The following is a 71,127-nucleotide window of genomic DNA, read 5'->3' as shown; positions in this document are numbered from 1 at the left end:
CACAGCATGTGAAAGTGTGTTCCAGATATTCGCTTGCAAATGTCATATCGTAGTTTAGCTCAGCATGTGAAAGTATGTTCCTGATATTCGCTTGCAAATGTCATATCGCAGTTTAGCTCAGCATGTGAAATTATGCTCCTGACAATCGCTTGTAAATGTCATATCTTAGTGTAGCTCAGCATGTGAAAGTGTGTTCCTGACATTCGCTTGTAAATGCCATATCGTAGTGTAACACATCATGTGAAAGTGTGTTCCTGACATTCGCTTGTAAATGACATATCGTAGTGCAGCACAGCACGTGAAAGTATGTTCCTGACATTCGCTTGCAAATGTCATATCGCAGTGTAGCTCAGCATGTGAAAGCATGTTACTGACAATCGCTTGTAAATGCCATAATTATCGTAGTGTAGCTCAGCATGTGAAAGGATGTTCCAGATTAGCTTGTAAATGTGATATCGTAGTGCAGCTCAGCAGCTCAGCATGTGAATTTGTGTTCCTGACTTTTGCTTGTAAATGCCATATCGTAGTGTAGCACAGCATGTGAAAGTATGTTCCTGACATTCGCTTGTAAATGCCATATCCTAGTGTAGATTAGCATGTGAAAGTTAGTTCCTGACCTTTGCTTGTAAATGCCATATCGTAGTGTAGCACAGCATGTGAAAGTGTGTTCCAGACATTCGCTTGTAAATGCCATATCGTAGTTTAGCTCAGCATGTGAAATTATGTTCCTGACAATCGCTTGTAAATGTCATATCTTAGTGTAGCTCAGCATGTGAAAGTGTGTTCCTGACATTCGCTTGTAAATGCCATATCGTAGTGTAGCACATCATGTGAAAGTGTGTTCCTGACATTCGCTTGCAAATGACATATCGTAGTGCAGCACAGCACGTGAAAGTATGTTCCTGACATTCGCTTGCAAATGTCATATCGCAGTGTAGCTCAGCATGTGAAAGTATGTTACTGACAATCGCTTGTAAATGCCATAATTATCGTAGTGTAGCTCAGCATGTGAAAGGATGTTCCTGATAATCGCTTGTAAATGTGATATCGTAGTGCAGCTCAGCATGTGAAAGTATGTTTCTGACATTGGCTTGTTAATGCCATATCGTAGTGTAGCAAAGCATGTGAAAGTGTGTTCCAGACATTCGCTTGTAAATGCCATATCGTAGTGTAGCACAGCATGTGAACGTGTGTTCCTGACATTCGCTTGTAAATGCCATATCGTAGTTTAGCACAGCATGTGAAAGTATGTTCCTGACATTCCCTTGTAAATGCCATATCGTAGTGTAGCTCAGCATGTAAAAGTGTGTTCCTGACATTCGCTTGTAAACGTCATATCGTAGTGTAGCACAGCATGTGAAAGTGTGTTCCTGAGATTCGCTTGTAAATGCCATGTCGTTGTATATCACAACATGTGAAAGTGTGTTCCTGACAATCGCTTGTAATGTCACATCATAGTGTAGCTCAGCATGTGAAAGCGTGTTCCTGACATTCGCTTGTAAATGCCATATCTTAGTGTAGCACAGCATTTGAAAGTGTGTTCCTGACATTCGCTTGTAAATGCCAAATCGTAGTGTAGCACAGCATGTGAAAGTGTGTTCCTGACATTCGCTTGTAAACATCATATCTAAGTGTAGCAAAGCATGTGAAAGTGTGTTCCTGACATTCGCTTGTAAATGCCATGTCGTAGTATATCACAACATGTGAACGTGTGTTCCTGAAAATCGCTTGTAATGTCATATCGTAGTGTAGCTCAGCATGTGAAAGTGTGTTCCTGATATTCGCTTGTAAATGCCATATCTTAGTGTAGCACAGCATTTGAAAGTGTGTTCCTGACATTCGCTTGTAAATGCCAAATCGTAGTGTAGCACAGCATGTGAAAGTTTGTTCCTGACATTCGCTTGTAAACGTCATATCTAAGTGTAGCACAGCATGTGAAAGTGTGTTCCTGACATTCGCTTGTAAATGCCATGTCGTAGTATATCACAACATGTGAACGTGTGTTCCTGAAAATCGCTTGTAATGTCATATCGTAGTGTAGCTCAGCATGTGAAAGTGTGTTCCTGATATTCGCTGGTAAATGCCATATCTTAGTGTAGCACAGCATTTGAAAGTGTGTTCCTGACATTCGCTTGTAAATGCCATATCGTAGTGTAGCACAGCATGTTAAAGTGTGTTCCTGACATTCGATTGTAAATGTCATATCGTAGTGTAACTCAGCATGTGAAAGTATGTTCCTGACATTCGCTTGCAAATGTCATATCGCAGTGTAGCTCAGCATGTGAAAGTGTGTTCCTGACATTCGCTTGTAAATGCCATATCGTAGTGTAGCTCAGCATGTGAAAGTGTGTTCATGACAATCGCTTGTAAATGTCATATTGTAGTGTAGCTCAACATGTAAAAGTGTGTCCCTGACATTCGCTTGCAAATGCTTTATCGTAGTGTAGCTCAGCATGTGAAAGTATGTTTTTGACATTCGCTTTTAAATGTCATATTGTAGTGAAGCACAGCATGTGAAAGTGTGTTTCTGACATTTGCTTGTAAATGTCATATCGTAGTGTAACTCAGCATCTGAAAGTGTGTACCTGACATTCGCTTGTAAATGCCATATCCCAGTGTAGCTCAGCATGTGAAAGTGTGTTTCTGACATTCGCTTGTAAATGTCATATCGTAGTGTAGCACAGCATGTGAAAGTGTGTTCCTGACATTCGCTTGTAAATGGCATATCGTAGTGTAGCACAGCATTTGAAAGTGTGTTCCTGACATTCGCTTGTAAATGCCATATCCTAGTGTAGCTCAGCATGTAAACGTGTGTACCTGACATTCGCTTGCAAATGCCATATCCTAGTGTAGCTCAGCATGTGAAAGTGTGTACCTGACATTCGCTTGTAAATGCCATATCCTAGTGTAGCTCAGCATGTGAAAGTGTGTACCTGACATTCGCTTGTAAATGTCATATCGTAGTGTAGCACAGCATGTGAAAGTGTGTTCCTGACATTCGCTTGTAAATGGCATATCGTAGTGTAGCACAGCATTTGAAAGTGTGTTCCTGACATTCGCTTGTAAATGCCATATCCTAGTGTAGCTCAGCATGTAAACGTGTGTACCTGACATTCGCTTGCAAATGCCATATCCTAGTGTAGCTCAGCATGTGAAAGTGTGTACCTGACATTCGCTTGTAAATGCCATATCCTAGTGTAGCTCAGCATGTGAAAGTGTGTACCTGACATTCGCTTGTAAATGCCATATCCTAGTGTAGCTCAGCATGTGAAAGTGTGTACCTGACATTCGCTTGTAAATGAATTCAGTAAGACCAGAGTTAATCAGACAATTCGTGCAATTAATTTATCGTGCGTATCTCAAAATAGAATTTCGCCTGGGGTCATTTCAACTCTATAAGGTATAAGAGATAAGCTTGGTGGGCAATCTAAATCTAAGCTCATTGAATGTCATTTGCGAGAATAAGGCAGTCTAAACTCCTTTCTTTACTTTTTATATTGAGTTAAAGCTGTATTGCGTTGAGAAATCGAAATACATACTTTATTCACTCCAAAACATCTTTGAAATGAAACACACGTCGATGCCTATCAGATTTCACTAAATGATAAACTTTGAAGGAGCCTAACTTCTTTAAATACGTCTTTACGGGGAAAATCGTTTTATTTAATGCATTTAAATTTGAATATAATCTGACTAGGAGATAGTCCAACCTCAGATTTCTTCCTAATTGGTCAGATCATTCTCAAAAAATATAAGTCAGGAAAAGATATTGTTTATTGGAAGCAACGTTTTAGAAAAAAACGTGTTATAAACATAACATATATATGACTTTGATGTACTCCGATACATACGCACACATACGGGTGACATAAGTAACCACAGTTACATAATTTGTGATTGTTTTTCATTATAATATCCGTTTAAGCAATGCATAACACTAAGAAGGAAACGTGCGCCCGTTGAATCGAAACAAAGAAAATAGGTGGCCTTAGCGATTGAGCTTACCAGTCGGTTGACTGTAGGAATCACGCAAACACGGTATGATTATCACACTGTTCCACATTTTGTTACAAAAAAAAATTGTCGCTTTTTGTCGTTATAATGAGCAAAACGAGGATGTGATATATCAGATGGCTTTGTTACTGAATCAAAACCATATATCTATAAGGGACTGTGTGTTTCAATCAGTTGTTTTTTAATTATCGTTTACTATGTATGGTGATCTTGTTTCAGTAAAAAAAAAAATTTTCTCTTTGATAGTATAAGAAGGTTTTCGTCAAAATTTGCTTTAGTGCTGCAAATCAGATCACATTACACGAATATTTAGAGGAGTAACTGGTCTATATCTGCCAACAAGGAGTTTCATATACCAAAATGTTCGCAATGATATGTAGTTTTTGGAAAAGTTAATCGTTTGGGTCAAGACCGATGCAGAGCTGAGAAATCCAAGATGGCGTCCAAGATGGCCGCCAAATCAAAAACATTTAGTAAGTATTCGTATTTGCCTATTTCCATTATTACATTTGAGTTTTCACTGACATATATCTTCTGATATGTTAGTAGGTATATAACCAATGCAAGATAAGTGTATTTTATTACTATTTTTGGCGTTTTTGTTTATTTTTTAAGCTAAAATATGCTTAATTATGCGCAAAATAGGGGTTTGAGTTAGCAGTTTTATATGTAGACTGAAAAAAAACATTTGTTTTTTTTTCTGTTTAAATGACAATACAGAATATGGGTATGCATGTATAATGTTTTCCTGAACAAATGTTGAATAAATGTGTATGAAATGACAGCAAAAGTCAGATTTAATTGATCACATGGCAATATATAAGTAAAATTCACGTTTTAAATTAATTTAGTACTAACTGCAGTACAATGTGTTATAAATAACGTCTGTTATTTATGAAATGCGTTATAGTTATATTAAACTGGGAACAAGTGATGGCATTCTTTTTGTTCATCGTCGGAGCTTTCGCCGTCCTCGACAAAGACGGATTCAAGTGTGTAAACGTTCGTGCACATCATTTCGTCTGTGTTAGTGTTTCTGACTTCTTTGTTTTGATCATATTTCCTCCATCACTGAACATACTCAATGTTACTGTGGTATTTTTAAAGGAAAATACACGTTCAGACGGCACCTTCTTGAATGCATGTATTGCCAATAATCGTTGAAACATTGCTGCCCCATTAATGATTATTGCCTTTTGTTTCTTTGTTTTTTTCTGCTTCATGTCTGACATAGTTTTTACATTACTTCTTTGCATTGGAGCAAACACGTTTTTCTCAGGTGGATCTGAGCCGTCACTTTTTGCAATTAACCTTTCAGACACAAATGTTTCGAACATCTGATGTCCTCTATCTAAACATGTTGTCATCGATTGCTGAACTTCCTCTGTAGCATGAACACCTGTCGCAAAATTAACAAGCTTTTCAGGCTCGTCGGTTAGATCGAAAGGGTCGATGAAATTGTTGTCAAAAAGGTTAGCCATTTTTGTTACAGTTTTGTCATAGTTGTCTCGTTTTGCTTTTGTATCACTATGGTGTTTGTTGTTGTCATCGACGTTTCGGCTGTCTATACTTTCATGAAATACCGTGGAATATCGGGATGCTAGAGGTCGTGCCAGAAACCAACGTGCAAGGGCATTTTCTCTTAGTGTCAGTCCGATGATTCCACCGGACCCCTTAAGGGCTTTATTTTGAGTTACCTCGAGCGTGTAGTCTAACCATACATTGTTAAACTTCCCGGGTGCCAGTTTGGTCGTGAAAAGACCTGCAAGAAATCCCTCTTCGACTTCCGTCGGTAGCCTGTTCATAGTCAGAATTTGAATTGACATAAACTTAGCATAAATTGTACGATTGGAGGCAAACAGTAGAGGCATAAGCTGTAATTTTGCATGTTGATGTACTGTCCAACTTGGAGACCTTGTAGAAGCCAGGCGAAGTTTAAGGGTTGTTGATACTCTTAATAAATAATTGTCCCATACCTGGAACGTTGGGGACACTTTCCGAGCCTCCTCTCGGAATTCGTCGAGCAGAGGCACCACATGAGTTGCAATAGCTTGGCAGAAACTTTCTATTTCAGGCTCTGAGTAAGAATCATCATTCATACATCTGAGAGTTGACAAGACCGATGTAACGTCATGATGTAGATGTTTGTTGTTGTTTATACACCAGCTTTCAAAGTTAATGAGCAGACGGCTGTATAACACTTCGTCAATCAACTTGAAGGCTGTCAATGCCCGGTCGAAATCTTTCCCAGTCATGATGTTGGCTGCTGTAGCTTGGGCATATGTTCCAGCATCGGTTAAAAGATGCTTCAGGCCTGCTTCTCCGTACAAGTAGCCGATTCCAGCAAAGATAGACATGAGAAGGTGCATCACACCTTCGACGGGAATAACGCCTTTCAGAGAAATGTCTTGACTCCATACAATTTCACAAGCTTTTGACAGCAGTCCCATGTCAAAAATTACAGGGATATGACTCTGTCCTAACTCATGCATAACCTCTTTGGCCCGAAGAAGTGTTGTGTACACAGTGCTGTAATCTGTTGGTTTGGCCATGATGAAAATGCTCCAGTTTGGAACTTTTTTATCTTCAGCTAAGTCATCACAAAAGACAGAGCTCCGTCCCAATCAGTATAGCAACTCCTTCAGTCTCGCACATTTTACAGCATTGGGCTCTACTTGATTTATTTCGTCTAGTGTGACAGAGCTTTCGAAAACGGGAGTTGGTCTTTGACTCGGTTTCTTGTAAGCAGTGAGGCAGCATAAACCACCACCTGGTAGGCACTTTTTGTCAAATGTCCTTCTGGATGATTTTCCTAATCGTTGACTGATTCTGTTTTCAACACTTGTACTGGACACTAGAATACTGGTCATTGCATGATTAGTCCTTTTCCCATCAACCGTCCTCTCATTATGGTCCCAATTATCTGCCACGGCGAGCCCAAGATGCTTCGGTGATGGGGTTGACGTAACTAGAGTAGTAAAGTCGCAAGCGAGTGCTATACATTTTCTGTTTGTGGTTTCCGATGCGGCATTGAAGCATTTCCTGTCTGATAGCCAACATACAACTGTCTCTTAAAGATATTGAATGTGAAGCAAAACATAAAGAAACATACTTTATCAATTCTATGAAATGATATATACCATAAAAATTACTTGTCTCCAATAATATCAATAGCATCAAATGTGAACACCATTGACTTACAAACTTACAGTAGATTTTTATATGGCTTAATTATATCAAGGGGGAGTAACTGCTCAGATATATTGTAATCACCAGCAAGCAGGTTTACTGATAATTTCGCAGTTAAAGGCAAATGTAGCATGCGCCTTCTGTAAAAAGAAATAAATTAAAGAAGCAACACAGATTTATGATTATATTCATTTTTTTAAATGTACTATATTATGATGGGTCTGACCTTTCATGAAATTATGAAAACTTACCCCCCCCCCACCAAGTATTCTTTAAAATGTAGTTGCCACCTTGGCCAACAAATTATGAATCATTAAAGAGTGTATTTAACTGTTTTAATATGTGTCTAGTTTAACTACGAAGTGTTAGAATACTTAAATCTAGATAAAAAATAGTAGATCTGTAGTAGAAAAAGCGCAGTATGAGGTACCGCTGAAACTCGTTTTAATTACCCCACCCACATCATATACCTTACTGCAAGAGGACATCTCACTAATTTTAATTAAAATGCCACATACATGAATGTCCATACTCTGTACATCCATTTAAACTGAAAAATACATTATGTCTGTTTATCCTCTTTCAGTATGCACATAAAAATGCTAACCCCAACCCCTATTTTGCGCATAACTTAGCATATTTTAGCTAAATAAATAAACAAAAATGACAACGACAGTAATAAAATACACGTATATCGCATTCGTTATAAACCTACTAACATATCAGGTGGAAATTGTCATTGAAAACTCAAATGTAGTAAAGGAAATAGGAAAATATGAATACTCACTAAATGTTTGTGTTTTGGCGGCCATCTTGGACGCCATCTTGGATTTCTCAGCTTCGCATCGGCATTGAACAAAATGATTATCCATTCCAGAAACTACAGACCTTTGCGAACATTTTGGTATATGAAACTTGCTGTTGGCAGACATAGACCAGTTAGGTGCTCTATACCTCTCAAAATTTGCAGCACTATTATAATGTTCTATAATTTTATATTTATTTCACGTACAACAATTTTAGAATAACACAAATGTTATATAATAAATATTTTTGAGAAAAATACCCGTATATTTTATAGAGTGTACTGGAAAAATGTCATTTTGTATGTAAGGGCAAACTTCTCAAATTCGAGGTTTAATATCAAATTAATGTTTCTTTAGAACATTTCGAATATTTGGACTTATTTATATTATACAGCAAGAATAACATTTGAACGTTTTATGGGGGAAATTTTGAGTTTCTTATAGTGTGTATAATTTAATAAATAGGGCTTACATTGTGTATTCAATTGTTCATGTTTAGTTCATTCTGTGTACATATGAAACTAACACGATTAGTAGAATATTATTTTCAGAACTTTTGGAAAATATTATTGTTTTTTCTATTTTTTTTTTACATTATTACTTACTTGAAAATACTTTTATAAAATATTTTATTTAATACATGCCACTTCTGTATAAAGTTTGCTGATTGTTTCTCTTTCTCTTTTGCGTTTGATGGTCGTCACAGCATTATAGAGGTATAATATATACAAGGTCTAGGTGAATTATGGTGATTCCGTCTAAACCACTTAATGGTAAGCTACGGGGACCGTTTCCAAATGTAATTAAATGATTAGGGCATTGCTCTGAAAAACTATATTGTGTCGATGCAGACGCCTAACTAATGTCGTGCTCTATTCCAACAGTAGAAACGCTTCAACCCTTTTAACATCAAGTCTTCTCCTAGCTGCTAAATTTGGACATTAATTTTGAAATATATTATTTGGAGCAGATGTTGAAATGTTAAAGAAAAACAGCATTTGCATGTTAACATTTCAGTAACAAGGGCATGTCCCAAATCGGTTCCCAATTGGGCGAAATATCCAAAACTATAGTTGATGATTTCGTGCGAGACAATATTTATGTTTCGCAAAGGAATACATTCTTATTTCGACCTGTAAACGTTGAACAATTGGGTGGTAGCTTATTATACTGTTCATTTGCATAAAGTTTACATGTTTACATTTTTAAATTATTACTCATGTTTTCCGTGAATAATACATTTTTATTCTCCGGCGAAGACATACGATTGTCAACAAACTAATTACACCTTTCCTATACAATCACCACAAGACTGTCCTATTACTCAAAAGGCTATGACATGATTAGAACAGTGTCAGACTTAACGTTTGAAATTCCACAAGAAACAACTCTTAAACAGTATGCATACCCTTGTTTCAATCAGAAAATACAGATATATGATGTGTCAATAGTTAAAAAGAAGATTTGAAAAGAAGGATGGTTCTTTTTATAAAGCTTTATGACATATGTTTATGGAATAAGTTTTTACAAAGGGATTACTTTCTCTTCAGCTTATAATTAAAAAACAATAATGTCAATGCATATTAATATTTTTCTTTTAAATAATTTCTGAACTATTTTTTTAGGTCACAAGCATAAAAGTAAGCAAATTCCACAGAGCGGTTATTTTTTCTATGCCGTACAGTAATCACTGGCTCCATGCATATCAGGTGGTAATGTTCAAAATCAGGTGACGTTATTTACAAAGTTAAAATTGTATTTAACTTTTTTTTACTTTGAAAACAATGATATTGTATGCACATTTAAAAACATATCGCATTAACACGTATTTTTTACAATAAAAACTGAAACTGAAATCGATATTTTTTCCATCGTTGTGGCTGGTATTGTATATGCTCGTCAAGGGAGATCATTGCGTATGTGATTGTAATTAAAGAAAGTCGTATTTTTAATAGAGGATTAATATATTTCTAAACATTGTTCGATCTGCTTTTTATATGTATACCTTTAGTATTCTTTAGCAATGGAAAATTCAAAAGAAACACAAACCGCGAATTTGTAAAAGAAAAAAAAAACAACGTTGGTTGTCGTTTTCTGCATGACAACCCATACAGGTTCGATACTTGATAAGGGCCAAGGGTTTTTAGAGCAAGTGTTGAGTGTTTTTCAAAAGCGGTGATGCATATGTGGACAGAAGTGGTATTCAATCGATTTCTCTATATCAAATATCTGTATCAGGCGTAAACAATTTTTGACATGCTTTCATATATTTTTAATCTTACTCGAAGTTGACCCTATACTTCCAAATTCCAATTGTTAATCCAGCCATCATATTGATGAATACTATTTTACAAAATAAAACCAAACGTATTGAAACATTCAATAATATATAAAACAGAAAAAAAAGTTAAACACTGAAATATATATTTCGGAAGATGGTGACATCTGGTGAAGTCGGTTGTCATTATACGGGCGTGTGTCATTGTTTTTTTCAAAACATGGACATATGTGAAACTTTCAGGAAATCGTAGAACACATCAAATAAAACAGCTTGTCGCCTTTAATCTAAAAAGTTTTAATTGTCATTTATTTCACTTCGAATTGACAAGTATTTTCCTTTGCTATTCACATTTCACAATTGAACAAATGGTATCAACTACGAGATCAAATGATACTAAATTCCTCACCATTGTATTCAACACTATTAAACAGCAAAATAAAGCGGACATTTTGAAAAATAAAGTTGTTTCTTAGGTGGTATGATATTTTAAACACGAATATTTATGCTAAATACACCTTATATTTATACTTTAAATGTATGCCTAACAAACAATAATTCGTTTGCTATTCAATAATAACGTTTTGCATTTATTTTTAGTCACTTTTACCATACATATATTTCATACACACATAAGAGTCATATATATAAACCTTTACAAAACCTTAATCTTGCTCTCTGAAAAAAAATGAGATATTTAGACGCAAAACCGTATATATGTTCTTAGTAACGCAATGTTGCAGTTCTAGTCCTATTGCTAGAAACGTCGAGCAAAACAGTAGTGTCACTGCCCGCAAAAGGTATCGTTTAAATACCTTTGAGTATACGACATAATTGTCTTACACTCACGAAGCCTGTTGTTTTGGTAAATGTAAAGCAAGTATTTTGTATCGAACATTGTTGATATTCTTGGTCCAAAGACTTTGACTCAGACTTAAAAAATAACTTTAATAATCTTTGTTCCATTCTTTTTACAAAAACGAATGCATATCGGTGTCGAATAGCAATAAATTCAACTAACGTTATCATACAAATGTAACTAGAATGTAATGAATAATATCGGTTTTGCGACTTGAGTCTGAACTCCGACTTGAGATTGCCAAACATCAAGTCATCTGATGCACAGCATCTAATAAAGAACAATATTCCACACAGTTTCAAAGATTTAAGTCCAATACTTTAAAAGTTAAAACGCATAACAGGATCTATTAGAGCCGGAATGACATGGCCAGATTAAAAAGTAGTACGATGCCATCACAAAAAGGCGAAAAGATGTATGTTCTAATGTTCTTGCCTCAATGTGAAATCATCAAAACAAAAATGAAAAGTTTACACAATAAAATGTTAACCATTAAATATAATGATTTCTCTAGATATTTGGTTAAATACTGTGTTAAAATGGGTTTAAGGGCAATGTATTTGTAATAATAGACGTACTTTTGAACACTAACCACGTTCAATGGCACAGGATAAACGCCAATTAAAGAGAACATAAAAAACACACACAAACATGCATATGCAAACCAGAAACACAAACATCCACAAGCAACACATATCATATAATATATTTATATATACAAAAACAGGTTGTTATGGAGGATAGTTAGGTACCGCCTTGTAACTGTCCATAAAATGTTAATTTACCGTGAGTGTAAACTAGTTTGTGTGCACAACCTGAAACATATCCAAATAATCCAGAATTAAGTAAAACGCCAATAGTAAATCTACTTCATCAATTAATGGATTAATTTGAGAAAACTTAAGAAAGTCAAATAATTATAAAAAAAAAACATTAGGTTAACCTCAAGTACATCAATGAAAAGAAATCCCAATTTAAATAAAAATAAAATCAAGACATATCGTTAAGACATAATTGATTAACCAGAGTACAACTTTATTAAAGATTATTTAAAAAAAATAGTGTAATGATTATCTGCTTATTATGCACGAAACCGAAAAAACAAAACTAGACTTTGTCCTCAACATTACTCATTTTCACTGACGCAGTCGCCTTCATATATTGACGATATAATTTGTTCTGAAAACCGATAGCATACATGATATCTTAGCCATAGAGCAATATATAGATGTTCCTTACTGCCTTCATTTAAATCGACATTCGAAACAAAAGTAGAAGGAAGATCACTGTAACCCTGATCCTTCTACGTGAAACAGTTGCTGAGGATGTAGCAGGTTTAGTGGTAGTTGAAGATCTTGAAGTTGTAGTCGTAGTTTGTGAAGTTGTAGTCGTAGTTGGTGTAGTCGTAGTTGGTGTAGTTATAGTTGGTGTAGTTGTAGTTGGCATAGTCGTAGTTGATGTAGTTGTAGTTGGTGTCGTCGTAGTTGGAGTAGTTGTAGTTGGTGTAGTTGTAGTTGGTGTAGTTATAGTTGGTGTAGTCGTAGTTGGTGTAGTTGTAGTTGGTGTCGTCGTAGTTGGTGTAGTTGTAGTTGGTGTAGTTGTAGTTGGTGTAGTCGTAGTTGGTGTCGTCGTAGTTGGTGTAGTTGTAGTTGGTGTAGTTGTAGTTGGTGTAGTTGTAGTGGGTATTGAAGTTGTTGTTTCTGTATTTGCACATGTTTTACAACATATTCTAGTTCTAGAGTCTTCAGTATAAGTTGAACATTTGTCAACATTACATGACGTCGATCGATCTCCATATGTGCAATCTGTAATTTACAAATCGCATCAAACAGTCGCAGTAACATGAAGTTGATCAAATATATTTATTTTCTTTAGAATAGGTTAAATTGTTATGAACTCTAACAAAAGTATTTAATTGTGCCTTAAATTTAAATCCTAATATTTTCTTTTTAATATTGTTACATTCCTGAAGTAATGGAAATAGGTTGGGAGAAAAATAAACTACTAACGGCGGTAGTGGAGGATAAATTTATTCCAACTTGCGGTTTCGGATATGTTACCTAACTTCGGTAAACCTCGTTTCCGTAACGACAAGATGGACATATGGAACATACATCGTCAATTAATGGCCGAATATCAAGGTCTTGGGTGAGAGAAAAGAAAATTCTAGTCGCATAGGCAAAATGACGACCTTGACTTACCGATAGGTTAGAATTAGAAATACACGAACGTTTGCTCAAGTAGAAACGCATGATATAAAGAAAATAATAATACTTTGAATTCCGAGAGCTCTCCGCGGACAAGACTGACAGCAAACGTCATCATTGTTATAGCAGCCACTCAGAGACATCGTTTCACACCAGCTAGCCTTATCGCCGTAATCGCAATCTGAATGAAGAAAAACATATTTAATAACTGTATAAATTCTCAGAACTATATAAATACATATATATGTTATATCAAAATATATAATAACATATATACGATTTGTAGAGTTGATGTTTATGATGTTTTATATTTTCAACATAAAAAAACACTCGCGCAAAACCATGCACTCAAAAGTGACTTTGCTGGTACTGGTGCTTTCGTCACACTGGTAGTAAAATAAATTAAGCATTTACTAACTCTTACCGGTGGTGTTAACGTTTTTTAGTCTGATTTGCTCGCATGTTTCGCAGCAATCGTTTAGACAGTAACTTTGGTAGCATTTGTATGAGGTGTTTGGAAAAGCCAGTAGTTCATTGCACGTTACCGTCTCATACGTCACGATGCCTGGGTTGTTTCCGAACATACAATCCTCTAAAACAACAGACGTATTGTTGTAACAATCAAATAAATACTTGTTATATGCTGAATTAAAGTATCTCCGGAACCCTAAAGTTCGAAGCTTGGACTTGAATTGACAGATAAACTGCATGCTTTATCACTTTTGTTACCAATAATGTGTTTTGCCGCGATTGACATCACTTAAATTAAACAAAAAGTAATAATCGCAATTTTAAGCACGAAAACGTAACAAATGCCCCCTCACTACCCTTTTGAACAGATAACCATCATATTTTGGGCGTCGTTTGACTAACAGTTTTTAGGTTTAAAATAAAGAGCAAAATTGTAATCGCTTATAGTTTTAAAGAGCAATATATGAAGACGAAGATGAACTGCAAGACGTAGAGGATCTCATCTCATGTTTGTCGTGCTTTAAAATGAATTTCGTTTGGTATTATTTAACGTGTCAACATTAAACACTTAACATTATATATTTTCCAACGATTCAAGATTTCAATAAAAATTAGAGAAGGCATAACGGACTTTGATAAGCCTATTTATTAGCCCATTTTGATAAACTGAGAGTGTAGCCATTTAACGTGGGGTACAAATAGTAATAGGGGCATCTTAAATAAGCATGGATCAAACATTTGCTTTCCCGACCTTAGCTTTCTGGGAATTATACATTAAATCCGTAATATCATATAAACTAAACCACTCACCAGCCGCTACAGCCGGGGCTCTGGACGACGTAACGCATGATCCACCACTACACATCTGAGAGGGACCGAAAGTATAATAATGGGTATTTGCTAATGTTTAAATTCGAATAATTTATTCAAAGTGATATTTGTGTATGAGTTATGTGTATGCACTTTCGCCATTTTCCACAGTATTTTCAGCCGTTTATTATTGTACATGTTATACAAAATAAAAATAGAATTACTTTAAACAGAAATGTTGGTATTTTATGACTATACTTTGTTCAAAGTTGTTTTCCTACATTAGAAAACACTTTATTCAAAAATATATTCACACTTTGTGAACACATTGTTCCTAATATGTTTTTGCTACATAAGGAATAAATTTGTTTTAAAAATGAATCTACTTCGAAAAAACACCTTTGGTACAACGCCAAGCCTACATTCAAAACAATTCCGTTTAAATTCCTGTTCTTAAGTGAAAACATATTTTCTAAAATGTTGGCTCTTCGATCCAAGACAACATTTAAGTGTATTTGGAACGCTTTGTTCTAAAATGGTCTTACAGGTGACCGTTTTCGTTTTAAAAATTGGCCCTAGACAACAATAGCAATTATTTTATTCTAAATTGTTGTTCCACCTTGAAACAACATTTTGTTCCGAATGTTGGTACCAGAGTGGAAAACTCTTTATTTCAGAATTCTGGTACTAGATTAGGTAACCTTCTGTTTCAAAATGATGACCTTGCAGTCAAGAACACTAAGTACAATGATTAGATAACAAAGAACAATGTTTTTTAAACTCATGGTACCACATGGAACAAGTTGTCCCCGTTATTAATATCCAACATTTATATGTTGTTTTTTTTGTAAATGATCTTTTGGATTGCGCATGAAAGGATAAACAAGATAGTTCTAAAACGTAGAAGTTTTACGACGAGCTGTTATTATATTGTATTATATCTGCATTTCGGTAGATAAAATGCATCAGTTCTTAGTTATTGATTCAATGATGAGAAAATTTTATTATTAAAATGATGGCTATATTATCAAGAGAACTTTGTTTTAAAATGTTGGTTATATGATCAAAACCAGTTTGTTTTAAATTGATTGTCCTACAGTGGAGATAAATATTGTTTTAAATAATAAACCACCTCGGCCACATACCTTTCCATCCCCACAAGTTGTACCCTCCCAGGCGAGTTTATAGTAATAAGTACCATTAGTGCCAGGAATGACACAGTTCATTCTGGAACAAATCCCGCTGTAATTCGATTGATAGGTGATCTGCAACATACACATTACATACAATCACGGAAAGAAACTTTTTCTCGAAATGGGTCGACGCAAGTTAAACGACAAAACAAATCAGAAACATATGTACAGAAATATCGTTTGAAGCGTTAGCAGTAAAACATTTAAATGTATGTACCCTGGAGAGGTAGGAACCGGCTCCAAGTATATATTCACACTGCTGATCTGGAGTGTACACCTGACCCGCAAGGTCACCCAAATAAGGATTAAGGTCAGATGTGTTATAGTTTGCGCTGCGTGTTGCCAGACAGTTTTCGCCACTGAAGAGTACATAGAATATTCTGCAGTAACACCTTATACTGTATTATGTCATTTTGTCGAAAGGTATTATAATAACCTAAATATTCGTAATGTCAGCGCACATAAGTTGTACCTTACACATTTAACATTAAAATCCTTACATCGGTTACTTCCCTTTGCCGTACAGTTTTCACTGCCATCATGAATTTCATGTTAAAATAAATAATAAAAGTGAAGACATTCATAAAGTTAAAAATAATTCATCAATTGAAAGCCAGGTTGTGTAATCATTATTTACATACATCTTGTATAAATCTATGTTATACGTAGTGGCAGATATATATCCCCTGCTTGTCAAGGGCGATCACTTCGTTTTAGATGATCATTTCAATTAAAACGAATGACTAATAATGCAATGTATACTAGGAAAAAGTCTAGTAGCCTAGAGTATTATCCATATTATGTTTAAATATGTAATACTCAAAGCCACACGAACGTCAAAACAGAGACATTTTGCTACAAGATAATAAGCATGATACACATTGAAATAGTATTGTTTAATATCGTTGTAGGAACGAACATTTAACAATTCATTGACCATTATTATCAATAGGACAAAACTGTCTTGAAGTTAACAGCATCCTTGTTAACTTTTAGAATTGAAATATTGTGTGATTATATATTTACATAAATCAAGCCCAGTTGAAAAGGCTGTCTCAGATCTTGTAAGAAACATTGCATTTTTCAGTTATAAGTACTAATAATTAGCCTCGTTCGCTAGGCCCTTCTTATTCATTAACTTAATAGTGCACCTAATATATTTCAATTAGAACTTAATACTACCTACGTGTTTAATGTCTTTATGTACGCAGTAAAGTAATCCATTGAGCATGAAGAAAATGAGAACTGGCGCATGTTTCTGACATCGTCAGATGACATGCTTCTAGGTACACCCATCACATACATATCGGCACTGGAACAGTTCTCACCAGTACCGTCGACTGTACCATCATGCTGGGCAAACAAACTGAATTACATGTGATTAAGAAATATTGTTAGAACTGCAATAGCTACTAATATGAGCGTTACCAATAAAGATAAATATAAAGTTATTTGATTTGTTATTTTGGTTGAAAACAATTATAGTTATATTATATAATGGATTGTCTGATTTGCACCGAAGTCATTCTGATATCTACATCTTACCAAACCAAAGTATCAAATTTGTAAAGAAAATTCACAACTTGTTAACGACAAAAGTAAGTAGAATCTGACTGAATATAACACTATGCCCATTTTATTCGCCATGATATTGCGAAGCAGTTAAAAAAGCGTGGAAAAGTAGAAACAAATAGATCAAATAGATCAAATATCTTCAGTGAATTGTTTTAAGTTCTAAGACCTTTGAAGATGTAAGTAAACCATGGTATTTTATTGTACAACCGAGATTTGATTCTGTGTCATGAGTTTTTTAGAAAATGGAAATAAGATCCTGTAACACTAAGTGGCTACTTCTTGAATTGGGTCGACTGCCCAATAAAACTCGCTAATTCAAACTTTCTGTATGCATGTTTTAAGAAATAGAATAGCATACGTCAGGATTTCTTGCACTTACTTATGCCCAAGCTCGTGCGATGCAGTCGAAACCAGACGCGCCCCAAAATAGTACTCGGTGATGCTGTATTTCCAGTCAGTACAAGCTCCGGGACGATAGGCGATACCTGCAGTAGAAAACGGTATTAAATGGCCAAGTGAACGACAGATGGACCAGTTACAATCAGAATGATATAGAACGAGCCGTAACATTCACGAATATAATGGAGCAGGTGAGTACAATTTGAAAAAAGTGTATTTTTAAAAGATAAAGGTTAATTATTTGGACAACGATAATGTCAATGCGATGCACATTTTGATAACACTCGGCATTTGTTTTTAATGTGAAAATTGTCATTAGTCCCTTGAGGAAGAAAACGTTTATGGACTGTCTGTTCGTGAATTAAAATCCTTCGAATTGTAATATCAAGGTAATTTTTGTGACATTCAGGACTTTACGAAACGATTCTAAGCAAAAAAACACATACTGATTGTAATATTCAATTAACTCTCTTTGTTTTTGTTATTTCATGTTTTCTCGTTCTCTTTTTCCATGACTTGTACAAAGATGGAACAGGTGACATTTTTGCTTTACGTTACAAAGGAGTTATCTTCTAACAACAATATATCATAACATACAGCCCTCTAAAAGCCTATCATAACTGTTAACTAATTCCTAATACGTATTTACTTCTTTGCCATTTTGTAATACTCTAAAAACGTATTGGTACCTCTAAGCGATTCAAACGTGTTGTTGAAAAACCTTTGCATTTGATAACTGAAATTTAAAACAAAACAAGTGTTGTTCAGATATGTACAAAGTTATCAATTTTAACAAGTGTTTGTTCTATGTTTTGCTATCATAAAGATATAGATAGTTTATAGATAGTGACACTCTTGTACTTTTGATTATGTTGTTTCAGTAGTTGCAAACACCAACACTATAAAAAAATGCCAATGCCAAATGTATGTTATAGTTAGAGTCTTGGTACACATACAGAGCTTCGTGGTAACACGAAAGTTGTTTGTAAGTATCTTGAACAATAACGAGTTCATTTCCAAATTATTTTACATGACTGCGACGACAATGGCGCATCAACAATAAGCTCACATTATTACAGAACCTGTGAACCGAGACCATGTTTTAACCGACATTACTTTGTAAACATCATTGCTACGTCGAAGTTGTAAATCGGTTTTAGGTTTTTGTTTCCCCAGTCCTTGAAGGCAGGCAATACAGAGTTCGTTAAGAACACTCGGCGACCATCGATATAGTTTTCTTCTAGATTGTCCTCGATGTACGGAGCGTCCGTAGATCTCTAAAGTTTATAAATGAGTCGTTTCGGAAATTTGTTTAAGTTAATACCATATATGCACGACAAAAGCTCTCCAATTCTTGGGACAGATATTTTCCTATCATAAGAAGATCTGCGATATATATCCTACCTCATTTTGTTAAAAAATATATTAATGTCTGTACTGCAAAATAACCCAAATAATTTACCAACGATACATAAGTGTGTGCTACTTACTGTGGCGATAGATATGCCCGCGTAAATAAGGGTAATGCTATACCCTGAACCCGTCACTGAGTTGTAGCGAATGCTCATCTGAAATAGGCAAGTTCAACTTTAAAATACATTCGTCATATCTTTGTAATAATAAGCAAAGCATGACGGACACATGCGTGATCAGATGAGTTCAACATAATCTTCATTTGCAGGAAAGATACATTCTAGTTCTTACATCCACGTTAAATAAACATACATATTAAGTGTTTTGCCTCAGTGAGAATCATATTTTATACTAAGTTGTATTGTTCGTCTTGTACGATTGGTAGAGTACTACTGTTAAAGATGACCAAAGGAAAATACTAACTTGCTTTTCAGAGCGCAATATCATCCTCCCCTCCAAATGTCTTTATATTTACTAGTGCACATCTGTGAGCTGCGCAATGACATACTCATTAAAACCAGATATAAATAAAGTGGACAACTTTTTTTCTAAACGGTATGGCGGTTTTGATATCTGGATGCGCTCTGGATTATATGAAGGCATTTAATAGGCATTTCACATTGAACACTAGCATTAAATAACCCTAAATTTTGGTATTTGGATGCGCCAAGCCTGCCGACTTCGTTGTTTAGAACCCCCCCCCCCCAAAAAAAAAAAAATGATATTGTTTGCTGAGTATTTCTTTAAAATTGTTTGTAAAGATATTAGCATGTATTGAAATATTTAACCGGAAGTCCCATGTTGTCGTAATAATGTGAATTTGTGCCATATATATACATTTTATAGTGTTATTTTGCATACATCAGTTCAGTATTTCAAAACACCATTTTGAGACATAAGTATTATTCAAGCCATTTGAAATATTTAAAAAAAAATCTGTAATAATCATGTCAATGACGTTTCAAACATTGGTGAAGTAGACTTTCTTCACGTCATTTGAAATGTTTATGAAAATGGTATTGTAACCATCATTTGTTAGCTACTTCTAAGTGTTTAGATGCGTTAAATGCATTTACATGATGTTTTTTTTTTGGTTCACACTATTCAATTGTTGTACTTGCTTTTGCATACATACAATACTATAAAATTCTCTCTTACACTCTTGTCAAAGAGAAACAATAACATGAGGACAAGTTAGATTGGACAACAATGTCAATACGTGCTTTATACTAAGAATACTTCGTCTTTTACCATGGACAATGGAGATTTAAATATATTTATGGAAAATATAGCGGATTGCCTTATTACCAACACTGTGTCTGGTACTAACATAACGTTTAAAAAAGTAACAAACGGTATATATACTTGCTTAAATTAAACAAAATAAGAGAAATGTACACTTGTTGGCTAACGTTACGTATACAATGTTCACAAATAAAGCTACTTTTGTCATTTAAATAATCTAAACTACAAAAACATGAATGAGCAAATCCCTTAAAAATGACATTATCGACAGATAACAAACTTGTAATACTCTGAATTCGTTATAATTATGTATTTTAAGTTAGCCCTTCGCTTAACCCTTAAGCACACAAGGTAACTGAATATGTGGTATTAAATCAACATTACATTAAATTGTGTGCTACTTATAATAAAACACTATGTATTTGCTGCACTGCTCTGAATCGTCTTTTGTGGTTGATTTTTGTTTTCAAAAAAAACGATGAAATAATGGTATTTTCAAAGCTTTAGTCTTATCTTGCAAAACATAAGTATTGGCTCCAGCTCGAAATTAGTTATAACATTTCATATATACTCAGGTTACCGATGGCAGTTATTCAGGTGTGTAGTGAGGATCATACATTTTATTTAATTGTTGTTAGGTTATGGTTATTTTCCCATATCTTACAAGAAGTACACTTACTTTCTGAGTATTGACTTGAATCTTGTAATTATGTTACCAGTGATGGTCATGCGAGTACGAATTTTAACCAGTATAAATAAAATAACTAGTAAATATGTATACATCCGGAAGCCTTACTGCGAGAGTCCGTCGAAGACAGTGGCTTGTTCATATTATGACCCTTTATGATTGTTAAATATAATTTTATGTAACAACCACAAAAAACAAAAACTATTTATCCACTTCTTATCGTAACTGAAGCAGTCATTGACGTAATAAAGCTTCAACACATCCACACGAGTACTCGAGTGAGGTTAATAAAGTTAAAGTACACAAGGTTTATCGAACTGCAAGTACTGTTTGCAGGTTTGTTACATGGTTAGACAATTGTTTAAAATGATATTTACCGCATTTAAAACAAAAGCGTAGAATTGTTTTATTGTAGAAATCGCCGATGATTGCTTTTCTATATCGGTGCCCGTCATTTGCATATACCAGCTACAAGAAAAAAAACATGGCATGTAAAAGAAGCATAATATATGATATATTACTGATATAATTTGTTGTGGAATTCAAGGCTGCACAATTGTTTTGCGTTCAATCTCGTGACTCTGAGAGACTCTGACAGGAGCACATTAAGTCATCACTACCAAAAATCTAGTTTATAAGAATCGCCAAATACCCATTCAGTAACATAAGTAACTACATTGCATGAAAACTTGATTACTTAAAAGTTCAGAAACAAACAATGTAATAACAAAATAGTGTCCCTATTATGTTTTGCTGTTTTTATTTAAAAAAGCTAATCAAAATATCAAACAGTTCTTATACACGCAGATTTCTGCGAATTCGTACAATGAATAAAGACTGTAGTCGATAACGAAGAAGATTTCAACTTCATAATCAGTTGTCTGCCTCTTTGTTCGGTTGGAATCCTTGGCATTTGATGATTCCAACTGTTCGACTCTGCTTGCATCTAATTTGAGAAAAAGCTAGCAATTAATGAAATGATTCTAATCGAAAGTTAACCTTATAGTTCCTAACAATCAAACATGATTCGTTTATTATATGATCAAATTGGTTATATAAATACCACGAATGGGTTTTGATGTTCAGTATACTGCAAACCAATAAATCATACATCATGTACTTAGGTGATCAACCTGTCAAAATTGCTCTGAAAACATTCACCATGTAATCAGTTTCTTTATTATTTTCTTGAAATGAAGCAATACGGATATATGAACCAATACAAGTAAATCAATACCGATACGCATGCTGATTTTAATTGATGAATATAAAGAACTGTAACTATCCAACTGTAACTTGCTCTGTTACCATACTATATTTCCGTAAGGTGATCGAATTAATTAATTATATATGCACTTACCGAATTCAGGGTTTATCAGGAAGTCTGTTCCAGTCGGACTGGTTTCTTCAATTTCCGTAACGGTATGGCCGGTGCCGGAAGATGCAGGTGGCTGCACGAGTAACTCTTGATTTCCATGCTGGTAGGTTCCGAACTTGGGGGAGAGGAGAGACAAGCATAAATAAGTAATCGATGGTAACTGAATGCATGATTTCTAGTTTATTTACATTTCAAACGTAATATAGCAAACTCACGATAAACCAGACATCAACGAAATTTGGATGAAGTTCAGCGGATAATGCGATCTGATAAAGTTTGTAATGTGCTTTGCGTTGTTTTTCCAAATATTTTCATTTTATACACAACATAAATTAATCGAAGCGTTAGTCTGAAACGATAATTGTTTCTCTGGTTAGGAAGGAGTGCCATCCCAAAGGTCGTTTCAGCGCCCCGGCACTTGGGCGCTTAACATCAAGCTCCATCCTAAAGTACTTAAAGTGCTTTGATCTATATTTGTTCAGATTCTGGATAATTTTGCATAACTAGGCAGATGCCTGTTTAATAAGAATCAGATGAAAAGTTTATTGATAGAATAATCACTATTATTTGAATCGGGAAATACACGCATGAAGAAAATTAGAATTGTCAAACATGAGGGTACTAAACAGAAAGTGATGTGTCGGTCAAAAGGCAAAACACCTAAGCTGATTACGAATCAGTCACAATTAAAACATTAAACAGTACGATGATTATTATAATACTTATGATGATAATGAAGATGATGATGATGATGATGATGATGATGATGATGATGATGATGATGATGATGATGATGATGATGATGATGATGATGATGATGATAATGATGATGATGATGATGATGATGATGATGATGATGATGATGATGATGATGATGATGATGATGATGATGATGATGATGATGATAATGACATGAACAAATGAAAAGTAACACTGAAACCCTCTTACAAACAGAAACGTGTCCGAGTCAGTATCGCCGGCCCGCCAGACGATGAATGCTGCTTTGTTTGAAACGTCCATATAGAATGCGGCGGCCTTCAACAATACATACAAATTAATCAGAAATAAAGGTCACACAATTATTTACAATTGTTCGTAACGGTGCATTGTCACGATGCAATCAAACCCACATACAATAACACAATGACATCATGCAAAGATATAAACGCCCGTGTGTAACGCCATTACGATGGCCTCTCCGGACTATTTTGTTAACATAATTAATCTGCTACTTAACCTACTCAGGTGTTGTTATATATTACAGAAGTTATGTTAACTTATGAACTTATGACATTTTTATAAAACTGAAAATTTTCTTTATGTACAGTAGTTTGGCTTATTTTGATTATTGACATGGTACGTGACAAACCTTACCGGGCAAACATGCCCTATTTCACTTTTTTTTATATATATATTTTAGACGAGATTTACTTCACAATTAGTGTTCTTGCTTGTGGAACAACCTGATACCCAAGTTGATCTCGAGGCCGTGTATGTCTTTATTACGATACTTATGACATGTCTTGAATAAAATGGAGATAGTTATTTGCATCACATTATTTATCAGAAAATATTATCTTATTATTTTATTTTTTATTATTAGCTCTCTTTCATCACCTGACTTCCAGACACCAAAAGATGATTTCGGATACAAACTTGCACGGGAACGTAAAGTAATTGTTTAAATATCCACCAACTCACCTCCGAGGAGACCCGGTAAGGCACCATTTTCCCGCCTCTCTGTAAAACCACTGGTACGTCATCGCTGACGTCATTTATACTCAGTTTTAAATCTGAATATATGTCATTTGAGGTAAATCTGACGTCAAAATATTGCGGAAAACTCTGTTTAGAACCTTTTCTTAGCACTGTAGCTGTTGATACGTTAACGGTTACATCCCCTTTTAGAAAATAATAAATACACATGTATATGAACTAATTTATGCAAATTATTCAGTATACTTAATTATGTTCCTGGTCATAAATGATAGAGCAAAGGAAACATAAGCATGCTAGGGCACGACGAGACTGGACTATTCGAAAACATCCTGAACACTGTGTTGATTGAACGATGCATAGCATGCTATAACATGATTTGGCTGAGCGTTAAGTAAGTAAGCATTCTACGGCAGGATATGATAGGACGGTACGTTAACATGTTATGGCTAAACTTATATATAGCTAATATAGCATGCTAGGACAGGATATGATAGGACGGTACGTAAATATAATATGGCAAAACGTATATATAGCAAATATAGCATGGTAGGGCAGGATATGACAGAACGGTTCGTTAACATGTTATTGCTAAACGTATATATAGCAAATATAGCATGCTAGGGCAGGATATGATAGGACGGTTCGTTAACATATTATGGCTAAACGTATATATAGCAAATATAGCATGCTAGGGCAGGATATGATAGGACGGTACGTTAACATGTTATGGCTAAACGTATATATAGCTAATATAGCATGCTAGGTCAGGATATAATAGGACGGTACGTTAACATGCTATGGCTAAACGTATATATAGTTAATATAGCATGCTAGGGCAGGATATGATAGGACGGTACGTTAACATGATATGGCTAAACTTATATATAGTTAATATAGCATGCTAGGGCAGGATATGATAGGACGGTACGTTAACATGTTATGGCTAAACGTATATATAGTTAATATAGCATGCTAGGTCAGGATATAATAGGACGGTACGTTAACATGTTATGGCTAAACGTATATATAGTTAATATAGCATGCTAGGTCAGGATATAATAGGACGGTACGTTAACATGTTATGACTAAACGTATATATAGTTAATATAGCATGCTAGGTCAGGATATAATAGGACGGTACGTTAACATGTTATGGCTAAACGTATATATAGTTAATATAGCATGCTAGGGCAGGATATGATAGGACGGTACGTTAACATGTTATTGCTAAACTTATATATATAGTTTATATAGCATGCTAGGGCAGGATATGATAGGACGGTACGTTAACATGTTATTGCTTAACGAATATATAGCTAATATAGCATGCTAGGGCAGGATATGATAGGACGGTACGTTAACATGTTATTGCTAAACTTATATATATAGTTTATATAGCATGCTAGGGCAGGATATGATAGGACGGTACGTTAACATTTTATTGCTTAACGAATATATAGCTAATATAGCATGCTAGGGCAGGATATGATAGGACGGTACGTTAACATGTTATGGCTAAACGTATATATAGTTAATATAGCATGCTAGGGCAGGGTATGATAGGACGGTACGTTAACATGTTATTGCTAAATGTATATATAGCAAATATAGCATGCTAGGTCAGGATATAATAGGACGGTACGTTAACATGTTATGGCTAAACGTATATATAGTTAATATAGCATGCTAGGGCAGGATATGATAGGACGGTACGTTAGGATGTTATGGCTAAAAGTATATATAGCTAATATAGCATGCTAGGGCAGGATATAAAAGGACGGTACGCTACAATGTTATGGCTAAACGTATATATAGCTAATATAGCATGCTAGGGCAGGATATGATGGATGATAAGTTAACATGTTATTGCTTATCGTTTATATAGCAAACATAGCATGCTAGGGCAGGATAGGACTGGATATAGTCGACACAGAATCAAACGGTAGTGGATTCGTTTTCTACAGCTTACACAATTGACTGTTCCAAGCAAAAACATATCGATGTTTGTTCTGTTTCTTCATAAGGCGTATATGTGTATCATCCATGTGACTTCAAAAGGCTGTTACAAAATGAATACCGCGTACTAAAAAAGTGTCCCATATCTTTAATATGTCTCGTTTATCTTCATTGATCAACAGCGCATCTTAAAACAATAGCCAATTTGAACACAAAAAACGTCCTAACAAAATACGAATATATAAGTCTTTAAATGTTATCATCGTCATAAATCAGTAATTGATGTCAATAGTATATTGTGTAAAAGTTACCCTTAAATAATAACATGATGAATAACGGGACCGATTATGTTCTGAATGAAAAATCAAAAACATACACTTGACAATTATTGTTTCTTTCAATGTAACATCGTAATATAGTTCATCAAGTAGGCACCAAAAGCTTTAAATTTTGATTTGGACGTGGAACAAACAAACAACTTGTAGCATAAAACTATCTAGGTAACTGTAGTGTTATAATAAGTATTGAACGAGATGAAATGATAGGAATAGGTAACTGGCTTAGAAGTTTAAAGGACATTGTCGAGAACATGAACATAAGGAAACAGGAGTTTGACTCGTGGGACATATACTTTGTTTATTTTTATTAACTACAATGTTTATAAGACTTCTTTAATATACACCAACCTTGCTTTGCCCTGATTCTGATGTGAGGAAATCGCATTGCATCCGTCGGCTCAAGATACAGCAAGTAAAGCATTAATAGCATTAGAGGTCCCATCATCCAACCTCTACACTATCTGGCTAATTGTGTACTGAATAGTATTTCAGAAAGGGGTAAGTGCCGTTTAACAGATTCAAGTAGTCCTAGAAAATCGCATCGGTCTTCTTTCTATTAAAACAAATAAGACTGCATATTAATGTGTTACAACAATTGAATATTTTGAAATAACAGAAATGTGAATATTGTACTGTTTTGATCAGCCTGAACTAGCTCCACAAAACGTTAACACAGTTCATAGTTTTAAACATATTTAAATAGGTTCTTTTTCACGAAATAGAGCAAATGTGTTACAACTAAAATAAAATACTAAACGGTTTAATGCTATATATAATTATCAATACATCAAAGCAAGATCAAAGACCTAAAACCCAATCGAGCTCAAACTAAACATGACGTTATAAGATTTGACGTAACATTCGTATATAAACTCAATGAAGGGTTGATGGGAAATATCAATGATTATCAAAAATAGTTGCTTCGTTACTTTTACCATTGGTCAAGAACTTGGCATTTGGCATTAAATTTAACTATTATTGCTTCTTATGGAAAATAACAAACCACAACATAGGAAAAATACACTTAAAACATTCAAACAATTCACCACTTGTAACATGTATTTAAATATTAGAATCGTATTGCAATTATGCCGCAATGAAGCTCGCTGTAACTGTTATATTCTGTTAAACCGTGTTGCTATGAAACATAATAATCACAATCTTGGTGCGATACTATTCTGAAAAGATCAAATCTGATTGGATCAGGTTTCTAGATACATAAGCCCAAATAGCTATTTTCTGGCATGAATAATAATTACACATATCATCACAAAACATAAAAGAAACAATCATCAAGTAATAACAAAATCCGTTTCATGCAGAGAATTACAAACAGTTTTGTTTATGAGATCACTATATACTTTATATCTTAACTAGTTTTCCCGGCTATACGGCCAATCCACACGCGCACGGATAAAGCTAGTTGGCATATATGGTAAGTTATGTCAAGAGTTTACGTTAAGGATAACGAAAGCATGATTTTAAACAGCAAGCATTGTAAGTAGCATCCAGCGCATGGTAGGAATAGCAAGTAATAGTAGAGTAGTTTGTAAATGAATGTTATAAATTATTATATTATATATAACTTAAGCTTGCTAAAACATATTTGGGAAATATTATTTATACATCGAGTATTTATAAGAGGGACATATCCAGCTTCTATTAATATTTATGTTTACCTTTTATTAATATTTGTTGTGTGTTGCAACCCGAGGGGTGAATGCGAAAAGGTTCTAAGTGACATTAAATAAAGACGAAGATAGAACCTTTTCGCTTGAACCCCTCGATTACCAAACTTGCCTGTATTTATTGTAAAGACTAGTGGTTATTAATTGAAGCAGTTTACTTAAATATAACTCAGTGTTTACTGTTATTCAATCGTTGTTATAACATCCTACAGCCATCTCAGTTTCAGTGCAATATCTCAGTAAAGTGACAATTAAAAACCTTCCCATAATTATGACATAACTCTCATTATGTCTAATAGCAAACAACGTGTAAGACAATACATATTGAAACAGGAGATATGAGAGGGAGTTATGAGAGGGAGTAGAGGGAGTTATGAGAGGGAGTTATGAGAGAGAGATATGAGAATGAGCTATGAGAGGGTGTATGAGAAGGAGTTATGAGAGGGAGTTATGAGAAGGAGTTATGAGAAGGAGTTATGAGAGGGAGTTTTGAGAAGGAGTTATGAGAGGGAGTTATGAGAGGGAGTCATGAGAATGAGTTATGAGAGGGAGTTATGAGAGGGAGTTATGAGAATGAGTTATAAAAGGGAGTTATGAGAAGGAGTTATGCGAGGGAGTTATGATAGGGAGTTAAAAGAGGGAGCTATGAAAAGGAATTATGAGAGGAAACAAAAAATAATTTTAAACAAACAATAAACTTTAATTAGAAGTTTGTATGCTGCAATATATACTATTTAAAATGTACAACTTTACAATATATTGATGGTTTAATAACAGATGAATTATGAGTCACTTGTAAATCAGGAAATTAAATTTGAACTTAGCGAAACCTTTTAGTATGATCAAAGTGAGAGTGTACTGATGAAAATATTTTAAAATAAGTACTATCAGAAAATCGCACGTTACATTCAAGAGTAAACCTAGGGTGATAGTTATTCCAGGAACCAGAGAGTGTATTGTTGTTAGCATAAGTGTTCTATTGATGTTTAATAGAGGACAAATGAGCATGATTCTATTAGTTATCGTATCTGGCCCGACAGCCTTTCCAAGTGGCAGAGAACTGTACCATTGAGAGAATGGGGGAAGTGTTGTGTGTTGGTGGAAATGGTTCTGTATTTGGTTCCTCAAAAAATGTTTGGGTTGTTATAAAAGTGTTGAGTTCATTTGCCTTTGCTTTATTGGAATGTATGATTTCAGAATTGACAAGTAGGCGAGGAATTGAACTAAACCGGAACTCGGAGACATGACTTTTTTGACAAAAGACCACCAATCCTTTAAATCGTCTTTTCGGGAGGTGACTTAGAGATAGTATCAATCTATGCCATTTTAACGTCTCTTATTTTTAAAACGATAGTGTTTCTTAATTTTTTAAACTTATTCCAAACAGAGGAAAGGTTATGATGTTTAGATGCCCTGTACAATCCTTCACCTTTACGAATAAGTAATTGGATCCCTGAAGTGATCCATCTTGGTTATTGAGGGCTTATAGTTACTGTTTAGTAAAGGTTAATACAATTTGTGAAAAAAACGTTGGGCAATGAAATCGGCCTTGTTCGACCACCAACTTTACTAAGTAAGTACTAGTAAGCATCTAGTGTTATCAAGTCAAGTATAGACGATGGGCTTTCTGTAATATTAGTTGGCTTATCAATTTATCGGATGAAACCATACTGTTGACACACTTTCATAATTTTGGGATTAGCAGCTTGATGAGAGGCATTACGGTTAAAGTATTCAACAAGTACGAAGTTTGATAAACCAGTATTAAGAGCAATGTCGATTGATTCTCCAATGCGCAGATCGGGAGCATTTGAGTTTGGAGGTCGATAAAATGGGCCAATCAACATTTTGTGGTAGCGTTTTAGGGATATTCTATCCATAAACATACGATACCCAAGACCTCGAGATCTTGCCTTATGTTATAAGATAAAGTTCCTTAACATACAAGATAACACCGACATGGTTATAATAGAAACGATCTTAAAATATCTAAGTCTAGGAGTTCCGCTTGATTTATGTATTATTTGGGAAATAAGCATTGGACATTATATTGGACTTAAGATAGATTGTGCGACAAGTCAGATGATGGTCGAAATGTTGAGTTCGCGGGTCCTGGGTTAGGATGCAGATCACCACTTTGGATCAAAATAATTGACATCCATGTACAAATGATTCAGGTTAATACTACATAAAAACAATGATTAATAAAGCAAGCATTTCTGTTACACGCTAGTGTTTGTGTGCAATGATATTTCTTACGTATGTTTGTGCATTTCACCTGCTCAGAAACTCTTGAACTTTTGAGGTTAACAAGGATAGAAAATATAAAATAGAAACAAATAGGAGAAGACATTCAAAATCCACAATGTAAAAAAATAGCACTGAAGCGAAATAATCTTGATTAAACAATTTAGTTATGAAATAATAGAGAAATATCAAAACAGTGATCAGAATGTACATTATTATATGAACGTGATTAAGCGTTGGACATATTTGATTATTATACCAAACGAACGTTGTTATCGAAAATAAATGACTAAATAAATCTTAAGGGTAGTAAGAAACCTAGGTAAAGTAAAAACACACAATAAATGGTAACCATTATTATATTGGAAAACGGAAGAGCATAGTATTATCATAGTGTCATGCACAAGCTAATAAATCAGATAAGCATAGTAAATAATACAACTTACGAATGGGCAAGTTTAAGATTAATATTTCAATGGTACATGAAAACACTATATATCTGATAAAATTTTGAGGGAAAAGAAATCGATAATATTGCAATAGTGACAATTTTTTTATAATAAATTAGACAAGCAGAGTGACTAAGAAAACATGACGAATTGGCAAGTTTTAGAATTATTTTGTTCAAGGGTTTGTTTTAAACAATATGTACCTCTTACAATTTCAAAGATAAACACATAGATACTATTTTCATAGTGGAACAGACAAAATGATACATGAACTTAGCATAGTTAAATAGCTATTACAATAAGATTGTCTAAGGTTTACGTACACACTATGTATTCATTCCATTTTGAAGCCAAAAAATGAAATGAATAACAATGAATAGGAAAACATTGTTAGACAAGTTCCAAGTTTAGGAATTCAAAAATTCAAAACAGCATGGCTGGATATTCAATGCGAACGCATTTACATGGTTTAAATAAGACGTCATAATATATTACCAATATTATCAAACAAGAACAAAGTTTATTATGATAATGATCATGTTTAGAGTGTATTTGGTGTATTGTGTGGTATGGATTTATCGAATGAGCACGCATATTTATTCCACAGTATGTTGCGATCAGTTGCATTCATAATCTCGCGCGATATTTGTATAAATTTTAATAATGGGAAGCCCATGAAAACTGGCTACCTACTTTTAACCTGCATAGTAAGAATAAAGAGCTCTTTTGGACAGTGAATCAAATGCCTCCATAGACAAATTAACAAACATATCAGAAAAAGAAAGTTTTGCTTAAATAAGGGTGTTTGAAAATTATACTTATATATAGCTTTCCAAACAGTAGTTGCAGTCACCTTTCTCACATTCAGGTGTTCTACAAGGGTCTTCTATACTTCTATATTCAAAAGATACCTAATGATGCTGCAGTACAATAACCTTCATCATGAAGGAGCCTTCGCAAACCTTAACGATCTAGATATTCGCAGCATTTTCTAATCAAGGGATTGTCACATACAGATCTGGTATCAAAGTAGTTGGTTAGTTGACCGGAAGAATGACAGTAAAGGCACTTTAATTGAGCGATACATTACAAGTTCTTTTATCCCTGTGATCAATAATATTACCATGTTGGGAAGGAGAGATTTCTGAAATCCAACTTCATTCAAAGACGTTAGGTTAGGATTATGTTAAATCCATCTAAAATCGAAGTGTAAGGTTCAAATCATGAACAGCAGTTAGCAGTTTCGGTTCAATTTACAAACAGGAAAGGTCCTCTGGGGAAACTCCCAAGTGTTTCTAAACATGCAAGCAATCGTAATATAAGGACATACTTTTAACGATGTTTTGGTACTTCAACTGGTTTTACGTCAATATAATAGGCATATAATCACCAACCAATGTCCCTATGTTTCATTATCTTCCATGAAAATGTGCATCAAACAAACTTGAATGACAAGTGCTGCACTGTAGAAACGAAAGGACATTCATGATTTTTGAAAAGTACACAAAAATATTACAATAATCTAATTGATCAGTTTTCGTTCATTTTTTTTTTCAAATAAATTTATAAACGAATTAATATGTTCTACTTGTGAAACATTCATATTACAAATATGATCGATAACTACATACACTGTTGATTACTTTTCATTAGCCAAATATTATTCGTTAAATCAGACTTTTAACATTCTGTTCACATAGCAAAATTATAGACACTTTAAGTAGATGGATTGATAACATATTTCACGTAGCCGTACTGTATATTTTTTATTGTTGGCGTACATGTTTAAAAGGATAACTGTGAACATAAATACTTGATATATACTTAAATAAATATTTTTTTTTAAAAAGAACACACATCTCTTCAATTTATTTCAATGAGAGAATATACTGTTAGCCGAAAATACTTGATCAATACTTCATTGATGCGTTCATTCACTTTATTTATATCACAAAATCAGATTCTTACAATTTCATATGCAAAATGAAATTCTCGAGGGGAATCACCGGTCTCTTTTTCTGCAATGCGTGCACGAGGTCCCGGCAGAGTACCTGTTCAAGTGAAAAAGACATTACGGCCCGCATTGTTGTCAGCAAACAAGATGAACATGTACAAAATCAGATTCTTGCATTTGTTTGGAGTGTTGATTTTATACGGGCTTTTATACAAAATGTGAACATTGTCATATTGAACTCACATTCATATGAAACACGTGCGCTACTAGGGAAATCGTATCTGTCAGATCCAAACAGTCAATGCATTCACAGTCGTTTAAATACTTCTTACACGAATATTTGCATTTTATTGACATAGATTAAAAACAAGTCCAATGTTGAACCTTTGGATGAGAGGTATAAAGAGGTCGCTCCCATGCTGACAGGTTTTGCGTTCTAGTAATACTGTGTGCAAACTTTGGCAAACAAAACATACCCATATAATGATTTAGAACTACGCAGTAGCGATTGATCACAATAAGCTTAAGCTGTCATGAATGGCATTGTATTGATTATCTCAATTTTGGCGTTATATTACGTTATAAAATATTTGGTTAGGGTAACTCGTAATTTATTCACTGTTTTAATACCGTCAATGGCAAATACAAGATTATCGACATAAAGAGATATATTAAAACACTGCTTTAGATTGTAATTGGATAATTTCTCAAGGCATTCCTTTTATACCAGTATAATATTACAATATATATCAGAATGGCAAAAAATCTAACGTGCGATATCAATGGTAAACAAGCTACAAACAAGGAGTGCCTGTATCTGAAATAACTGACAGCATTTATACTCAACTCCTTGTTAAGATATTGAAATAGTCATTTATCGACGAAACGAAATATTGCCAAAGGGTCCATGTATCATAAAATCTGCATTCATATAATTTAAAAGAATGACAATGATTTGTTTTTTAACAATACTGTTTGAATTGCCATAATTGTAATAAGATTAGAGAAATGAAACAAACAATATAAACTCAACGAGTTGCCAAATACTCATATAGAACTAGAAATATATGTTAGTGGTGAACAAGATATATTGACAATTCAGAAGACAGTCTTGTTCAAGTTTACCAATTCATTTACTTCAGTAAATATAATCATTGAAGGGGTAGAAATAAACCATTGTTGGCCCGAGTAATAGGTAATTTACGAACTATTATATACCCATTAAATAATTTTGATATTTTAAGTATGTAGATATGCGAAGTAAATCTTCAATCGAAAATTGATTTCCAATGCAAATCTAATTTTCATAAATGCCAATTTGTATATCTTCAATCTATGTTTATATCAGCAAATTTGAAAGTGTGCATTGTTAGATGCGTTCTAAATCAGTATCAATGATTTATAATTAACACATACAGCATTGAAATGAACGTTATACGCACTATTTCAGACTGGGTTGCTATATCGACCAACTTCTGATTTACGTCAGTATTGAATATTTTAGTGTTCATGAACCTGTTGATGTACAGTATGTTCTAAATAGGTTCCGTTTAATTCATAAGGCAAGTGCAGTATGCTAGCAATTGGTGTTTTACTTTTTCACCTCATCATTCCGTTTAACAGTGCACTGATTGATGTTTTGGGACAGGGATTATGTGATGTCGTATTAAGTTGGTGTGGGCAGGTACTGTTGGGTGTGTTTGTTCAAGGTATCGTGTTTGTATGGACAGGCTCTAGTGGGCGTGTTTGACCAGGGTTATGCGATTATATAACTAGTTGATGGGCGCAGGAAAAGCTGGACGTGTTATGCAAAGGGTTGGGCGATTCTATAGATGGTTGGCGTTGGCAGACCTCAAAAATTACAATCATAACCTTTAGGAGCAATGCATTTTACCCAAAGCAGCACTTAAGTATTCTTGGTAACACAAAAAGTTATATGTGTACGAGCTGATAAAACGTTGCTTTCTTTTTTTAAACATAACGGTTCCCTTGAAGTTATGCATGCTGTACCAAAGGTTAATGCAGAAGCAAATGCGTAATAAGAGCTTAATTTGGTACCTAGTTACAAAGATTGAGTTTCTCGTTTAAAGGGTACAGTTTGTCGTTTAAACAAATTAAGCTCTTGCATTACGACTTAATATCTCGTTATAACGACTTACAATTTCGTTTTACATATCTTGTTATATCTGATCATTACAACTCAGTTTCTCATTTAAAATAAATCCTTAAAACAAAAATTGTATCTCGTTAAAATGACTTGATATCTCAAAGAAAGACGTAGCATCTCGTTGTTGATGTCTCGTTAAAATGACTTAGTATCTTTTTTAAAGGACTTGATTTATCGTTTTAACGACTTAATATCTTGATAAAATTACCAATTATCTTTAAGTAACGGCTTAATTTATTGTTCTAACGAGTAGTTATGCGTTGTAATGACTCAATATATTCTTATAAAGACTATGCTTCTTGTTGTTACGCATTAATACATTGTTTAAACAACTCACTTCCTTGTTCAAACGTCTACGTACCTTGTTTACAATATTTCCTACTTTATTTAAAGGACTATGTTACTTGTTAAAATGACTTAATGCCTTGTTCAATCGACTAAGTTTCTTGTTTAAATGACTTAATATCTTGTAATATCGACTCAGATCCTTGTTAAAATGACTTAGTACCTTGTTTAATCGACTAAGTTCCTTGTTAAAATGACATAGTGCCTTGTTCAATCGACTAAGTTCCCTATTAAAATGACTAAGTGCCTTGTTCTATCAACTGAGTTTCTTATTAAAATGACTTAGTGCCTTGTTAAAATGACGAAGTGCCTTGTTTACAATATTTAGGACTTTGTTCAAACTACTTAGTATCTTGTTCAAACGACTAAGTATCTTGTTCAAACGACTAAGTACAGTGTTAAAACGACTAAATGCCTTGATTAAACGATGAAATAGTATTTGGGTAAACAACTAAGAACCTTGTTAAGATGAATCAGTGCCTTTTTAAACGACTTAGTTCCTTGTATGAACGGCTTAGTACCTTGTTTACAATATTTAGGACCTTGTTTAAACGACTTAGCGCCTTGTGACAAGACTTGGTACCTTGTTTAAACGATTTAGTTTCTTGTTTAAATGAATTGATATCACGATACTCATCTCGATAATGAATGATATATTAGTGTGTTTTAACACGATACTTAAGTCATTTTAACGGGGTACGTACATATTTTAAAAAACATCACACACATGCATACATTTAAATACTTCTTGACCCGTATTTGCATGCGTAGGTGAATGCTTAACACTTGTCATTCCCTAGTAACGTACACTGTTGATGACAATCAAAGATCATGATTCTAACAATTAACGTAAAATTATTTAATACTGTGTGGCACTTTTTTTCTTTTACATATTAACCTGTTGTCGTTCACTTTTTTTGATGAAACATATCTAAAACATATATATTTATATGTACAATTAAAATTATAATTCTACCCATGGTGTTACGTTTGCATACAATTTGGAATGCGTTTTAGAATAAATATAAATGTTTGTAATGTTTCAGGCATACAACAAAAACTGCTTGTTACAGGATAAGTTGTCTTTAAATTTCAGCATTAAAACGCCAAAAGTTATATTTCATCTTGGTTATAGCACTTCTGAATTTAAATTCCTAATCAAATCTCAATGAAAAACATTAAACAATTATCCTTTCATTATATATTAAATACTTATCTAATTGTTACATACCTGTTTCTTGGTTGAGATTACGATATTATCTCCTTTTATTTTTTTTACGTTTATAACTCTTCTACGGCTCGCTGTATTCTATCACATATGCGTAAATATAACCAGAAAACACAACGAATGCGCGTTTACTGCGCAGTTGCTTTAAATAGACATCACGTCATAATATAAGAACATGCTCTGTTGAAGCGTTTTCACGATACCAAGTCGTTTTACCCGGGTTATAAGAGTTCTTGGCCTAACATGTCTAGGAGGCTGACTGTGTATTAAGCACTAGTCTACACGAATTGTTTCATTTCAATTTTATCATGTGCTGACTAACAAGGAACGGTCAGTAAAATGTAAATTTACCAATTATTTATATATATATATATATATATATATAGAGAGAGAGAGAGAGAGAGAGAGAGAGAGAGAGAGAGAGAGAGAGAGAGAGAGAGAGAGAGAGAGTATGTATGCACTGTACTGTTTGTAGAGTTTTGTGCTGTTCTGTGTTTCTTGTTTGTGATTATGTGTTCTATGTCTTTGGCGTTTGCCCAGTGCCACTAAACCGGGTTTATGTTTAAACATTTTGCTACTGAGCTTGTTTCTGTAGCATTTTCCATAAATATTTCATTTCTGATATGTTATGTATTATAGAAATGAAGGCCTTTCATTCATTGTCAATTAAGGACTGTCTATATGCGAGCGTAAATCTTATAGCCAATTTAATGGGCTATCAAATACTAGAGATGATCACGATATGGCGATCGATAAGAAATGCTATTATTGTAAAGTTTTGTCAAATATAAAAGGTATTTATTCGCTAAATTCATAATGCACAATGCAAACTAAATATGGTATTTCTATCAATAGATCTCATCAATAGACGCAAAATATTAGTTTCTTTACTTGTACTTTACTTGCTCCTAGATTTAAATTCATATCAAAGCACGAACATATTATTCCTAAATATCTGTCCACACCCTATTTATATATTTTTATATAATCACCTGTGCTTATATTGTATCTATTATATACCGTGTTTGAACTATCAAACATATATCTAAACACACACTCTCTGGTTCTATTTTAGCATTAGTAACATTTTCTCGCATATAATATATATATTGTCTAATTGTCAATCATACGCAATGTTCATGTAATTGAGTAATAAAACTCCTACGAAGAAGAATTCTATAAGCTATGCTTCCGTTCTAATCCATTTTTATATTATATACATCTTGTGTATGTGAGCTTATCCTGTGTAGTTTCTTTGTATATGTTGAATAAAATATGTTTAAAACAATCAAGTTGATGGTATAATAGAGTTATGTTAAAGTTCATATTCACTGGAATATTTGTGTTATGCATGCTCTGCAGATACGTTTGTTTCTTATTTCTTTTGTTATCTATTCCAAGCACATAGTTTTCCCGAGTAACGTCATGTTTTATGGTGACTCTTCCTTCGTGTTTTTGTATGAAACTACAGCCTCACTTTTGCATTGTTTGTTCCTTTCGAATAACACATGTACGGTGATCTTTTGTCAGTTCATCTATGTCAACAGTAGAATATTTTAACAAGTACTTAAAAACGTTTTGTGACATCATCAAAAAACATACGTGCGTTGTTATCGTTATCAATAACCATAGTTCGTTCTTCAGGTTTTCGCATACATAGAGCCAACAATTGATGTGATGTAATTCATTTTCCTCCTTAAACGTTACGCAACACAGTTCCTTGCATGCCAAGGGCAACACTTGAGGAACAAAAGCTCAGTGTCAATTCTTAAAATGTAAACAACCATATCACAATCTTTACACATCAAATTACGTGCTATAGCATTGAAATCTATTTAAGTGCTATAACATTAAAATCAGTTTTAGTGCTTAAACATTAAAATCAACTTAAGTGCTAACACATTGAAGTCACCTCAAGTGCTATAACATTAAAATAAACTCAAGGGCTTTAACTTTGAAATTAACCTAAGTACTAACACATTGAACTCACCTTAAATGCTATAACATTATAATCAACTTAATTGCTATAGCGTTATAATCAACTTGAATGCTATAACATTAAAATCAACTTAAGTGCTATAGCATTAAAATGATTTTAAGTGCTTTAACATTAAAATCAACTTAAGTGCTAACACATTGAAGTCACCTTAAGTGATATAACTTTGAAATTAACCTAAGTGCTAACACATTGAAGTCACCTTAAGTGCTAACATATTGAAATCATTATGTTTAAATATGTTCTGATTGCAAATATAAACTGAAAACTGTTTATATTGTTATTGCTTGTCAGCAGGCCACGAACGCCTTAAATAAATATGCCAAAAAGTCGTATCTATAACTTGTTACACATACGACCCGTCTGACGTAGATCAGAAACAACTCCCTGGACGTTTGAAATAATGAGATGAGTGGTGCCAAGTGGTCTATGGGCTTCCATCCAATAGATGCATACCTGGGTACTAGAGATATTCTCATATTCGGTTTAGCACAACGCAGCAGACAGACCAAACTCTGAATTAAACTAGCTTATAGCGCTATCCACAAGGTAGCTAATTCAAATACGCATGCATAAGGTAATTATACCTTTTATTAGAGAAATTATGCATGAAAGGCATACCATTGATTATCGCAAGTGTAGATAAGGCGATATAAATATAATGTTTTAAAGTTAAACATTTGCGAGTAATGTCAACCAAAGGACGAATATAAGCGACAACTTAGATTTGCATTAAGGGTCGGCAGCGATGCAAAAGTCAATTAGGGGACTTAAATTTTAAATGTTATAAAAAATCAACTTCTTTTTTGTTTTGAGGTTCAATATTTAACAAGGCTGACTCATATATCCAATGCAACATAAGAAGCTGTAATTAGGAGTTGAGCATCAGATTTCCAATAAAAAAGCATTAACGCTTTCCCGGAAATGTCCTAATACAAATATGTTTGTGAGTCTTATTTATCGGAACTGCCCAATCAATAATGTATTGTGACTTTGTGTTGATTGCAGGTATTTAATAAAAAAAATAGATGCATTTTTGTTACCCAAAAATAAATTTCACCCGCAAAAATTCAATATTTTTCTGAATAAGTTTTTTATTTGACAAGATATCATCAATATCTCTCAAGGCATTATCAACAAGAAGTTTGGGGCATTTTGACATAAAAACGAAGTACTAATGTAGACAGACTTTTCCGTAATAATGTGAATGCTTTTTGATCCAAAATATGTTAAAATATTTTTTGGTAAAATTTGTTTAACTCCTTACTATCCCAAAACATGTCACCAAGAATAAATGTTTCACTCCAAAAAAAGTTCGTCAAAGCTAAATAAAACATGTATTTTTTAAACTTTTTAGTTTTTGACCTTCCCCACCCACTTTTGCATCGCTGTCGGCCCTTAATAGTTTCTTAATGCACACCTTTTATAACAGTATCATCTCACAATGTAAAGCGGTATTCTAAAGACGTGCGAAATAAATGGTAAACAGAGTAAAGAGTGTATGTAGCTTCCATTATGAAATTATTTTAAAATCGCAAATCCATATTAAGGCTTTAAACCAGTAGTTTATAGACAAGGGAAATATCGCCTAAAGACAAGATCACACAATACTCATTCATGCATTGAAGTTATATCCTTAAGATTGTATCTACAAGAAAAACTTTTTGCGTTGCCAAAACTATTACACTAATAGTGACACAAGCCAAATAATATATGCATTACTAGTTATCAAGAATAATCATATGTTGAAGTGTTACATTTAACTGTAAGTTGATTTCCGATGTTTTTGTTCATAAATGGCAATTATTACAATGTTCTTATTCAAACCACTTTACATCGTTTAGCTATGCCAGTATCTACAGTTTCAAAATACCTAGTTACACTGAAATGTTTGCCGGATTCTGTATCAGACAGTATCAGTCTATTTATAATTAACATATTTAACATTATTTACGTACATATGCAGGCTACGGAATTGATAGTCAAACTATGGATGCTATGAAGACCGACTTAAGAGTTAGGTCAGAAGTGTGTAGTGATTTACGTTTGATAACATCGGTGATACAGAATATTGCATTCAATTCTTAATAATGTTGTTTGATTAATTAATGCAAGTGTTAAATGCTAGCTATTGATATTTCGCTTTTTGCATTTTCACATTTTTTCTTACACCGCAACGTTGGGCGTGTGTGCCAAGGGTAGAAAAAGAATGTACGCGTGTCAGATCTTAGCTTATATTACAATCACACACTTCTGTAGCAACATTGCATTTCAAGTGTTGTTGGGTTCACCAATACTTGTATTAAGGTGTGCTAATAAACACGTGGTTTTAGTTTTTCAGAACATCCCTGTTACTTCTGTAGTATTATTGCATTTCATTCACAATCAACCTTCAGTGTTCTTATTTTAATCAATACTGGTAATTAGTTATGCTAAGAAACACGCTGCTTTCGTTTTCAATTTCTGCATTGTGTGTCATAAATGTATGCGGAAGCCTGTCGGAAGTATTATTTCAAGAAAATTATAAGTATCTTGTTATTATAACTACGTATATGTTAATAACGACCTAGTATCTTGTTATAAGGTCTAGTATATTGTTATAAAGGATAGGTATCTTACTACAATGTTATGATATAATTAGTAAAGTTATGTCTGAAGGGTATTGTTTCTCCTTTAAACATTTAACTCTCGCATTTACGACTTAGTTTCACGCTATAACATTTTTGCATCTAGATTAAAGTATTTTGCTGCTATGACGTCGTATCTCAATATAACGACTTGATAGAACGATTAAACGATTAGGTATCGCGATATCAAATGATATAAAGTTTGTTTAAAGAAATAATAAGTCGTTATAACTGCATAAGTCGAAATAACATGATGACAATGTTTGGTTTTGAATAAATACTATTTGACACATACAGGTCCTCACAGTTTACCGTTTTACATATGTGTTTTACTAGTAACTTACATTATTCATGATATTGATGAAACATCCTTTAATGCTTAGAATCGTTCGATTTAAATTAGAATATTTAATAATGTTTAGCACTGCACTTCTATTTATCAAAACATGTCATTCATGTTTATAGTTGAATACTTATCTTATTGTTTCAGTTTAAATGATTATTTCACCTGACGTTACGTTCGCATACATTTTACATTTCTTTTCAGGAAAATTACAACTTATGTAATTTTTACTTTTTAAAAACATATTTTAAAAACAATGTGCTTTATGCAGTGCAAAATCATAATAGTTATACGCAACCCATGAAATACAACTGTTGATGCTTACCCAACGAAATATATTGCGAACTTACAATCATCCTGCATTTGATTTATTAAATAAACATTTATTTATAAGTAATTAAACATTCTTACCTACCAGTTTTTCGGTTGAGTTTACGATAAAGTCTCCGTTTAGTTCACTTTTGGTTTTAATATTCATGTGTGCACTGTTATTCCACTGGCTGTATTTTGACATTCGCGCATGCGTCAATGTAGCGAATAGACACAACGCATTCAAGTGTACTGCGCAGTAGCTTTAAATATATATCACGTCATACAACAGGCTGCTCTGCTGCAGCATTTTAGGAATACCAACTCGTTTTATTCGAGTTATACGAGTCTGTTCACTACTCTTGAGCTAGGGCACTTGGCTCTTGTTATGTCATGTGCATCACTTGTTAGCCAAGGGATAAAGCTTATATTATATTGGTTTTATAAAACGGCCCTAATAATCAGGACCAAATTTAAACACGTTTTATCTTGTTGTGTTTAGGAAAACATGTACATAATCATCAAGCATTTACGTTACCTAAATCTAAATGGTAATACAAATCTCGTTTAATCGATAACTAACCATTTGTCCGAATATAGAAGTACAGCTATTCAAATACAAACGAGAATAAGTAATCAACAATGCACCCGATTTAAAATGAATATTTGAAGTATCGATTACCTCGTATGGGTATTATTATACATCTATTTTGAGGACAAATACATATCTAATTTCGAAACTATTTATCATAAATATTGTATCTCCAGGCCGAATGCCTTCGCCTAAAGGCTATAATACTGAACAGATAACTTTCGATTTTTAACACGAATATACGACAGCACAACGCATAATTATGACAATAATGGGCGTAGATAAAAATATATTTTACTTTCTTGATAGTTCATAGATAACATAACAGTTGGTTATATTATAATATGCGAACTTCAAATAAAAGCTGCCCCCCCCCCCCTCCTCGCCAGATATATGAAGCACCTGATTAAAGTAAGTAAATGTTTTCGGACATAATTGAATACAACGAATAAAATGCAACGGAATGGCAGATTTTTAAACAAATAAGGTTCACATAACAACGCAACAATTTCCTTTTCAATACATCGCTGCCGTCTAAAATAGAAGGAATAATCCTTCATTATCATTCTCGCAGATCGCCAATAGTAACAAATGTATGTAGTTTTCTTTGATTAGCCAAACCATCGTTATCGCCATAAATACAATTTTCACAAAACTCTTCAAATTAAAAAGATGTCTTAAACTTTACCAAACAAAAATAGATTGCTTAGCTTGATTCTGTCTGACATTTATAAAGGTGTTATCAGTTTGTAATAACAACCACATGTTCGTAACTAGCAAGCATGTACGTAAAATAAATAACGCTGAAAGGAATTAGGAAAATATGAATACTCTATCAGATAAATCTTGTGAAATCGGTTACTAGCATTTTTGTTCGACTATGTAAGTGCTCACCCAAGTTGCGAAAATAGCTACGCGGAAAATACAAATCGATCAAAATTATTTAGCGCCTTTCATTATATCGTTTTGAAAGGTATGGTATTGTATTACATCTATTATGAGTACAATGCTTTGCTTATTAACTTTCAAATTGCTTCTAAATAATGATTCTAAATAGCATAACTTAATCCACCTTTTCTATAAGCTTGGAAACATCGAATTCTTTCGACAGTAAGCCACACATGCTTAATCTAACAAAACGACGGTTTAAACACATAGTAGATTTTTGAACCCCATTTTACGACATTTTTTTATAATAAAACAGATTATAAAAGAGTTAATTTACAACCTCGATCAAACATTCCTTTTTAAGCATCAGTATCCTTATCTAAACTTTCTTCATACGCTTTTTTCAAATTGCTATTTTATTTTTTAGGAAACGGAGTTTCGTCAACTAAGTAGCTGGCTTGCTTCTGAATAAAACCGAAGATGCTATTGTTCATACTTTGAATGTAATTTGATTGAACCAAAACCTCGCTCAAGGATTTTGACCTTGGACAATATAGCCTAACCCTTACAAAAGGACTTTAAATGAAGTCGCATTTAGTCAAGCCCTTACACAAAGACTTTCAATGTGGTTTGATTTAACCAAACCCTAACACTAGGACTTTGAATGTAGTCGCACTTAACCAAGCTCTAGAACAAGGACTTAAAATGTAGTCGCATTTAGGCAAGCCCTTACACAAAGACTTTGAATGTGGTTTATTTAACCAAACCATAACACTAGGACTTTGAATGTAGTCGCACTTAACCAAGCTCTAGCACAAGGACTTAAAATGTAGTCGCATTTAGTCAAGCCCTTACACAAAGACTTTCAATGTGGTTTGATTTAACCAAACCCTAACACTAGGACTTTGAATGTAGTCGCACTTAACCAAGCTCTAGCACAAGGACTTAAAATGTAGTCGCATTTAGTCAAGCCCTTACACAAAGACATTCAATGTGGTTTGATTTAACCAAACCCTTACACTAGGACTTTGAATGTAGTCGCACTTAACCAAGCTCTAGCACAAGGACTTAAAATGAAGTCGCATTTAGTCAAGCCCTTACACAAAGACTTTCAATGTGGTTTGATTTAACCAAACCCTAACACTAGGACTTTGAATGTAGTCGCACTTAACCAAGCTCTAGCACAAGGACTTAAAATGTAGTCGCATTTAGGCAAGCCCTTACACAAAGACTTTGAATGTGGTTTATTTAACCAAACCCTAACACTAGGACTTTGAATGTTGTCGCACTTAACCAAGCTCTAGCACAAGGACTTAAAATGTAGTCGCATTTAGTCAAGCCCTTACACAAAGACTTTCAATGTGGTTTGATTTAACCAAACCCTAACACTAGGACTTTGAATGTAGTCGCACTTAACCAAGCTCTAGCACAAGGACTTAAAATGTAGTCGCATTTAGTCAAGCCCTTACACAAAGACATTCAATGTGGTTTGATTTAACCAAACCCTAACACTAGGACTTTGAATGTAGTCGCACTTAACCAAGCTCTAGCACAAGGACTTGAAATGTAGTCGCATTTAGTCAAGCCCTTACACAAAGACTTTCAATGTGGTTTATTTAACCAAACCCTAACACTAGGACTTTGAATGTAGTCGCACTTAACCAAGCTCTAGCACCAGGACTTGAAATGTAGTCGCATTTAGTCAATCCTTACACAAAGACTTTAAATGTAGTCGCACTTAACCAAGCTCTAGCACAAGGACTTAAAATGTAGTCGCATTTAGTCAAGCCCTTACACAAAGACTTTCAATGTGGTTTGATTTAACCAAACCCTAACACTAGGACTTTGAATGTAGTCGCACTTAACCAAGCTCTAGCGAAAGGACTTAAAATGTAGTCGCATTTTGTCAAGCCCTTACACAAAGACTTTGAATGTAGTCGCACTTAACCAAGCTCTAGCACAAGGACTTAAAATGTAGTCGCATTTAGTCAAGCCCTTACACAAAGACTTTCAATATGGTTTGATTTAACCAAACCCTAACACTAGGACTTTGAATGTAGTCGCACTTAACCAAGCTCTAGCACAAGGACTTAAAATGTAGTCGCATTTAGGCAAGCCCTTACACAAAGACTTTCAATGTGGTTTATTTAACCAAACCCTAACACTAGGACTTTGAATGTAGTCGCATTTAGTCAAGCCCTTACACAAAGACTTTGAATGTAGTCGCATTTAGTCAAGCCCTTACACAAAGACTTTCAATGTGGTTTATTTAACCAAACCCGAACACAAAGACTTTGAATGTAGTCGCACTTAACCAAGCTCTAGCACAAGGACTTAAAATGTAGTCGCATTTAGTCAAGCCCTTACACAAAGACTTTGAATGTAGTCGCACTTAACCAAGCTCTAGCACAAGGACTTTGAATGTAGTCGCATTTAGTCAAGCCCTTACACAAAGACTCTGAATGTGGTTTATTTAACCAAACCCTAACACTAGGACTTTGAATGTAGTCGCACTTAACCAAGCTCTAGCACAAGGACTTTGAATGTAGTTTGTTTAACCTTACCCTAACACTAGGACTTTGAATGTAGTTGGATTTAACCAAGCCCTAACCAAATGAATTTGATTGTTGTTTGACTTAACCAAACCCTAACACAAGGACTTTGAATGTAGTTGGATGTAACCAAACACTAACAAAAGGACTTTGATTTTTGTTTGACTTAACCAAACCCTAACACTAGGACTTTGAATGTAGTTGGCTTTAACCAAACCAGTGCACAAGGACTTTGCATGGAGTAGGATTTAACCAAACCCTAACACAAGGACTTTGCATGGAGTAGGATGTAACCAAGCCCTAACACAAGGACTTTGCATGGAGTAGGATTTAACCAAACCCTAACACAAGGACTTTGCATGGAGTAGGATTTAACCAAACCCTAACACAAGGACTTTGAATGTAGTCCATTTAACCAAACCATAACACAAGGACATTGAATGTAGTTGGCTTTAACCTAGCCCTAACACAAGGACATTGAATGTAGTCGCATTTAACCAAACCCTAACACACGGACTTTGAATGTAGTCGCATTACACCTAACCCTTACACAGGGACTTTGAATGTAGTCACATTTAACCAAGCTTTAACACAAGGACATTGAATGTAGTCGCATTTAACCAAACCCTAACACAAGGTCATTGAATGTAGTCGCATTACACCAAACCCTAACACAGGGACTTTGAATGTAGTCGCATTTAACCAAACCCTAACACAAGGACTTTGAATGTAGTCGCATTTAACCAAACCCTAACACAAGGTCATTGAATATAGTCGCATTAAACCAAACCCTAACACAGGGACTTTAAATGTAGTCGCATTTAACCAAGCTCTAACACAATGACTTTTAATGTAGTCGCATTTAACCCTGCTCTTACACAAGTATTTTGAACAAGGTACGATTTGACCAAACACTAACCAACCATTATACCAAATAATAGATAACTTTCAATCTAATCGATTTTAGTTTTCGTTTTGTTATTCTATTGTTGGTATCAATAATTACGTTGGGAGTGCATTGAAATTCCGGGGTTAACACATTAAATAGTAACATTGTTTTAACAACAATAAACATCTTATTTGGTGAACCCGAGACTATTAAGGCATAGAGTGTAACGCGTGCAGTTATATTTGCAATGTTTGTATTGTTTGTGCATGCGTGCGTTCGTCCGTGCGAGTGTGTGAATGTTTGGGTGGGCTGGGATATGCCACATTGTGATTATGTGAATGTCTGTTTCGGTTAGCTCCTAGTTTAAATATCAAAAATACAAATATAATTCAGAAAAAGTATAACTATAAATGTAATATATTTGTTCAAACAAGAAACACCAGTTGTTTTCAAACACTTGGAAGTTATAAGTTAGTAGTAGTTTCATCAAGGGTTTTGTTCAATGTAAAAAAAGGTCGTAAGTTTACATGGGAAAATATCTATGTAAACCATTTTTCGATTTTGTGAACTTTTTACTGAAAAATTCAAATTGCAAAAATATCATCCAATTAATCTGCATAATCCGATGTTCATATTTCCCTCTAAATCTTTTTGGAAGATATTGACTTTTAAAACCAAGCATTATTCTTTTTGAAATACATAACTAGTGTTTTGCTAGTTTTGACCTTGGTATACACAAATATTTGATGACAGTTTTTAAAGCCATATCTTACAGGTATACTTTGAGTTTTTGTTTCAATTATATTGACAAATAATCAAGAAAACAAGAATGTAGGTAAATATTACAAGCACATTGTGAACTATTCATTGTCGTATTGAACAAACTAAAAAAAAACATGTTCAATGTCAGTAGTATAGCGTTTCGATCAGACCAATACATGTCATTTTATTAATTTAGCAGAATGTAGACTTTGCAAAATACAAATGGTTGATGTTTTAGTCGCAAACAAAAGTCAATGGGATAATATTATCAATAAAGAAGTAAGTATATTAGAATGATAACAGTTCCAAATTTAATTATAAATTCACATTGTCATCATCAGCTTAAAGAAAAACATACGTGAAATACAGTTTTTTTTTTCTAAAATATCGTTAAAAACCAAGGTAGGTACCATTAGGACATTCGGATCACGTAGCTATGATTCTTCAAATGGTTACATACACATAACTAACAACCATTGTCAATTTATTTTTTTTATATTCCACTTTGAATAATTTGCAACAATATTCTTTGTATGCCAGGGGCAGCACTTGAGCAACAATAACATAGTCATGTTTTTTTAAAAGTACACGGTCAATATCACAATAAGCAAATAGTTCATATTTCATGCATTTTTTGCTTAAATAAGTAATTTGGTACAAATTTGTTCATAACATAGTTATAATGAAATGTTGTATTACAATTTGATCATATTGCCATTCATTAAATCATTACGTTTCACTCACTTAAAACTTTCAATTTTTCGAGTTCTAATGAAAAGTAACTTAAACGAATTACAATATTGTACTTATGAAACATTTAAATTACATATTGTATCGATAACAACATACACCGTTTATAACTTTTCATTAACAAGCAATTATCCGTTAAAGCAGATTTTTTTTAGAATTCGAATCATAATAAATGTTTATTGAAAATTTAAATACATGGATTGAGTTCATGTTTTGCTCAGTCATTATATATAAATGCAAAAGGCCGGTCTTCATATTTCGATGGAAGCGCTGCGTAATTAAGAAAAGAAGATACTCGATCAATACTTGACAAAACTTTATTTTCAAACAGAACAATTATCGTGTCACTTTATATCATCGAAATATATTCATGTTATATAAAAGGATTGTTTGGATGTTTAAATTATAACGCGCATATTTTGCAATCAAATACATTTTTTTAACGATTAATACTGGCAGAGAAATAACATCGATCCGTTTATTATTCTAATTTCTACGATTAAAAGTTTTAAACCATGTTAAGACTTTAGATTTATGAGTATTCGTTAGACAAACAACATTTTTGAACTGCGTGTAATACTTGATTAACAATATTTCAAAGTAAGCACCCGAATGTCTTAAAACTGATACCATACCTTATATTAAAATCTCTCTAGACTTTTGAATCATTGGATGAGAGGTGGGAAATGGATCATGTGTCCTTCCCATGCCGACATATTTTGCGTTTTAGTAAAACCGTGGGCATACTTGGATGCTCAAAGCAGATATAACATAATAGTTACGTCATATCATGAATGGCCTTTCATTAATTGTCGCAATGTTATCGATATTAATTACGAGATGTAATGCCTTGGCTTAGGGTTAGTCGTAACATATTCTTATTAAATACATTTGATATGAAAAACACGAATCTTGTCTCGCAATTGTAACTTCAAAAATGAAGATATCGAACGACATTGAATACTTTATTAATTAAATCGTTTTTAATAGTATCATTTCTTAATGTAAAGCAGTATGCTAAATGCTCTTACGTTTGAAATACATGGTAAACAAGCTGGAAACAAGGAGTATCGTATTGTCTAGTATAGATTTAGTTAACTCTCAATTCCATGTTAAGGATTTGAACCAGTAATTTGTCGACGAAATAATAAAAAAAACTCACATACAATAAAATGGTAGACGGGTTTCGAAAGACTCACTTACAATTAAATTGTAGACGCGTTTTAAAATTCCTACTTACAAATTTAATGGTAGACGCGTTAAAAAATACCTACTAACAATAAAGTTGTAGACGCATTTTAAAATACCTACTTACAAAAAAAGGTAGACGCGTTTTAAAATACCTACTTACAAAAAAATGTTAGACGCGTTTCATAAGATCTACTTATAATAAGATGTTAGACGCGTTTCATAAGACCTACTTATAATAAAATGTTAGACGCTTTTCATAAGTCCTACTTATAATAAAATGTTAGACGCGTTTCATAAGACCTACTTATAATAAGATGTTAGACGCGTTTCATAAGACCTACTTATAAGAAGATGTTAGACGCGTTTCATAAGACCTACTTATAATAAGATGTTAGACGCGTTTCATAAGACCTACTTATAATAAAATGTTAGACGCGTTTCATAAGACCTACTTACAAAAAAATGTTAGACGCGTTTCATAAGACCTACTTATAATAAGATGTTAGACGCGTTTCATAAGACCTACTTATAATAAGATGTTAGACGCGTTTCATAAGACCTACTTATAATAAAATGTTAGACGCGTTTCATAAGACCTACTTATAATAAGATGTTAGACGCGTTTCATAAGACCTACTTATAATAAGATGTTAGACGCGTTTCATAAGACCTACTTATAATAAAATGTTAGACGCGTTTCATAAGACCTACTTACAAAAATGTTAGACGCGTTTCATAAGACCTACTTATAATAAGATGTTAGACGCGTTTCATAAGACCTACTTATAATAAGATGTTAGACGCGTTTCATAAGACCTACTTATAATAAAATGTTAGACGCGTTTCATAAGACCTACTTATAATAAGATGTTAGACGCGTTTCATAAGACCTACTTATAATAAGATGTTAGACGCGTTTCATAAGACCTACTTATAATAAGATGTTAGACGCGTTCCATAAGACCTACTTATAATAAAATGTTAGACGCGTTTCATAAGACCTACTTATAATAAGATGTTAGACGCGTTTCATAAGACCTACTTACAATAAGATGTTAGACGCGTATCATAAGACCTACTTATAATAAGATGTTAGACGCGTTTCATAAGACCTACTTATAATAAGATGTTAGACGCGTTTCATAAGACCTACTTATAATAAGATGTTAGACGCGTTTCATAAGACCTACTTATAATAAGATGTTAGACGCGTTTCATAAGACCTACTTATAATAAAATGTTAGACGCGTTTCATAAGACCTACTTATAATAAGATGTTAGACGCGTTTCATAAGACCTACTTACAATAAGATGTTAGACGCGTATCATAAGACCTACTTATAATAAGATGTTAGACGCGTTTCATAAGACCTACTTATAATAAAATGTTAGACGCGTTTCATAAGACCTACTTATAATAAGATGTTAGACTCGTTTCAATAGACCTTCTTTTATTAAGAAGTTAGATGCGTTTCAAAATACCTTCTTATAATAAGATGTTAGATGCGTTTCAAAAGACCTAATTATAATAAGATGTTAGACGCGTTTCATAAGACCTTCTTATAATAAGATGTTAGACGCGTTTCATAAGACATACTTATAATAAGATGTTAGACGCGTTTCATAAGACATACTTATAATAAGATGTTAGACGCGTTTCATAAGACATACTTATAATAAGATGTTAGACGCGTTTCAAGAGACCTACTTTTAATAAAATGCTAGACGCGTTTCATAAGACCTACTTATAATAAGTTGTTAGACGCGTTTCATAAGACATACTTATAATAAGATGTTAGACGCGTTTCAAAAGACCTACTTTTAATAAAATGTTAGACGCGTTTCAAAAGACCTACTTATAATAAGATGTTAGACGCGTTTCAAAAGACCTACTTATAATAAGAAGTTAGATGTATTTCAAAAGACCTACTTATAATAAGAAGTAAGATGCGTTTCAAAAGACCTACTTATATTAAGATGTTAGACGCGTTTCATAAGACCTACTTATAATAAGATGTTAGATGCGTTTCAAAAGACCTACTTATAATAAAATGTTAGACGCGTTTCATAAGACCTACTTATAATAAGATGTTAGACGCGTTTCAAAAGACCTACTTATAATGAAATGTTAGACGCGTTTCATAACACCTACTTATAATAAGATGTTAGACGCGTTTCAAAAGACCTACTTATAATAAAATGTTAGACGCGTTTCATAAGACCTACTTATAATAAGATGTTAGACGCGTTTCATAAGACCTACTTATAATAAGATGTTAGACGCGTTTCATAAGACCTACTTATAATAAAATGTTAGACGCGTTTCATAAGACCTACTTATAATAAGATGTTAGACGCGTTTCATAAGACCTACTTACAATAAGATATTAGACGCGTATCATAAGACCTACTTATAATAAGATGTTAGACGCGTTTCATAAGACCTACTTATAATAAAATGTTAGACGCGTTTCATAAGACCTACTTATAATAAGATGTTAGACTCGTTTCAATAGACCTTCTTTTATTAAGAAGTTAGATGCGTTTCAAAATACCTTCTTATAATAAGATGTTAGATGCGTTTCAAAAGACCTAATTATAATAAGATGTTAGACGCGTTTCATAAGACCTTCTTATAATAAGATGTTAGACGCGTTTCATAAGACATACTTATAATAAGATGTTAGACGCGTTTCATAAGACATACTTATAATAAGATGTTAGACGCGTTTCATAAGACATACTTATAATAAGATGTTAGACGCGTTTCAAGAGACCTACTTTTAATAAAATGCTAGACGCGTTTCATAAGACCTACTTATAATAAGTTGTTAGACGCGTTTCATAAGACATACTTATAATAAGATGTTAGACGCGTTTCAAACAACCTACTTTTAATAAAATGTTAGACGCGTTTCAAAAGACCTACTTATAATAAGATGTTAGACGCGTTTCAAAAGACCTACTTATAATAAGAAGTTAGATGTGTTTCAAAAGACCTACTTATAATAAGAAGTAAGATGCGTTTCAAAAGACCTACTTATATTAAGATGTTAGACTCGTTTCATAAGACCTACTTATAATAAGATGTTAGATGCGTTTCAAAAGACCTACTTATAATAAAATGTTAGACGCGTTTCATAAGACCTACTTATAATAAGATGTTAGACGCGTTTCAAAAGACCTACTTATAATGAAATGTTAGACGCGTTTCATAACACCTACTTATAATAAGATGTTAGACGCGTTTCAAAAGACCTACTTATAATAAAATGTTAGACGCGTTTCATAAGACCTACTTATAATAAGATGTTAGACGCGTTTCATAAGACCTACTTATAATAAAATGTTAGACGCGTTTCATAAGACCTACTTATAATAAGATGTTAGATGCGTTTCATAAGACCTACTTATAATAAAATGTTAGACGCGTTTCATAAGACCTACTTATATTAAGATGTTAGATGCTTTTCAAAAGACGTACTAACAATAAAATGCTAGACGCGTTCTGTATCAGCCAGTAATAATTAGTAAATATTGTGTAATTATTTAGATTTTATGACATGGTTGGTATACATTCACTCATTCGTATCTTAATATTTTTCATATGATTGTTATAAGGCCAGTGAATATGCTAGAAGTCGATATTGCCCTTTCTGACATCCGTATTCTTATTAACACCGCACTGGTGGACGTGGTGGGCCATGGGGAAGGCAATAATATAAATACAGGGTGTGTACAAACTTTATGAAATACAATCACCTGCTTCTGTAGCAACATTGCATTTACAGCTGCCTTTCAGTGTTCTTGCTATCACCAATACTTGTATTTAGATGTTGTTAGTAAACACGTTGCTTTCATTTATGATAACATAACTGTTTATTAAAAAAAAATGTATGCTTTACCAAAGGTCCATGCGGAAGCCTGAACGTAGTAACCCGTTTTAAACTATAAGTATCTTGTTATAATGATTTAGTGTATCGTTATTACGACTTGGTATCTGGTTATAACGACTAAGCATCTTGTTTTAATAATTTGTTATCATCTTATTATTTTTAGACTCTCGTTTACTAACTAAATATATCGTTAAACGACTTAGTATTTCGTTATTACCACTTGATATCTCTACAAAACTACTTGATAACACTTAAAAACGACTTAATTTCTTGTTTAAACGACTTGATATATCGTTTAAGTGACGTACCATCTTGTTGTTACGAATTAGTTCATTGTTTAAACGATTTGACATCACGAGTGAACGATTAAGTATCTCGAGATTAAATAAGATTCAGTTTGTTTAAACGAAACATTGAATCGTTTTAAAGAAGTATGAAGTCGGAATACTGAGTCGTATTGATTACATTTATTTAAACATTTACAAAAGTTTAGGATCTTAACCAGAGACATTAAAGTATTTAATTATGCTTTGCACTGCATTTGAACTTTTAAAACATTTTCAATTCTATTGATTAATAAACAACATTGTTTATTTGTACAAGTCAATTATTATTATTGTATTACGTTATGTTCGCATACAATTAAGAGCGCTCTTTGGGAAAAATGAAATGTCATTTATATAATTTTTAGGCATATGATAAAAAGATAAATGGCTTGTTACAGTGTTATATCGCAATAAATTTCTCCACGGTAAACATCACCTGTGATATTTATCTTTTGGTGCTCACTCGATTAAATATATTATTATATTACTCACAAACGAGTTCCTGTATCTAATATATTGGAATGTATGTTGATTAAATAATGGTATAAAACAAGATAACATACGTGACTAACGGTTTAGTTTACGATTTAATCTTCTTTTTTTCTCTCTCTCGTTTATAGTCCCATTGCACTCGCTGTATTTTGACATAAGCGCATGCCTAAATCTCACCAGTAGAACCAACGCATGCGCGTTCACTGTCCAGTCGCTGTAAATATATATTACGTCATTACATAAGCACATGCCCTGCTGAAGTGTTTACGCGGTACCAACCCGTTCTATCCAAGGTATTTGAGTCATAGGGTCGAACAAATCTAGCAGGGTCACTGCACTTGAGCTTAAGCACTAGTCTACACGACACTCGCTAATTCCATTTCAACACGTGTTGGCCGAGAGTTAAAGCTTATTTAATTTGATTATATAAAACGGCCCAAGTTAGCACGGCTTGAATAAAAACCCGTTATATCATATAGTGTTTATGGAACCATGGAGAGATGCAGCAGGCATCTATGTGAGTTTAAGCTAAAATTAAATACAAAATGTTAATACTCTATGAGATCAATCTCCTGTTATTGATTTCTAACCTATTTGTTCGAATATAGAGGTAAAGTTATTCCACTACTAGCGAGAACAGGTAATCAACAACTGCACCCGGATTTATGATGAACATTTAAAGTATCGATTAACTCGTCAGGTTTGGTATTGTTATTTATCTATTTTGAATACAAAGCTTTGCATAAGGGTTATGACAGCACAATACATAATTGTGACAGTAATTGGCGTAGATAAAAACAATGGATTGTACTTTCTTGATAGTTCAAAGACAACTTACAAAGTAGTTGCAAACTTCCAATACAATCTGCCTCCCTCACCAGAAATATGAAATTTCTGATTAAACTAATATTATTTTTTTTGTACATAACTGCATACAACGAATATAATACAACGGAATGGCTTGGTAGATTTATAAACAAATAAGGTCCACATATCAACGAAACAATTTCCGTACATTCATTTTCAATACATCTCTGTCTTCAATAATAGAAGGAAACATCCTTCATTATAATTCTCGCAAATCGCCAAGAATAACACATTAATGTATCTTTCTTCGTTTGGCCAAACCATCTCGATATCCGAAAATACAATTTTCACAGAACTCTTTAAATTTAAAATAGATCTAGAAATTTACCAAACAAAAATATATTTCTTAAATGGTCCTGTCTGACACTTAAAAAATGTTATCATTTTGTAATAACGACCACAGGTACATAACCAGCTAGTGTGTGCGTAAACTAACCAACGCTGATGGGAAAAAGTTGTTTAAAAAATGTTTATACTCTATCAAATGAATCTTGTAAAATCGGTAACTAGACATTTTGTTCGACTATGGAAATTTAGCTTTATAACTGCGTTTGTACAAAGTTTTCACCCGAGTTACGAAAAGAGCTAAGTGGAAGATAAAACTCGATCATAGTAACTTTGCGCCTTTCAATATATCGCTCTGAAAGGCTTGGTATTGTATTATCTATTATGAGTACAATGCTTTGCTTATTGAATTTTAAATTGCTTCCAAATAAAGATTAGATAAAGAAATAGCATAATTTAAGACACACTTTCTACAAGCTTGGGGTTCAATGAATACTTTAGACAGTAAGCCGCACATAATCATTCTTACTTTTCAAATGCTTAATCTAACCAAACGACGGTGTAAACACATAGTAGATATCAACGTCTTTACCATATTTTACGACATTTTTTAATAATAATTACAATTTTGAGCAGGTGCGAGTAAATACTTAAATCCTATTGGATGATAAAACCAATGTGACATTCATTCATTTCTTCATGGAGCATTCGTTTATGCAAATCAGCTCATTAATATTCATAGCCGTACTTCTTTCTTTTTACAACCTATGACTTCACGTCATAATAGGAAGTTGTTTACAGCATTTAATATGGTTTTTTTTTCATCTTAAAAATATTTTGTGGTTAAAATAAAGCAAAAACTGAACAATAAACCTTTTAAAATATTGATATTGTTTCATTTTTTGTTATATATGACAATAAATTGATTACGGAGAACTGGAAGCTGAAAGTTCGTCTGCAGCACTGAGTAATCATGGCGGATGATTAGTCAGATTTCGGCTTCTATAAAGATATTGTTGGCAGTTTTGAGTTGTTTGAGCCAGAATTAGTTGAGGAAACTGCTGCTGCTGCTGCTGAGATTTTACCAGAAATTGAAGAAGTGATGAACTTTTCTTTTGATGATTTGCCTGAAGTTACAATTAAAAACGAAAGTGAAAATGAAAGTTTAGATCTAGGTCAACAGCTTAATGAAAGTAATAAAATGCCCACCATTCATCAGGGAAGTGTCACCTTGTTATCAAATGAAAGATTTGTTAAATATATATGTTGTTTTTTCTAATAAATCGTAAAAACCAAGGCACGTAATATTTGTAGAAACGGATAATTCTTCAAATGGTTACATACACATAACCACCAACATGTCTTTTTTCAGTTTCATCCTTGAATATTTTGAATAATTTACAACAAAGTGCTTTGTATGCAAAACGCTTGTCTTGAAGAACAAAAAAAGGTCAAGGGTTTTGAAAAGTACGCAGTCCATATCACAATAAGCCAATATTCGCATGTTATCTATATTTTGCTTTGAATTAATCAATTAATTAATTACTCAAATAATTTTGATATCAAGGCAGTTAATTTGGTACAAACTTGTTCCTAACATTGCTTTGAATATTTTACTACGGTTAAGTGATATTGCCATGCAATGAATCAATAGGTTTCATTTACTAGAATATCATTATGTTAAGGTTGAAAGTTGAAAGAAAGGTCTCATGAAAAGGTAAATTAAATGAAGCACACTATTAATAAGAGCAAACTTTGTCGTATTTTTATCGATATCAATTATGGGATTTAAGGCCTTGGGTTAGTCGTAACATATTCATATTTACTACATTTGATAGACAAACACGAATCCTGTAACAAAATAATAACTAAAAAAAGAAGACATTAAACGACATTGAATAACACCTCATGTTTCAGTTTCATGTTACAATGCAATGCATAATGTAAAAAGAAAATCCAATATGCGTTTTAAATGTTAAACAAGCTAGCTAGATACATGAAGTGACTGTATCTTCGTAAATGGATATTGTTTATTTTAAATTCCATGTAAAGGATTTGATCAATAGTTTGTCGACGAAAAAATATCGCCAAAAGAACATACTTATCACACATTATGCATTAATATATTAAAGAAATATCCCAATGTTTGTACAGACAGCAATACGATTTGAAATGTAAACATTTTGATACGAATAATGACCCAAAAAACAACAAATGCACAGTAATACTTTTGAAGAAGAAACATACACTGAATGATTACAATGAATGTAAATGGATTTTAAATGCAATAATAATGTTCATAAAATAGTATATAAACATTTGGTTGTATGTATATACTTCTATTCCACTCGATGTATTTTGGCATTTGCTCAAGCGTAAATATCACAAGTTCACAGAGCGAATGCACTTTTACTGCATAGCTTCTTTAAATAAACATATTGTCATAATATAATCATATTTTCCCTTGAATACTTTTTGCAGAACACAAGAGATTTTTTCGAGTTATATGAGCTTTTAAGCCGTTGGCTACATTACACTTGTCATCGCGTTTAAGCCAAGAGTTAAAGTTTGTTTAATTTCTTTATATTAAACGGCCAAAGTAAACAAGGCCAAAGTAAAATAAATTATTATTATTTTGTTATTACGTGCATATGTACACAAAATAGCAATCATTTACGTTAAATTACTAACACTGATGGGACAATCAAGATGTTTAATCTCTGTATGATAAATCTCGTGAAACTGTTAGGTTTTTAAGGCAAGGCAAGGCAATAGCTCTACGAGCTAAGCTAGCTGCATAAATGGCTGCCTTCCAACTATTGGATACTGCATTCATCCACTCTTTAAAATGTCGATGCTTAATCCCGAATATAATCGTTATGGGATTAGACCAGTATTCCGTGCCACACTTGGCATTGACTGTACACTTCTTTAACCGGTTACGTGCACCTGGGGAGTATAAAGTATGGCCGATGTAATGCTGAACCGACGATCCTTGGAGCGCTAGACAGTATGTCAACCAATGGAGCTAGCAGTGCACACAGTCGCAGGGTTCATGATCATAAACTTAATCGCAATGAGAATCTTCACTATCGATCACACTGTATGATTCTGAATTCATCAATTATATTTGCTTTAGCGTAGCGCAAGTTCTGAAAAGCTTTCAAATGCCAACTGCGAAGACGTACAGGTGGGGGTGGATCCCGCTGCTAGTCCGTTACTTCACGATGTCGAGTATATGGCCGTCTCTTTCTCCAAGTATGTGTTTAAATTATGCATATCAGTAAGATATCTCTCCAAGATATGTGATTTAAATATATAATTGTCAAACCACTGTTTAGAAACAATGCAGGATATTATTTCGATGCATGCACATGTTTTTATTTGCTGGTGTTTATTCTCTACAATTAGAATATTCTAATATATGTAGAATGGAGGGAAACATATATAGTAAGAAACCAGAGTGGCAAACCATGTCTTATGATGTGTATCCTTTCTGTATCAATACAGTACTCCACACAGCTTATATATTTGGCTCATCTGTGTTTATACACTACATTTATATTTCATTCGGCGTAATTACTAGTGTCAAGGTTGGTTGAACACGAACAATTACACGTGGCAAGGCGAGGACAAAGCTGGCGAGGCCATACAAGTTGAGGAGATAATTGAACAGACAAACAAATGATTCTTTAAAGATATTTTTGATCGTTGTAGACAATATCATATGTATGATAGTATATGGAATGTATTCCTTCCAGGCCCACCTGTAAAGAACAGCACTATTAATCGATGATATATCTTGAAAACAATCTGATACATGTGAGTAATACTTCTACAGTGTATGTGCTAATGTCTCTATTGCATTCGGTTTAAGTTTTTTTATAGGTTGTCCTTAAAGATATGGTATTTCTTCGCATGATTTTAATTCATCTTCTGTGTAACCTGGGAGCTGAATCTCTAGTTTTATATAATAGGCAAGTTCAACGTGCATTTTTGTTTTGGAATAGCTTACATTTCTATGCAAACTTTTAAATCATCAACCTCAACTTTGTGTCCAAGGTCATGTCAACCGTTCACTCCTTGTTTGTTATATGAAAAAGAGCGAATTAACCACATGGAAGCTATGATCTTCCATGTGCGTATGCTGTATTAATTCTAATTTTGTGGTATTTTGACCAAACATTGTTTGCAGAACATCCGTCACACAAACTCTTACACATTTTTTTATTAATTAATATAAATCTTCGACACTAGCTTTTATATTTCAGTTTATTTATCCAGTGGTGCAGACCCTGACACTTTAATTTATCTCCAAATTGCTTCAATTAAGAGATTCCCCGGTATTTTTCAATACAATTAAACCTGAACGAGCAAGTATAAAATAATGCAAGTTATAATCATGAGGTTTGTGCTGTCAAAACGGACGGACGGACGCAAGCAGGCAGGCAGGCACAAACACGCACAAACGCACACACGCACACACGCACAAACAAGCAAAAACGCACATACGCACAAACGCACACATGCGCACGCACGCACCTAGGCACCCACGCACGCGCACGCGCACGCACGCACGCACACACACACGCACATACACACACACACACACACACACACACACATACAACTATGAACCATCAAAGTAAAGTCATAGCGACGTTAAATTGACAGCTATTTAACACTACCCAGCAACTATTAACACTTTTTGACATAGTAAGTATGCTTCAATTCATGTTTGCCTACATAACAGGAAAAGTAAGTTTGAGCAATGCGTGAAGATGAAACGATTCATACAAATAAATACCTCCAATACAAGGTTTGTTTACCCTTAGCAAAAGAGTATTCATGTTTTACTGTCGATGTTAACTGAATTCAGTGTTATCTTTGGCATACAGTGCCGTAGCCAGACTTAAAAAAACACCGAGGCAGATCGGTCTAGGGGGTCGCCCCCCACCCCCCGAAAATATTTTTTGCAAGAAGCGATTTCCTGCATTCTGGAGTATCTTTTGTGAAATTAAATGCATAAAAATGTTACATAAAAATATTACATTTCAACATTTTTAGTGCTATAACGTTTGATACAGTTTAAGTTAAATCTAAACGGTTTACATATATTTGATTAAAACAAATGTGCATTTAGAAGAAATTTAGTGTCATATTCATATGAGGCTTTGCTACCAATACCATAAACCTACTTCTAAACGTCTCACATACCGTCACTTTAATTTTTGAATGCCAATGCAATGCGATGGTGTCCTATGGCGTCCCACAATTTAAGAATGTGTTTAGAGTTAACAGAAATGTTGTTCCTGTGGGCGTATGCAAATGCCAAACCATTTTAAGTCGTGAGGCTGCCATTGATGTCCGACTTCAGTTACAAAGCCGCCTCAGTGATCTGAAACTCCTTTGAAAAGTGCAAGAACCAACAGGCAGACAAATAATTAATTTGAATATTCTTGAAATGTTGGGAAAAAGACGTATTCACATGCAGCTGCACCTTCTTCCAGCGTCATGATTTTGGTACATATTTTGTTTAACAAGGTCCATCGCAATACTTCCTTTTCAAAATCTCCAGGGTTCGGCAAGTCATCTAGAAATGCCTCCTTTATTTAATCTGTTAGAGTGAGAAGATTTTTCATGTGTCCTATATCTAATATTCAGTTCTTGTGTCAAATATAGACATTCCGCCTCGATGGTTTCTGTTCAGTGTGCCTCAGTGTACCTACGACACTGGCATGTCTGAAATGTGATTTCTGACATAGTATTTTTGTAAATAAGTAACAAAACGCAATTTAATTGGAACATGAACCACTGGTATGTTAGTTTTACATTAAACTATATATGCCTATAATGCAATACTTAAGAAAATATATTGGCTTAAAATAATCTTTTAAGAAGCAATATGTCGATTAATTGATAATGCATAAATGGGATATTGACGTAAAACATATAAGTATTTTAAAACAGCCTCTTTAAACATCCAAGACGATGGATTATTATCTAATTATTTTGTTTATGCAATAATTAGATGTTATATTAAGGCGGATCTGTAAGTCTGGTCTTTCTGTATTTAAACAAAATCAGAGTAATATTTATCCATGACAATATCAAGTTTCAAGAAAAGCATATCCGACGTCAAATAATGTCATTGCAGCTTAAATGAATAAAGGCATAACATTCTAACACCTGTATTTGTCAATGAATTTCTTTACGAAAAAAGAGTTTATTTATATTTTGCAAAGCCTTTTAAACGGTTATTGTTAACGTTCGGCCTGATTTATAAAGTTGATAGACTGTTTTACCAATCACTAGGTTTTAAAGTGGCCAAATTGTCCATGATATAAACAACTATGTCTTAAATTGCAAGCAGGGAACACTACAGAATTTCTGAATTGAATTACACAATACACAATTCAGTTCCAAAAAGACATGAAGCAAAACTGACTTCACAAAGATGAAGGCAAATGTAGCAAATTAACTGCAACAAGCCGAGTAGTCGAACATTGGCCCAACGGACACTGACAAAACAACGTACAAAAACAAACCTGAGAAACACACTAGCATACAATGAGTTTATTTAAAAAAATGGGGTTACTACTTTGAAACGATAAAAAAACCTGCCGCTCGTCGGGGTTCAAAACAGTGTACGGGTACTAAACCTTTACATTGTTAAAGGGAATGTGTCACAGATTGGCACCAAAAAAAGTTTATGTCAGTTTTCGACAATTTTCTATTTTTCTCTATTTTATCTTACGTAATACAGCCCCTTTAAAGATTGTCATTAAATCAATACTTTAGTTTAAACATTTTGTACAAACATCTGTTAAAGTGTTAAATTTTGGACACACATCTGTCAAACAGTTAAATTTTGGACAAATAATTCTCAAAGTGTTTAATTTTGGACAAACATCTGTCAAAGTGAATAGGGTCGATGTTCTCATGCAAAGAACCAATGGTGTATATAGATAATGAACGCATAAACATTAAAACGAATTGGTTGTGTTGATAGGAATAGGGTGGATGTTTCCCTGCAAACTACCACAGGTGTGTAAAAGATATTGAACGCACAAACGAGGAAATCAATTGGTTGTGTTGATAGGAATAGGGTGGATGTTCTCCTGCAAAGAACCAATGGTGTATATAGGGAATGAACGCATAAACATTAAAATGAATTGGTTGTGTTGATAGGAATAGGGTGGATGTTCCCCTGCAAACTGCCAAAGGTGTGTAATAGATAATGAACGCACAAACGAGGAAACCAATTGGTTGTGTTGATAGGAATAGGGCGTATGTTCCTCTGCAACCTACCAAAGGTGTGTAATAGAAAATGAACGCACAAACGTTGAAATCAATTTGTTGTGTTGATAGGAATAGGGCGTATTTTCTTCTGCAACTGCTAAAGGCGTGTAATAGATAATGAACGTACAAACGAGGAAATCAATTATTTGTGTTGATAGGAATAGGGTGGATGTTCCTCTGCAAACTACCAGGGGTATGTTATAGACAATGAACGCACAAACGTGGAAATCAATTGTTTGTGTTGATATGAATAAGGTGTATGTTCCTCTGCAAACTGCCAAAGGCGTGTAATAGATAATGAACGCACAAACGAGGAAACCAAATGGTTGTGTTGATAGGAATAGGGCGTATGTTCCTCTGCAAACTGCCAAAGGTGTGTAATAGATAATGAACGCACAAACGAGGAAATCAATTGTTTGTGTTGATAGGAATAGGGCGTATGTTCCTCTGCAAACTCCCAAAGGTATGTAATAGATAATGAACGCACAAACGAGGAAACCAATTGGTTGTGTTGATAGGAATAGGGTGAATTTTCCCTGGAAAACTACCAGGGGTATGTAACAGGCAATGAACGCACAAACGAGGAAATCAATTGTTTGTGTTGATAGGAATAGGGTGGATGTTCCTCTGCAAACTGCCAAAGGTGTGTAATAGATAATGAACGCACAAACGAGGAAATCAATTGTTTGTGTTAATATGAATAGGCTGGATGTTTCTCTGCAAACTACCAGGGGTATGTAATAGACAATGAACGCACTCACGTGGAAATCAATTGTTTATGTTGATAGGAATATGACGTATGTTCCCCTGCACACTGCCAGGGGATTGTTATAGAAAATGAACACACAAACGAGGAAATCAATTGGTTGTGTTGATAGGAATAGGGCGTATGTTCCCCTGCAAACTACCAGGGGTTTGTTATAGAAAATGAACGCACAAACGAGGAAATCAATTGGTTGTGTTGATAGGAATAGGGTGGATGTTGCCCTGCAAACTACCAGGGGTTTGTTATAGAAAATGAACGCACAAACGAGGAAATCAATTGGTTGTGTTGATAGGAATAGGGTGGATGTTCCCCTAGAAACTACCAGGGGTTTGTTATAGAAAATGAACGCGCAAACGAGGAAATCAATTGTTTATGTTGATAGGAATAGGGTGGATGTTCCCTTGCAAACTACCAGGGATATGTAATAGATAATGAGCGCACAAACGAGGAAATCAATTGTTTATGTTGATAGGAATAGGGTGCATGTTCCTCTGCAAACTGCCAAAGGTGTGTAATAGATAATGAACGCACACACGAGGAAATCAATTGTTTGTGTTGATAGGAATGGGTGGATGTTCCTTTGCAAACTACCAGGGGTATGTAACAGGCAAAGAACGCACACGCGTGGAAATCAATTGTTTATGTTGATAGGAATAGGGTGGATGTTCCTATGCAAACTGCCAAAGGTGTGTAATAGACAATGAACGCACACACGTGGAAATCAATCGTTTATGTCGATAGGAATAGGAAAAGGAATGTTCCCCTGCAACCTACCAAGGATGGGTAATAGTCTAATAGATATTGTCGAGACAAGACGTCAAGCGACAATGAAGAGTGATAACGTTCTGTAGGTATTGTTTTGATTTCCCTACATGCATAACAAAGAGTGAGTCATTATTCAACATTCAAACTTCTTCTTACTGTATCAGATCTAAACTTGTAAAGCACGGTTTGAAAAACCTCTGATGACTCTTGTGCATTTCTTTTGGTTGTATTGATGTGACAGTTGTATCTTACAATCATATGAAATATGAGAATGTTAAGCCTTCAGAAAGCTAACAGCAATAAACTTAATAAAGAACGGCCTAATGTACAAGGGAAATTCCCGATATTCCCCAAGTATGACTAATACAGCCCCTTGCCTTTTTTTCAAAAGATCGACCTGAGTGATGAACACATTTTGTTTTCTCTGATTCGTTTGCAGGATACAAGCGGATTATAATTAGTTTATATGAACATGTACGTACGTACGACTGTTTTCTAACTATTGACATATATTTCAATTCTAAATAGTATATACCAAATTAAAAAAAAACAACAAAAAACAACAACATTTAAACCAATACGAAATTAAAAATGAGTCATATAAGTTATGTTTAGTCTGAACAAATGTTTGTTTTACATGATGAGATATGGAAGATACTTTTTTGAAATTTTCAAATTTATACATTTAACTTATGATCTGATAATCTTGGTTAAAAATGTTTGATTTCAAAGTAAAATAATATCATTCTTTTTAACGTCGTGGCAAATAACTTCAATATAAAACAGCCATATGTTTTATTAGACGATATTTTGTTCTGAAGCCATAAATGTTAACACCTTTTTTCCAAAAAAAGAAGATATATACCTCGATTTGGGAAACTATAAGAATTTGATACGCTTCGTGCTAACAGATATTACATGTATTATGTACACTATGATATTAGATACAACGCGAAAGTAAGAGCCTGAAGTATTTACTCGGTTTAAGAAAGGATGCGAAACATTACTTGCACGTGAACTTGAAAATGTAAATTCCCGTGTAGACATTTACGTGAACTTGCACGTGTAGCTTCGCGTGCAAGTAAACGTTGCATAAATAATAATGTGCTAGTGAGCTTGTGCGTGTAGCGTTCCGTGTAGGTAAATGATCCATGAAATACGTCATGCACGTGAACTTGTACGTGAAGCTCACAGTGCAAACGAATGTTCCATGAAGCACGACGTGCACGTGAACGAGAACGTGCATCTTTCAGTGCAGGTAATTGTTCCATGAAGCACGACGTGCACGTGAACTTGTACGTGTAGCTACCCGTGCAGGTAAATGTTCCATTAAGCACGAATTGCACGAGAACATGAACTAACAGCTTCCCGTGCAGGTAAATATTCCATGAAATAGGACGGGCACGTAAACTTTTACGTGTCGCTTCTGTGCAGATAAATATTCCATGAAAGGTGACGGGCACGTGAACGTGTACGTTTCGCTTCTGTGCAGGTAAATGTTCCATGAAAGGTGACGGACATGTGAACGTGTACGTGTAGCTTCTCGTGCAGAAAAATGTTCCATAAAAGGTGACGGACAAGTGAACTTTTATGTGTTGCTTCTCGTGCAGGAAAATGTTCCATGAACACGACGTGCACATGAACTTGTACGTGTAGCTTCCCGTGTAGGTAAATGTTCCATGAAACACGACGTGCACGTGAACTTGTACATGTAGCTTCCCGTGCTTATAAATGTTCCAAGAAACACGACGTGCAGGTGAACTTGTACGTGTAGCGTCCCGTGTAGATAAACTTCCATGAAGCACGACGTGCACGTGAACGTGTACGTGTCGCCTCTGTGCAGGTAAATGTAGCATGAAAGTTGACGGACACGTGAACGTGTACGTGTCGCTTCTGTGCAGGTAAATGTTCCATAAAAGGTGACGGACAAGTGAACTTGTACGTGAAGCTTCCCGTGTTGGTGAAAGTTCCATGAAACATAACATATACGTCGTCTTGTACTTGCGGCTTCCCCTGCAGGTAAATGTTCCCTGAAACACGACGTGCATGTGAACTTGTAAGTGTAGCGTCCCGTGCATTTAAATGTTCCATGAAACACGACGTGCAGGTGAACTTGTACGTGAAGCACCCCTTGTAGGTAAATTTTCCAAGACGCACGACGTGCACGTGAACATGTACGTGTCGCTTCAGTGCAGGTAAATGTTCAATAAAAGGTGACGCACACGTGAACGTGTACGTGTCGCTTCTGTGCAGGTAAATTTTCCATGAAAGTTGACGGACACGTGAACGTGTACGTTTCGCTTCTGTGCAGGTAAATTTTCCATGAAAGTTGACGGACACGTGAACGTGTACGTGTCGCTTCTGTGCAGGTAAATTTTCCATGAAAGTTGACGGACACGTGAACGTGTACGTGTCGCTTCTGTGCAGGTAATTGTTCCTTGAAAGGTGACGGAAATGTGAACGTTTACGTGTCGCTTCTGTGCAGATAAATGTTCCATGAAAGGTGACGGACACGTGAACTTGTATGTGTTGCTTCTCGTGCAGGAAAATGTTCCATGAACACGACGTGCACATGAACTTGTACGTGTAGCTTCCCGTGTAGGTAAATGTTCCATGAAACACGACGTGCACGTGAACTTGTACATGTAGCTTCCCGTGCATATAAATGTTCCAAGAAACACGACGTGCAGGTGAACTTGTACGTGTAGCGTCCCGTGTAGATAAACTTCCATGAAGCACGACGTGCACGTGAACGTGTACGTGTCGCCTCTGTGCAGGTAAATGTAGCATGAAAGTTGACGGACACGTGAACGTGTACGTGTCGCTTCTGTGCAGGTAAATGTTCCATAAAAGGTGACGGACAAGTGAACTTGTACGTGAAGCTTCCCGTGTTGGTAAAAATTCCATGATACATAACATATACGTCGTCTTGTACTTGCAGCTTCCCCTGCAGGTAAATGTTCCCTGAAACACGACGTGCATGTGAACTTGTATGTTCACAGTTGTAAAACTATACCACCATTTTCAAACGAAAAGCTAAGTCATCAGTTTCACGAGATTTATGTTATAGAGTTTTAACATATTGATTTTCCTATCAGTGTCAGTAAGTTTACGTACATGCGTCCTGTTTTATGTACATGTGTTCGTAATAACTAAATTATAACATTCTGTTTACTTGGGCCGTTTAATATAAGTAAAATTAAACAAACTTTAACGCTCGGCTAAAACGCGATGACAAGTATAATGTAGACACGTGCTTAAGAGCTTACAATACTCAAATAAAACGAGTTGCAATTGTGGAAACAAGTAAACACGAAATGTGATTATATTATGACTTGATATCTATTAAAGCGACTACGCAGTAAACGTGCATCGCAGTGTGACTTGTTACATTTACGCATACGCAAAATGCATGACGTTTATTACGCAGTTTCTTTTCGGTGCAAGTGTAGTATACATGTATTATATGTTTGCTCTTAATTTAACAATACATTTCGGGTGTCCAACAATGATAACCGTCATGCTTTGAAACTCAATGACGCTGAACTTAAAACACGTACTAGTACTTGATTACATCCGGTTAACATGAAATTGTAAACAGATTTACAAATTTTAAATGATGAGGGATGGTATGCTATATATATGTAATAGTACTTGATTACATCCGGTTATCATGAAATTGTAAACAGATTTACAAATTTTAAATGATGAGGGATGGTATGCTATTCGAGGCCTTTATTACAGTTAAATTAGACTTTAGTATCAAGTTTAAAAGTGATCATCGAAATATTTCATGTGTAAGCGGACACATTCATTCTTTTGTTGACGCTCTACGGCGAGGGGTAAGCTTAATTTCCATCGCCACTCGGCGAGCAAATAGTCTTGATGTGTTTTGTCGTTATCACAATACGACCGAATTGGTTTTCTAACAGCTAATGTGAATGAATCAAAATAACGCGGGCCGATCTTTCAGTGCACCTGAGCAGGTATTCATATAATTTCTAGATCCGTTTTCGTGCGTAAAATAACCTTGTTATATTAAATAGAGTTTTTACAATTCGCAATCGTAATACCAAGTTTTATGCTCTTGTAACAACGATTATATTATTATTAATATTATTATACCACATTTATATAGCACTCTTTTCATATGGCACAAACGTTCAAAAACGCTTTACATTTTAATACATTTTATACATACAGGCATACAGCTTAAAATCAGCATCAAGTGTAATACACATGTTCAGCATAATAATCATTTAAAAAAAAAAAAAAAAAAATATTCATATAAGACATATTTAAAAAATAAAAATACAAACCAAGTAAAATATCAATATATAAAAACAACAACAATGACAAGCTTTAGCATAAATGTGTCAGATATACGAAATAATCAGTTACCATATATTTTAAAAAAAAGAAATGAGTTTTCAGAGATCTTTTAAAAGAGTCTAAAGTGTTTGAGTTCCGTCTTCCAAGTGAAAGCGCATTCCAAACTTTGGAGCCACATTTGCATAGCAACGATCACCATATGTAACAGTACGGGATCTTGGTATCACAAGAGTGAGAGTGTCACTTTAGGATTAAAAAAACACGATGTGGACTATGCATCTTTAACATGTTTTTGATGTAGCAAGGCGATCGAGCATTTAAGGCTTTATAGGTATGTGTCAGTATTTTAAAATCAATCCTGTATTGCACAGGAAGCCAGTGAAGTTCCTTTAACTGGTGTGATGTGTTTGAATCGTCGAGTCATGGTAATGACACGGGCTGCCGTGTTTTGTACGGTTTGAAGTGTGTTCAAGATTGTGTTAGGTAGGCCATGGAGCAGGGTCTTGGTTGCATCACTGGTTAGATATTGTCTTATAAGGCCTACTTTCGTAATGAAGCATAGCAATATCTACAAACAGTATTAACGTGTTACCCCATATCCATTTTGGAATCCAGGAAAGCCCCTAGGTTTCTTACGCAAGAAGTTGGTTTTATCTCGGAATCGCCCATCTTAATAGTCAAGTCCAGGATACAATCTGCATTGCGCTTGGAGCTAAACAGTATAAGTTCTGTTTTGTTTGCATTTAATTTAAGCATATTGTGGTGCATCCACGAGACAATATCGTTGAGACAGGCTTCTACTTGCCGCACAGATTCAACTAGTGTAATCTCGTTTGGAGGTTCAAATGAAAAGTATAACTGAGAGTCATCAGCGTAGAAATGATGACCTTATCCATGGTTTCGGCAAATAGCACCAACTGGTTTAGTATACATAATGTAATTTTTGGGTCCTAACACAGATCCTTGCGGCACACTGTTATTCATAAGCACTGGATTGGAAAGTTCCCCATCGATGCAAACAGTTTGATAACGAGCATTAAGTTAAGATGTCATCCATGCAAGTGGCTTACTGGATATCCCAAAATCATGTTCTAGACGATAGAGCAGCGTGTTATGATCAATAGTGTCGAAAGCCACCGAGAGATCCAGTAACACTAGGATTGCAACTTTGTTCTGGTCTACTGAAAAATGTCGCTCTGTACCTTGAGTAAAGCTGTTTCGGTTGAGTGAAACTTTCTATTGATGTTCCTCGTGCAGATTGTTCAGTGTCAAATGTCTTTCAACACGGCTGTCGACTACTCTCTCTAGAACCTTTGAAATAAACGGGAGATTGGAGACAGGTCTATAGTTGGTAAGAGTGTTTTGATCAAGGTTTGGCTTCTTTAAAAGCGGTCGTATACGTGAACTCTTAAATGATTTCGGAACGTATGCAAATTCTAGAGAAGCATTGATGCTTTTCTTCAAAACAAGTAAGAGTTCATTAACACTTGATTTCAATAGACATGCTGGTATGGGGTCTAGTTCACAATATCTATTTGGAGATTTCATGATTGTCCGTTTCACTGCCTCGGATGTAGCTGAAGAAAACTCTGTCAGATGACTTTCTAGCGGTACCTGAACAGATTCAATGTTTATCAATGTTTATGGCACTTAAGTCAGACAGATTACGTGCAGATATATCAAATGCTATCGTGTCTATTTTGTTGATGAAAACATCAATAAAATATTATGCTAGTTCCTTAGAGGATTGGTTGGAAGGTAACATGACATCTTTTGAATCACCAGATCAACAGATGCTTAGTTACTTTGAAAATACTTTTCTGGTCGTTGTTACATGATTCTTCTTTGTCAGAATAGAAGTTGACTTCTTGTTTTTAGAAGTTTATTGACAATGCCACATTTGTTCCTGTATATTTCATGGCAATCCTTAATTCGGTGTTACACTTTGTCTTTCTAGCTTTCGTTTCATATGTTTTGCATCATGTAGCTCATCATTATAGAATGGTATTCAGGGAAATATATTTTTTTAACGTTTGAGTAAAACGAATTAGAAGAAAACTAATTGTCCTCGTTTATAATGGAATAACCGCAAGGTGGCGTTTTATAAGCACCAGTCATTCATACGCACCAATATTTCTTACGCATATGAATCTAAAGGCATTTAGCTTTGAGGAACCGAAACGTTCACATCGATTCAATTGAAAGTTTATTTTTTAAGCAAATGTTTATGGTGAAAGTTTTCTGTTATTATGCAAATTCATTATATAAATGATCTTCTGGTATTCGTTTTCACTTGCCTACAAAAGCCTAGCGATGTAGTTAATATACACTTGTACAACTTGATATCGAACGAAAACATGAATCATGTAAATTATATGTTTTCTTTACATCACTGTTAAATAGCTTATGGGTAATAAGGCCTGACATCAAGTGGTACGAAACACATCTCGTAATACTGGATGCCAGACGGGCAAAGCTTTCTGAGTTTTCCCCAGAAGGAGAGTTTTATCTCATTTTTTTCCTCGGCCAGTCGACCACGTTTGTAGGCTCTATTTGTGTCAAGCATGTTAAAATCTATACA

At 34.2% G+C, this 71,127-nt stretch overlaps 1 protein-coding gene across 9 annotated transcripts; it reads right to left on the bottom strand.

The window, feature by feature from the left end:
- Positions 1-10,528: 10,528 nt before the first annotated feature.
- On the bottom strand, positions 10,529-54,633 carry LOC128221162 (uncharacterized). 9 transcript variants are annotated; one of them, XM_052929631.1, is made up of 19 exons: positions 41,994-42,171; positions 32,891-32,973; positions 26,887-27,091; positions 24,227-24,426; positions 23,474-23,560; positions 22,508-22,640; positions 21,973-22,093; positions 21,525-21,615; positions 19,292-19,369; positions 18,918-19,078; positions 18,491-18,537; positions 17,782-17,887; positions 17,014-17,193; positions 16,045-16,186; positions 15,780-15,899; positions 14,635-14,689; positions 13,778-13,945; positions 13,421-13,534; positions 10,529-12,951 (listed from the first exon to the last, which is right to left on the bottom strand). In XM_052929631.1, exons 3-19 carry the CDS (start codon positions 26,981-26,983, stop codon positions 12,395-12,397), a joined length of 2,457 nt encoding a protein of 818 aa, XP_052785591.1. In that variant the 5' UTR covers positions 26,984-27,091; positions 32,891-32,973; positions 41,994-42,171; the 3' UTR covers positions 10,529-12,394. The 9 variants fall into 9 exon arrangements, with proteins under 9 accessions (XP_052785591.1, XP_052785590.1, XP_052785594.1 ...); XM_052929630.1 differs by having other exon boundaries at positions 41,998-42,171; XM_052929634.1 differs by lacking the exon at positions 32,891-32,973 and adding an exon at positions 30,505-30,523 and having other exon boundaries at positions 41,998-42,171.
- Positions 54,634-71,127: the final 16,494 nt, after the last annotated feature.

This window comes from Mya arenaria, chromosome 16 (genome assembly GCF_026914265.1).
Source record: "Mya arenaria isolate MELC-2E11 chromosome 16, ASM2691426v1".
In the NCBI taxonomy this organism is placed as follows: domain Eukaryota; kingdom Metazoa; phylum Mollusca; class Bivalvia; order Myida; family Myidae; genus Mya; species Mya arenaria.
Note: the sequence above shows the minus strand (reverse complement) of the source record. Positions and strands in the feature narration are given on the sequence as shown.

Bases quoted from the DNA above. Each gene is read 5' to 3' on its own strand.
- LOC128221162 (XM_052929628.1), bottom strand. From the start codon at position 26,983: ATGATGGGACCTCTAATGCTATTAATGCTTTACTTGCTGTATCTTGAG. The intron at 16,187-17,013 runs GTAGGTAGTATT...TGTACTCTTCAG, and splicing joins TACATAAAGACATTAAACAC to TGGCGAAAACTGTCTGGCAA. The intron at 13,535-13,777 runs GTAAGAGTTAGT...TTCTTCATTCAG, and splicing joins AAAAAACGTTAACACCACCG to ATTGCGATTACGGCGATAAG.